Source organism: Pogoniulus pusillus, chromosome Z (genome assembly GCF_015220805.1).
Source record: "Pogoniulus pusillus isolate bPogPus1 chromosome Z, bPogPus1.pri, whole genome shotgun sequence".
NCBI lineage: Eukaryota > Metazoa > Chordata > Aves > Piciformes > Lybiidae > Pogoniulus > Pogoniulus pusillus.
Genome location: NC_087309.1, coordinates 38,849,736 through 38,921,824, shown reverse-complemented (window position 1 = coordinate 38,921,824; position 72,089 = coordinate 38,849,736).

The window sequence follows — 72,089 nt, the reverse complement described above, 5'->3', positions numbered from 1 at the left end:
CACATAACTAGAAAGTGAGTCTGACAAAGGAGTTTTCTGTCTGCACAGAGGTGATGAAATACACATAGATTCAGGGAAATGATGAAATGCACACAGATTACTCAAAGGTTTAGGAAAATGAAAATGCAAATAGGCATAATGTAGTAATCCTTTTCATTACAATAGCCTCAAGAATTTCCTACAAAAATAAAATATGTAATTTAACATGCACTTCTTTTTAGATGCAAGTGGCTCATAATATAATCACAATCATAGAATCATAATAATATAACGGATTGGATTGGGTTGGAAAGGACTCTGTAGAGATTGGGCTATCTGAAGTCTTCAAGTCTCTAAAGTACTAGAACCTGAGAAATCTTTCTGTTCTTCAAAACTGAGAATGTACCCTATAAAAGAAACTATTATTGTCCATCCTCTGCTCTTCTTTGCACACCCTTTCCATGAGGCAGTAGGCAGACACAAGCAGAGCTGTTAGGAAAAGCATCCAGGGCACAAAAAATGGCCTGGTTTTACTAAAAGTAAAACTTTTACTTGCAATACAGATTTGCCAACAGTGATTTTCTTTACTGTATCTTTTCTACTGTAATCCGCTGACACACTGGCAGAAGTTTCCTGAGGTTTGAAATTCTTTTGGTCAACTCTATCTGTGTTTGATTGATGTTGAACTCAAATCAAATTATTAGATTATCAAAGCAGTCTCATTCAAGAAATTCTATGATGCTTTTCTGTATATATGAGTATTTGAAGGACTGAATAGAATTTAAGGTGTTTTAATTACATTTTACCTGCAGTGTTTTACTGTAGAGCTTTTGTTCCTATTATGCCACTATGAGAAGCATGCCCATGACATGGTGATTGACTTGACAGATGTTTGCTTGTGTTCCACAAGCCTCTTACAGTGTCCTCTTGATTCTGACCGATTGACCTGCAGCATGCAGTTGGAGAATATCACTTTTGCACATGTTTCAGGTGCTATCCAAATGGTGATTAAGAGTGGTCAGCAGCAGCACAATGCTTTATAGCAGCAGCAGGTGAAGCACACTAGGATATGCAGCTGGGAACTACAAAGGCATGCAGAAGTGTTGTTCAAGCGTTAAAAGTGACAAGAAAAGTCACATTAAGACAAATTTCAGTGTTATATTTTTTCTCACAATTACTCTTTGTTTCACGTTGCTGCCAATACTCAGTTTATGTGCAACAATCTTTGTGATGTTTGTAAAACTGCAAGACATTTTAAGAGTTTCTTGACTTCAAAATTCCCCCAATCATTGGCAAATAAATCACTAGGCCCAGCATAGGAGGAGTCTGAGCTTTGGAGTTTTGCTGTTGATTTGTTTTGTTTTTGTTTAGGAGCAAAGGTTACCATATAAAAATTAAATAGTCCTGTGGCTTCAATAATCACTTCAAATTTGTTATAACAGAAAGAAAGTTCAGACCTCAAAGCCTGAGCTCCCTTTGTATGTCTCCAGGAAAGGAGACTCCACAAGTTCTCTGGGTAGCCCGTTCCAGTGTTTTGTCACTCTCACAGTGAAAAAAAAATTCCTTATGTTCACATGGAGCCTTCTATGCTCCACTCTGCACCTGTTGCCCATCATTCTACCATCCTTCACATATTTATAAGCAAGAGTGAAGTCACTCCGCAGTCTCCTCTCCAAGATAGAGCTTTCTCAGTCTTACCTCAGAAAGGAGATGTTCCACACTCCTCAGCATCTTTTTGGCTCTGCACTGGATTCTTTCAAGCAGTTCTTTGTCCTTCTTGAATGGAGGGGCTGTAATGGGAGGCATTGTGCTGTGAGAAAGTTGGGAGCTTTTTTTCTTCAAAATTAATACAGTTATTAATTTTTGATATTCAGGAATTTCACTACTGTCCTGGAGTCCTGTATACCCCAAAATTCCTCTCCCTCTGTGGTTTGAATGGGAGAGGAAAAGGTGCGAAAAGACCTGTTTTTTCCCCCTGCCCTGCAGGTGTGAAGGGGGTGAGCAAGGAGCCCTGCCGGCATGAGGGGTGCCTGTGCAGTGCCCGCGCTGGAATCAGGCTGGGGATTGGCTGTGGTCTTCGTGCCTAGGAAGTGGTAACTCTGCTCTTTGTCTAGAGAGGGTATAAATATTGTGGGACTTCCCACTCCTTGGGGTTCCTGCCTTAAAGTTCGTGCCTGCCTTGAGTTTGTGTCTGCCTGGATAGATTCTGCAGAAGGAGCCCCTGGCGCTCTGCTCTGAAGGATGGCTTCCCACCATTACACCCTTTAAACAGGCTCAATAGGCCATAACGACCCTTGGACGACCTCTGAAAGAGAACCCGAGGGGACAAGCAGCTGGAACACCCGTCTTTCAGCCAGCCTGGCTCACCTGTGAGTAACTCTGGCTCACCTTTATTATTAATGGGGAATGCTATCATTTGATAGCTCGGCCTTTTCCAACTTCTGACTTCCAAAATAGGCAAATTACCTATGGTATCCTTGTAGATCTTCTCAACCTAACTGAATCTGCTAATTAAAACTAAATTAATTTCTGTAAATAGTTTTGAGGATGGGTTTTCAGGAAAATAAAATAACTCTATTTTTATATAGATTCCTGACTTATCCACATTAATTCCCTGCCTCCACAATAACTACCCATCAGTACCTCTAATAATAGGTTCTTTGCAACAGTCATGAGAATATCACACAGATAGAAAACAGGGTCTAGAACACTCAAGAAATAACCATCAATAATACAACAAACATTACACCATTAGAACTGGAAGAGTCATTCTTGAAGTTGATTATGGCACTTGTCCACTACAGGGACTCAAGAAGCTTCTTTCTGGTTAAGACAGAAGGCATTCCAATTTACTTAAGAGGTCACAGAGTTTTGAAAAAGAGGCATTTGAGTATTTAGAATCATAGAATCATCATAGAATCATAGAATCAATCAGGGTTGGAAGGACGAAAAGGATCATCTAGTTCCAACCCACCCTGCCATGGTCAGGGACACTCTACCCTAGATCAGGCTGGCCACAGCCCCATCCAGTCTGGCCTAAAACACTTCCAGAGACAGTGCCTCAACCACCTCCCTGGGCAACCCATTCCAGACTTACACCACTCATGGTGAGGAACTACCTCCTCACGTCCAGCATGAACCTACTCATCTCGAGCTTTGCTCCATTCCCCCTAGTCCTGTCACTCCCTCTTAGCCTGAAATGTCCCTCCCCAGCTTTTTGTAGGCCCCCTTCAGATAATTAAAGGCCACAAGAAGATCACCTTGGAGCCTCCTCTTCTCCAGAGTGAACAGCTCCAACTCTTTCAGTCTGTCCTCATAGGAGAGCTGCTCCAGCCCTCTGATCATCCCAGAGGCCCTTCTCTGGACATGCTCCAGCATGTCCACATCCTTCCTGTAATGGAGGCTCCAGAATTGGATACACTACTCCAAGTGGAGTAGAGGGGGAGAATCACCTCCCTTGACCTGCTGGCCACAATTCTCCTGAAGCAGACCAAGATCTGGTTTGCCCTCTGGGCTGCAAGTGCACACTGCTGGCTCATGTTGAGCTTCTCGTCCACCAGCACCCCCAGGTCTCTTTTAGAGACTGACTTTTAGAATAGAATAGGGGGGTTCAGCAACCTCATCTGCCAGTTCCCTCTGCACCCAGGGGTGTATCCCATCAGGTCCCATGGAGTTGAACACTTTCAGGTTCTTCAGGTGATCACAAACCTAATCTTCACTTATGATGGGCAGCTCTACCTTCCAGTCCCTGCCATTATCTTTCATAGAATCAACCAGGTTGGAAGAAACCTCCAAGATCATCCAGTCCAACCTATCACCTAGCCCTCTCCAGTCAACTAGACCATGGCACCAAGTGCCTCAGGAGTGTGGCTGGAGGCCTTTGCAGTGAAGACTGAGGTAAAGAAGTTGTTGAGAACCTCAGACTTTTCCATGCCACTTGTGACCTTTTCACCTGTTTCCTTTCTGAGGGGGCCCACACCTTCCCTGGGCTTCTTTTTACTATTATTATACCTTTAGAAATTCTTGGTATTCCCTTTGAGTTCCCTGGCTAGATTCAATTCACACTACACCTTGGCTTTCCTAAGTGGATCTCTAGCTGCTTGGGCTACTTCCTTTTACACCCCCCATTCTGGCTGTCTTTTTCCCACTCCTTGTAGAGTTCCTTCTTGTGTGACTGTGTCCATGAGCTCTCTGCTCAGCCAGACAGGTCTCCTAGCATTCTTACCTGCTTTTCTCTTTGTTAGTATGCATTTCTACTGGACACAGGAGAGGTGATCCTTATTTACTCAGAAAAATTATATCTCCTGACTCCTGAGCATCCAGACAGTACCAAAACACGTGCAGGGAGTTCTGTTGGTGTCTTCTTAGCTTTCTAGTCTTCCCATGCATTAACAGGGTGCTGAGGGAGAGGCAGATGATCTCTGACTTGATCCTGGTTCCTCTTGGGATCCAGATTCAGCATGGAGCCTTTCAGAGAGGCAGGCAGGATGTCTTGTGGATGTACAAGTGGGCCAAGCAAGCCTGTTGTGTGAAGGCAGTTACTGCTAATCTTCTGGTAAACTGAGATGGGCAGTTTCCAGGTATACAAACCCAAAGCATCAGGGCTTGTTATTATGTAGTAGGCAGAATGTTGCAGAGCATGGCAGGATGCAACGGCAGAACGTAATGAGGCAGAAGCTCACTGAGGCAGAGTAACCACAGAAGCACATTAAGGCAGAGCACGTTGTGCTTACCTGCTCATCTCTTTTTATCAATATAGCCCAAGACTAATGGGCCTTTTGCCTCAGATCAGGCAAGCAGAATGGCATTTTGCCAAAACTGACCATATTAGGTGAAACCATGGCTTGCTTACCCTTTTTAGGGCAGAACAGAAACAAGCATATAAACACATTCAGGGACCCTATAAACAAGTTTAGAAGGAGAGAAGGAGATTGGAAGACACCAGGCCCTTTTGTCTTTCTTTACCACAGTTGCCTCCCCCAACAGCAGAAGGAGGGAGCAAAGTAAAACATGTCTGGGAAGCCAGGACATGTTTAGGCATAATTTGGCCTATTTTGGCCTTCCATGACAGGGGCCCAGAACTGGACACAATATTCCAGATGTGGCCTCACCAGGATACGTTTTCCAGGAAGTTAAAGCTATAAGTGTTTTTGCTTCAGATGGAAGAATGGGAAAACAGCCTCAACCTCTGTTTAACAAATTCCGAGGGATTCTGTGGTTGTGACATGACATAGATAACCTGCACAAGTTGTGAACATTCTGCAAACATCCCATTTTTTTAAGTCTTTGCAGACGCCTCTACCGTACTTTGAATGGGCAATGATTTATTACCTGTACAAATAACATTTATGAAGTAAAATTATTCAGTATATAACTCAATAAATTGGTAAGCAAAACATTTCTGTAACATTACTCAATAAAACATTGAGTTCATCACCCTTCCAAAAATTTCCATAGTTTTGGAACTTAAAAAGAAAAAAATTAGCTCTAAGTGAGAAAATGGAAAATTGCACAAGAGTGTTAATATTTGTTACCAGTTTAATTGGCTTTCTTTCTTTTTATTTTTTTCTTTATTCCTTTTAACCCTGAATGTAAGGTTTGTAGGGAAATCATCTATACCAAGACATGGATTTTGCTGCTGGTTATATGCTTTTATTATCTGGAAGTTGGAGCACAATAATTCTGCTCCCAGTGGGACTCCCTCAAATCATGGCTTTAGCAACTTTCAGAATAAAGTACTTTTTAAAGTGGTTTTGACATAAAATATACCTATATAAAATGATCTATGTCATCTGCTTTTTGCAAAACCTAATATATTTGTTTTTGCCTATGAACTCTGGAATTCTATGGGTTTCATCTAAAAGGCTGCCCAGGGGAGGTTGTGGAGTCTTCCTCTCTGGAGATATTCAAAACCTGCCTGGTTGTATTCCTGTATGATCTGTTATAGGTGGTCCTGCTCTGGCAAGGGAGTTGGACTGGATAGTCTTTCCCAGTTCCTTCCAACCCCTAACTTTTTGTGGTTCTGTGATTCTATCTGAGCTGATAGTTGTAGTCATCTGGTAGAAGGGAAAGCTGCCCTCACAAACTCTTCTCTCCCATCTTTGTTCAAACAAGAGACTCAACAGGGCAGAAGCAATTGTGGAGGACAACAGATTATGGAAAGTGGTACTTGTTTTAGTGCAGATGTAATATAGATTGATGCCATTTGTGGGGATTTTTCAGTACTTACTAATTGAACTATACACTATAAAAGTAGAAAAAAAATGTAAATCAAGTACATAAACCGAGGGACTGAAAAATAACTCCAAAATCCATGAAACCAATGCATCAAATAAAGGAGTGCCAGCTGAAGTAAAAATATTTAATCTCTCCACTGTATTTTTTTTAGCCCTTTCTGGAGCATGTGTACCTATAATAAAAGCAATAGCATCAGATAATAATCATACTGCCAGTTGAGGTATCGTACCTAGGATTAGCTGAGGCTTAGGAAGAGGACAAGGTCATTGCCAGGGCTCTCCAATTACTACCAGTATCACTACCTTTTCAAACATGTCAAACAATGACATGCTTTTGAAGGCTAAATCCAACAGCAGCAGCCTCTAGATGGGCTAGTGGTAAATGAGTGACATGGAGTCTGAGAGTTTGATATTGTTTGTCAAGATAAGTTCACAATGAAGATGACTTTCATTTCCAATATAAACTATCATAAAAAAGGATTGCACCTATAAACTGTGCTGTTAAATGCCTGACCCTGTGTCCTGGATTCAGCTGGCAAAAGTGAGGCATTCCATAAACCTAATGACAAATTTCCAGGCCTATTTGGGATAATTATTAATTGTTATTAAGCTGTATTTTTCAGTTGCTTTGGTTTCACTTTTTTAGAGTCATAGCTAAATTTACAATATTCCTTTAGTTAATGGAGTTTTGGGGCTGCTTAACCTGTCAAAGGCCTCTGCTATTTGTTTCCCAGCAATGTTTTTCAACATTTATGCAATAAGATTCAGTGGGTGGAGAGAAACCCTGTAACCAGAGGGCTTGCGAGCTGAAAGTTATTTGTTTACTCTTTAGCATAATTTGATTCCTGCTTCCCTGATAAACAAAAAATGGCTTGATAATTCTCTCCCTCTTGGGGGCAGGGAGGACAGAAAGGGGGGAAAAAAGGAGAGTTTCCATGCAATATGGCAGTTTCACAAGTGAAATTCACAGCATCCTCTATAATTTGGCTCAAAATGCTTAAGGAAGCTCTGGGGTAGTCTGCCAGTAAGTCACAGAGCAATTATTTGCTTCTGGAAATTGTATTTATTACCCATTATTCATTATGCAGACACGTGGCTTGTTCTTATCTACTCTTAGCTGCCAGAATCTGGAAAGAAGTTGACAGAATTCAGCCCTTTTTTTAGGTCATTGTTTTATCCTGCCTGCCTAGACTTTTGAAAAGGTTCGACACTATTCCCCACAGAACTCTTGTGGCCAAACTGACTGCTCAGGGCTTGAACAAGCACAATTCTGTTAGGTACTGCACTGGCTGGACCAAATGGCCCAAAGAGTGGTGGCCAATGGAGTTAAACACAGCTGGTCACAACTGATGTCCTTCAGGACTCAGTGTAGGGACCACTTCTCTTTAACATCTTTATTGATGACCTTGATGGAGACAAAGAGTGTGTCAGAAGTAAGTTCACAAATGACACCAAGTTAGGTGGCAATGCTGATCTACTTGAGGGTAGGGAGGCTCTTTAGAGGGACTTGGGTAGATTGGATTCATGGGGCAATGATAATGGGATAAGCTTTGACAAGGCCGAATGCCAGGTCCTGCACTTGGAGCACAACAACCACAACCAATGCTATGGACTTGGGGCAGTGTGGCTAGAAAGATGCCTGACAGAAAGGGAACTGGTGTCGTGGAGGGGATTTCTCTCTTCCTCCTCTCTTAGGGGGAAGTGAGAAAATTAATTTGAGGTGGTTTTGATTTTTTATAAAATTATTTATTAAAATTAATATTTACAAATTTATACCACCCCAAACCACTATGAAATCAGGTTCTTATGCAAGGTTATGAAAATAGCTTTGGGATATATTTACAGGGATTGATTATTAAAGGGAAATATCAAATTATTAACAATTATTTGCAGAGAGAAAGATTTCTTAGGCTTAATGCCTCTTAACAACTCTAGTGTCTGCCCAGTAGGGGCTGAAACTGTGTGTGCTCTTCAGATAGAGATAACTTATATCACAAAGGAATTGAAGCTTACTTAGGTGTGATGCTCTTGAGTATTAATCATTAATCACCCTCCCAGGAATCTGTCTCAGCGCGTGCCCAGTATTGGGGTCTTGGTGAGCTGGAGTCTGTCCCGGCTTGCAAGGGATGATAAAGTTTCCCAGTCTCTGGGGTAACAGTATTTCTCTAACCTTCTCTTCTGGGTGACGTGGGCTCTGCCTTGGTGCTGCAGCTTCTGGATGCTGTGCGTGTCCAGGGGTGATCAGCTGGCAGGAGAAAGATTTGTCCGTGCAGCTTCTGACACAGTCTCACAGCTAGCAGGCTGTGTTTGCAGGTTTGCAGACAATCTGGAAAGGGGTCTGCTGGCTCTGGGTCTTTCCAGACTTACAGGATATAGCTGGCAAGCAATATCTGTGCTGGGCAGGCAGGGTCTATGCCGTGCTGCATGGAGATGAGCTCCGTAGATTAATCAAGATAGCTCTAGGCTAGGGGGCTCTTGGCTCCCCATATATATACGGTGCAGACATGAATGTGCTCTGCTTCTCAAAGGATTCACAGGTAGCTTGACTGCGCCTTGAGATCAATGAATGAGGTCTGAGCCTCTGTAATGCTTGCGAGTGAGTCAGGCCTGATTCTGTGTCTAGGCCATGCAAGCTGGTCAGGGCAGCAGGATGTTGCTGTGGATCAGAGCTGAGTCTATATGCTCTAAGCTTCCAAACGGTTTGAACCTCTGGACCGTCTGACCACGTGGTGCTGCTTTGCACCTCTCTTTATGGGCTCTGGGCAGAGATTCGTGGCTCATTGGGCATCTAAAATGACCAATCAGGTTGGCTGTAAGCCAAACCTTGCCCCAATAGGCAGTAGTGACATGCCTGGACCTCCCAATAGGAGATTACCTGCCCAGTCCTCAGGAGCACATGGGCTAGGTGTGTGTGTGTTACACAATTTGTCTGCTGCCTCGTGGGTCCTGGCAGAAGAACATGTCTGGGCATGTAGAGGCATAGTGAAGCCTCAGTTTTGGGGCTGCTGCCCCTCCACTGCACCTGGGGGTGGTAATTGAAAAGCATCTGAATATGAGTCATCAGTGTGCCCAGATGGCAAAGAGAGTCTGGGAATTCTGGCTAGGATTAGAAATGCTGTGTCCAGCAAGAGTAGGGAGGTGATTGCCCCCTTGTACTCTGCTCTGGTGAGGCCACGCCTCAAGTATTGTGTTCAGTTTTGGGCATTTCAATACAAGAGAGATGTGGAGGTGCTGGAGAGAGTGCAGAAGAGAGCAGTGAAGCTGGGGAAGGGCCTGGAAAATAAATCTTATGAATAGTGACTGAAGGAGCTGGGGCTGTTTACGTTGAAAAAGAGGAGGCTGAGGGGAGACCTCATCACTGTCTACAGCTACCTGAAAGAGGAGAGGTTGGTGTTGGTCTCATCTCACAGGTAAACAGTGATAGAAGAAGAGGAAATGGCCTCAAGCTGTGACTGGGTAGGTTTAAACTAGATATTAGGAATTTTTTTTTCCAATGCAAAAGTGGTCAGGTATTGGAATGCATTGCCCAGGGAGATGGTTGAATCACTAGCTTTGGATGTGTTTAAAGATTATTTGGTTGTGGTGCTTGAGGATATGGTTTAGGATGAATCTTATAGAGCAGAGATATTGGTTGGGCTTGGTGGTTCTGAGCGTCTTTTCCAACCTGAATGTTTCTGTGATTCTTTGAAATCTTGTAGGACATGAACAATCCATGCTCCTGGTCACTGTGACATCAGGATAGGTCCCTGTCCTGGAGTCCTGTACCCCTAAATTCCTCTCCTGCCTGGACTTCGGGGTGAAAGGGGAAAAGCCGCCTGGTTTCCCTCCCCCACTCTCGCCTGCCCTGCAGCCGTGAAGGGGGGGAGGACTGCCCCGTGAGTTCCCGCGCTGGAGCCAGGCTGGGATTGGCCATGCGCTTTCGCGCCTAAGGTGTGGTAACTCTGCCCTTTGTCTAGCGAAGGTTATAAATATTGGGGTCTTCCTGCCTTTGGAGTTCCCGCTTTGGAGTTTGCCTGTGCCTGGACTGCAGAGAGACCAAGGATTTGCTTTCCTATTGACACCTTTGTGTGCCTAACGACCCTTAACGACCCTTAACGATTCCTGCAGACGCTGAAAGGAAGAGGCAGACAGACCGCACGAGTCAGCCTGAGTGAGTTATTTGGCTTAGCTTAATTTAGTAAGAAACCACTATTAATTAATAGCTGAGGCCTTTTCCAACTTCTGACTTCCAATATGGTCAGATTATTGATGGTATCCTTGTAGGTTAATTCTCATGCAACTGAATCTGCTTATTAACCTAAATTAATCTTTGTATATATAGTTGTGGGGGCGGGTTTTTGGGAAAATAAAAAATAACTATTTTTGATAAATTCCCGACTCAGCCACATATTAATTCCTGCTCTCCGCAACAGTCCCCCCCTCCATGGAGGACATCATTGCATGGGTGGGATGTCCCAGTGTGGGATGCTACTAGGCTGTATTGAAGGCTGTGTAGAGCAGGCTTGGAAACTAAGGTCACTTTTTGAAACTTACAGTCTGAAACTTTAGGGGATTTCTGAAGGAAATGAGGGAACACAACCCTGTGGATTAAGTCGCAAATTTGGCAATCTCTGATTTGAAACATGCAAAGGTTTGGAGGAAAACATGCAACAAAGCTGTTCTTTTTAAAGAAAGCTGAAGCTTGTAACTAGTATAAAGAATATGTCTCTCCCAAAATGTGTGAGGTAATTTCATTTATTCACAGTCCTTCATAAAAACCATCCCAATGCTGACCTCAATCCTTATCACCCTCTGCTCAAGTCTTTCCCCTTCTGCAGTGAATACACTGAAGTGTCTTAAAAAAAAGCTGCCACAAACCAAACATCAGGCAGTATTTCTTGCAAAGGCTTAAACAGAAGTATAAAATAGCGTTTTCATTCTCTGTTTGCTCCTTTTGGTCTAAATAATTTTTAATAGTCCATTAACTAGTTTTTGTGTTTCTCATACCAATAATTTTCTTATAAAGAGGTCCAGTATGGATACAACATTGTACAAGATGTATAAAGGATGACTGTATTCAAATGTGCATCTGACTTATTTAATAGGATTTGCTGGTTATGATCTAGATTTGAAAAGATTCACCTACCCAAAAAGCTGACTTGCTTTCATTCTATTTCAGAATTTGATTTTACAAGTGATTTTTTTTTTTTTAAATTGTATCAATCAAGGACAGAGAAATCTCGACCCTGAAGTTGATAAGACACTTACCTTGGTATTTCTAATAGTGAAAATCAGAAAGACCCAATTTCCAGCAAGAAAGGGTAAAATGCCAGTCCTATTAGCCACAGCTTTTACCTAGACACAGTGATGCAGAAGAAACATATGATTGCAGTTTTGTCTTCTAGGGCTACAGTCATCATTAGAAAATAGTTCTCTCAGGCATAGGAGATTGTGTTCTCTCATATAACACTCAAATCCCAGAATCCCAGCATAGTGGAGGTTGGAAGGGACCTGTGGAGATCACCCAGTCCAACTCCCACTGCTAAAACAGGGTCACTCACAGCAGGTCACCCAGGATCACAATGTCCAGGTAGGTTTGGAATCTCTTCAGGGCAGAGAACCTCTCTGGCCAGTCTGCTTCAGGGCTCCAGCCCCCTCACATCAATGAAGTTTCTTTCATGTTGAGGTGGAACCTCGTGGATTCCAGTTTGTGCCTGTTGCCCCATTTTCTCTTGCTGGACACCACTGACAAGGGTCTGGACCCATTTTCTTGACCCTTACCCTTTAGATACAGTTCAACATTGTGAAGATACTCAAATCTCACTCTTCTCCAGGCTGAGCAGTGCTAGTCTCTCAGCCTTTTCTCATCAGAGAAACAAACAGAGACATAGGACAAGGTGCAATTGATGTAAACCACAGTTCAGGAAGCTCCACCTCATCATGAGGAGGAGCTTCTTTACTCTGAGGGTCACAGAGCACTGGAACAGGCTTCCCAGAGATGTTGTGCAGTCTCCTTCTCTGGAGAGTTTCAAGACTTGTCTGGATGCATTCCTGTGTGCTGGATTCTATAGTTCTGCTCTGTCAGGGACATTGGACTTAGAGACCTCCAGAGGTCCCTTCCAACCCCTAACATCCTGTGAAATACTTTTGTTTACTCACTAGGGCAGAGTCTATAGAGAGGAAAACTTTCCTTGACCTTCTGGCTACATTCTTAAGAGTGTCAAGAGACACAGCAGTGAGGGAACATTGCTAGACCATGGTGAGCTTGTTGACTGTCAGCACTAGCAAGTCCTTCTCTGCTTTCCAGCAAGTCAATGCTTCACATGTACTGGTGTAGCAAGGTTATTGCTTGCCTTGTTGAACTTCATGATGTTCACTGATGTCCAATTTCAGCCTTCCCAGGTCTGGCTGAGTGGCAGAGTAGCCTGATGGGCTGCCAGTCACTTCTCCTGGTCTTGTATCATCAGCAAACTTGCTGAGGGTCCACTCTATCCTTTCATCCAGGTCCTTGAAGATGTTGTACATGACTGGACTGGACCCCTAGTGAAACTGTAAATGCATACTAGAGAAGTTCAACGTGGACAGTTTAAATCTTGGTGTTCATTATCTCCTGTTAGCAGAAATCTAACCTAATCCTTTAAGGCTGGGTTTTCACAGAGCTCATCACTTAAATGCTTTTGCTGTGTGACTCAGCACTCAAGTCTAGACAGAAACATGCAGGAAAACTCCCCCAAACCCTTCCTAAAACATACTTTCTGTCTGAGTTTCTGCTCTCTTGACAGCGATCTTGTGTGACTCAGGTTCTTTCTTTTTTTTTGAGAACTCATCATTCTCCTTCCTGGGGAATTTGTAAACCCATGATTCTGTGCTGAGATTTAGCTGAGAGCAGCAATATTTTCCAAACACTGAAAACATGTGGGGTTTTTACTTTAATTTTCTTGCCACTCTATGTTCATATACTTTACTAATTATATGTACTATGAATTTACTCTGCTGTTAGCAGGTTCCATGTGGGACTGTGTTTTGTTTCTCATAATCTAATTTATTCATTCTCTATGACAGAAAGCTAAGGCCTTGTTCAAGAGAAGAGATTGTGCTTTACATTTTTTTTTCCCCTGAAAGGGCTTCCATGAGTCCTAAAATTGAGGCAGTCTTAACTGAAGTAGTACCAGGACCCTGCTGATCTCAAACCAAACAAGAAAGTGTCTGCAGGACACCAATGACCTGGAGGCATTCAGTCTGCTTTCTGCTGGTTCTCAGAGATATTCTGACCCCAGGTAACTTCTTTTCCAGGAGATACAGTTTTCTGCCATTACTGATATCATTCAAGCTTGGCATGAAAACAGACGTCTGGTCCAGAAGCTTTTAGAAGATACATCTGCCCTCAGTTCTCCCTAGCTCTTACATTTTTTATCCCTTGTCTTTCAACCCATACAGATCTTCATTGTGTGTGCTTGATTCGTTTCACGGTTCATTAGGTCTGCATGTGTCCCCTACCAGCAGCTACTTCTCTCCAACAAACTTACATGCCAGAGTACATTGATAAAGTCTATATGTCAAGTAAGTAATTACAAAAGTTGAGAAGCACATCACTTCACCGTCACCATAGGAAAGATACTGAGGTCCTGAAGCAGGTCCAGAGAAGGGCAATGGAGATGAGGAAGGGTCTGAAGAACAGATCTGATGACAAACATCTGAGACACCTGGGGTTGTTTAGCCTAGAGAAAAGGAGTCCAAAGGGGAGATCCCTCAGAGAGGGGAGACAAGACCTGAGAGCAAAGTGGGTGTTGGTCTGTTCTCTGTAATAACAAGTGAGAGGACAAGAAGAAATGGTTTGAAGTTGCAAAACGGATGTTAAGTTGGACATTAAAAGAAACTTCTTCACTGAAAATGTTCTCAAATGCTGGAACAGTCTCCCCAGGGAGATGGTTGAATCTCCTCTTCAGAGATGTTTCAAAGAGACAGACATGTGCTGCAGAGAGACATGGTTTAGGACCAGCTTTGGTACAGTTAGAGAATAGTTGGATTCAATGATCTTAAATGTCTTTTCCAACAGAAAGAATTCTATGCCTTTATTTTGTGGTTTCCAGGGTGAAAATATGCATTGGGATTGTTTAGCCTGGAACAAAGGCAGCTGAGACACACATTCTAGCTCTCTACTCTCCTTGAAAGGAGGTAGGAGCCAGGTGGGGGGGGGGGGGGTGTCAGTCTGTTTTCCCAAGGAACAAGTGATAGGATGAGGGGAAGTGGCCTCAAGTTGTACCAGGGGAGGTTTAGTTTGGACATGAGAAAAAGTCTCTTCCCCAAAAGGGCTGCAAAGCTGACTAGGGCAGTGGTGGAATCATCATCCCTGGAAGCATTTAAAGACCTTTAGATGTGATGTTGAAGGACATGGTTTAGCAGCAGACTCCGTAGTGTTGGTGTAATGGTAGGACTCCATGATCTTAAAGGTCATTTCCAAATGAAATGATTCTAGATTCTGTCATCATTTTTCAGAAAGACATCAAGAAGTTCTGAATGCTTATCCTGAATATCAACAGCCTTCAACCTCACCTAACAGTATCACTGGTGTTTACTTAATTATCCTTCAAGAAACCAAACAAATAATGTGCTAGGTAAAAGTCCCCACAGGTTGACATCTAACTGAAACTGAACAATGCCTATAAAGGATTAAAATATTTATATTAACTCAGCTGTGCTTAAGTACCTTTTAAAGTGTCTTTTTGGATTTATGAGCAGCTGTTCTGTTGGGTAGGTTGAAAAAAAATATTCACTTCCCAGTGCAGAGAGATCGTTAGCTTAACAGCTTGTTCGTTCTCCACGGCTGTTTCCATAAAACCTGAACTGCTGCCCTCCCTCTTATACTGAGCAATAAACACATTTCCCTGCTCAATCTTCATCATGGTGACAACAAACTATAAAGCTACAAAATTCAAACTACCTTCTCCCTCTTGACAGCATCACAAGAGTTTTGACCAGGAACAAGTAAGCTCTTGATTTTTTTTTTTCATTTTGAGCTTAGACTTAGACTCCAAAGGATAAATTTAACCTGAAATCACCTTGAATGAGTTTCTTATGAGCCTATGCATTATTTTTTAAAAAATTGTTAATTTTTTTTAAATGACATAGATATCTCAGAACTGCAGTCATTTAATAATGAGAAAGAATTGAAGAGCAGCTGAAACAGGGAAATTAGGATCCCTCCAACTCAAACCATTCACTTAAAATCAAATTTGGTTTGCAGTCACAACACACCTAAATTGCAGAGGAAAGGGTCTTGTCTATCCAAAGTGTGAAACCACCACAGTACAAGAAGCAAGCTGAGGTGTATACTTGTGCACAGAGATACCAACGTAATAAGTAACCTTTTTTTTGGAGTCTGTTTTGTATTGTTATACATTTCTTTTTAATGATTTTAGAGCAGTTAGATTCTGTCCTTGTGGAAAGGGCACAATTTTCTCATCTTTTCTCATTTGGGTTTATGTAAGCTGACATTTGTAGTGCCATTTCCTTCACTCTTAGCTATTTAAAGGCGTTTGCCCAAAGAATCCTTTTGGGAGCTGGCTTTCTAGACTCGGGGCTGATGTTGCTTTTTGGGTGAAACCTTCTCACCTCTTCAGAGAAAAGACAGGTTTGACCCCAAAGCCCTTATTTATAACAACTAGTCACAAGGTGACCATCTTACATGACCTATGGGGTATACTATATGCTATTTTTAGATGCCACAGAATGCACTCAAGGGCAAATGACACAGTCCATGATTAACAAAGAATTCCTGCAGAAGTATTATTCAATTTCAAGGCACACAAATGGACCCAAAGAAAAAAAAAAAAATCAAGAAAAAGTAGATAAAGGTTGGAATAGGTCTCCATGGGCATGTTGAAAAGTGACTTTTTTTCACTCTAAGGAGCAATTCCAATTTAAAGGTTCAAATTAGACACCTTATTTTTATGCTTACACATGTATGCATGTGTGTGTGCATATATGTATAAACTTCAATATCCTATCTTGGTCATACCGTAATTTCTCAGACATCTATATAGATTTCTCCTTCAATCTTTAATTTTCCACAGAAAGTGGTCATTCATACTCATCAATTGACTGTTAACATGATTTAAGCCAACACACACCAAAAATCAGTGATCCAAATAGAAGTGGAGCTCAAATGTATATGCACACTGAAGATAAATAGTGACAAAAGTCTTTTCACTTTGCTGGATGTGGATTGTAAGGTTTAACTGCCAATAACTTGTAAGAACACATTCAACAGAAAGCAAGACTTAAGGGGGTTGTGAGGAGGAGGAGAGAGAAACAGAAACAATTTCAGCATTTAAATATGTCCTTTTCCTGAGTTTAACAAATCACAGAATGTTAGGGGTTGGAAGTGACATCAAAAAATCATCCCCTCTGCCAACCCCTCTGCCAGACTAGGGTCACCTGTACTAGATCACACAGGTATGTATCCAGCCAAGTCTTGAATATCTCCAGAGGGGGAGACACCACAACCTAGTCAACTTCAAATAAACATCTTAATGATTTGATGACTGCTAAAGAAGCCTACTAAAAGAATTTAAAGTGGTTTAGCAAACTTTCCCCCCTCCCTGAGATAGTTTAAATTCCAAGTGATATGTTATTTATTTAGCTATTAGAAATATTAGTAAATCCTTCACTGATCAAATACAACGCTGCATGATTATTTCATCCAAGAAATAGACACTTAGTGATTACTGTAACTTTTTGGATAGTGAAGTAGTACAGTAGGGCTGAAAAATTCACCTTGTTTTGCTAACAATGGTTAATATTTTATTTTATAGCTCTTCAGGTGAGCTGTGATACATTTACTAAGCTCACAATGCCTTTTTATAGCCTTGTGAAACTGGATGGTTTTGTAGGATGGTGGTGGGTTTGTTTTCTGTTCGTTTTTTTGGCAAGTTTTTTTTTAGTTTACTTCTAAAATTTTGTTTAGATCTGGGAAAAAATTGAAATGCTGTCAGGCAGGTAAATACATTGGCTATAAGCAATATTGGCACTGTGTGTTCCTTTAAAAGTTTTAATACTTTGTTTTTAAACATCAGTTCCAAGAATTTGATGTCAGCCATAGAATGTATTCTTTTTACTGAAATTCAGCATTAGCATCCCATAAGAAGAAATTTGATTTATCTTCTTTTTATGTATGGGTATATACACAAATAATCACAAAATCACAGAGCATTAGGGGCTGGAAGAGACCTTGAAAGATCATCCAGTCCAACAACCCTGCCATAACAGGATCACCTATACCAGATCACACAGGAACTCAGAAACTTGTCCGGGTGGGTTTTTAGTATCTCCAGAGAGGGAGACTACACAGTCCCTGGAGCATCCTGTTCCAGTGTTCTGCCACCCTCACACTGAAAAATTCTTCCTCATGTTACCACAGAAATTCCTATGCTCCAACTTTCACCCATTGCCCTGTCATTGAGCATCACTGAGTGGAGCCTCTTGCCACTCATTCTACATAGTTATAAACATGAGTGTCTCCTCCTCTCCAGGCTAATGGGCTCCAGTTCCCTCAGTCTCTCCTTGTAAAGAAGATATTTCACTCTTTTAATCATTTTCGTGGCTCTGAGATGCAGTTCCCTGTCCTTCTTCAACTGAGTCACCCAGAATTATATACAATATAATTTCATAGGTAAAAAGTGTTATTTTTAAATAGAACCCATCCCCCCCTTAAGTTAAAAATCACTTCAGAAATCTACCTGAAAGACTTAAAATTTACTATTGCCAAAACATTCACATCCTTCCAGTTTAGTGACTGTAAGCAGTTATTCTTGCCTCAGCTGTAAAACTCTTTTTATTTTTTCTCTCTTTCTGGAAATTTTTAGTCATGCGGGTCTGTTTTTTCAGCAGCTCTCACCAGTCAAATAGGGTCATCTCTGTTCTTTCTATGGCCAAGGGAAAAATAATGGTGCTGATTCACCCTTTCCTCTGAATCAATATTAAGCTCAGTGGTGTGCTAGAAGTGAAGCTATTCTTTTAAAGGAGGTCAAAACAAGATCCTGATTGCTTCTGACTTAAGGAATCGTTGATACACTTTGGATGTGAAAGGCTGTGTCTCAAAGCCAGATTAAAATTCAGAGATTGTATCAACTGATGCAATCTCTGCCTGATTCTCTGTCCTAAACCTTTGATGATGTAGCTATGTGCTCATATGGAAGTTATGGATCACTGTTAGGAAATATTTGAAATTCTGTTTTATGTATGCTTTTTTTTTTTTTTTTTTATTATGATACACTTAAGGAAAGCCAGGCAACACCTTGAAAGTGTAAAGGAAGTGGTGAAATAGTCAATTTTTCTAGGATCTTTTTTCCTCAGTGGCTTTCACTCTTTCAAATTTAACCACTTTAAAGGGGCAAGACTTCAAAAAACAGGTATCTCTGAAAAACTGACACCATTTAGAGGTCCTGAAGTGCAAAAAGTAGTGTTGGTCTGTACTCCAGACTGTATCTATCAGTACCCAGTGGGGGTACTGATAGATAGTAGGCTGAAAATGAGCCAGCAGTGTGCCCAGGTGGCCAAGAGAGCCAGTGGCATCCTGGCCTGCATCAGGAACAGTGTGGCCAGTAGGACAAGGGAGGTTATTCTTTGCCTGTACTCAGCACTGGTCAGGCCACACCTTGAGTGCTGTGTCCAGTTCTGGGCCCCTCAATTCAAGAGAGATGTTGAGGTGCTGGAACATGTCCAGAGAAGGGCGACAAAGCTGCTGAGGGCCTGGAACAGAAACCCTATGATGAGAGACTGAGGGAGCTGGGGTTGTTTAGCCTGGAGAAGAGGAGGCTCAGGGCTGACCTCATTGCTGTCTACAACTACCTGAAAAGGAGGTTGTAGCTAGGTGGGGGTTGGTCTCTTCTTCCAGGCAACCAGCAACAGAACAAGGGGACACAGTCTCAAGTTGTGCCGGGGGAACTATAGGCTGGATGTTGGGAGGAAGTTCTTCACAGAGAGAGTGACTGACATTGGAATGGGCTGCCCAGGGAGGTGGTGGAGGCGCTGCCCAGGGAGGTGGTGGAGGCACTGTCCCTGGAGGTGTTGAAGTAAAGCCTGGATGAGGCACTTAGTACCATGGTCTAGTTGGTCTAGTTGACTGGCTAGGGCTGGGTGCTAGGTTGGTCTGGATGATCTTGAAGGTCTCTTCCAACCTGGTTGATTCTATGATTCTATGAAATCTGGGAATTTTTCTTTCTGCCTGCCTGCAAAAGAATAAAGCAGGTATCAGTGACATCAACAACATTTGAGACAAAATACAAAATGGAGTAACTGTCCAGCTGAGCAACAAAATTCCCCAAAGCAATAATTAAAAGCGAAATAAAAATGGAAGATTTTTTTTTTCTAAAGTTGGCATTTTTCTGTTTTCCACCAGGGACCAGCATGAGAGGTGAGTGTCTCACTGTAGCGGAGTTCTTGCACCTTCTTCACTTAAATCAATGATTGTTCAGTGATTGATGTCACTTCGAGGGACAGAAAACAGGGCTAAATAAGTCTCTCATGTAATCTGGTATGACAACATCTACATTCTCTTATTGGAAACTCTCATAGTCATAGTAAACAAAGTTTTCTAACATTGCATTTTATTCTAATGGCTTCCCTGGGGTGGTAGGAGTATGACAAACATGCTATTCGAAGACGGAAGTTTGCTTTATATGATGAATATATAAACCGAATAAAAGTCACTGCTCCATTATTATTTCAGTTCCTGTTATATATTAGCATTTTCCCCTGCAAATAAAGCTGCAATAACCCACATTGCTTCTTAAAAAGTACTAGTGAACAAGGAAATTCCCTACCAGAGAGAGAAATATACCCTAGAAATAGTTCAACAATTCCATTTATATGCAGGAGTAGAAATAGAAGGTATTTCAGAGAAGAGATTAATTTCTGCAAGGTATTTAGTTTGTTCTGGTCTTCAGAAGTGAGGGGTAAACAGTGAGACTTTCTAGAGAGATAATTTGTTTTAAATGGACAAAGTTAAAACAAAAGATGCCCTTTTTTCATGTGAAAGATGCTCCAAATGTCTTGGGAAGGAGTTGATCCATGTGAAAATATGCCCTCTGGAAGACAGACAAGATTTTGGTGTAATGTGATGGTTGGTAGCATGAATCTAAGCTGCAAAAAGGAATGTTCTAACATCTCTTCTCTCTCCAATTTAGAGATGCTAAAGGGGGAGGAAATGTTTGTTCTGTAGAGAGAAAACTGCCACAATGAAATTTTTCTCCTTTTATCATAGAATCATTGAATTACAGAATCAGTTTTCATTTGAAAAATCCTTCAAGATCTTCTGATTCCAATCATGAACCCAACAAAACCTCACCACCATTAAGTCATGTCACTCAGCACTATCTCTACACATCTTCTGAACCCCTCTGAGGATATGGACTCCACCACTGCCTGGGTAGCCTGTTCCAGGGCTTGACAATCCTTGCAGGTAGACCTAGGTGAACTCAAAGGCAAATTAGTCCTACCATACAACAAACCAAGCACCCATTTTTGCACAGTGTTGGGCTGCTTGTCTTGCAACGATTTTCTTGAGTTAGTGCTACTCAACACCTTACAAGACTCAGCTTCTTGCAGGATCAAGCTCCAAGTGCTGAAAACTAATCTTTGCATGCACTTCTAACAACATATCTTTGGGTGACAATGCAGTAAAATAAAAAAAAATCACAGCCAGAAGTTATGTTTTGCATATGATTCTGAGGATCTGCTAATGAGCTACACAATTTATCTTCAGAAGAAGGGGGGGGGGGGGGGGGGGGGGGGAACAAAATGGTAAAAAAGGGCTTACAAAAGGTTTTTGGTAGCCTCTTAAAACTATTTTAGAGAAATGCAGGGCAAGGTTAAATGCCCTAAAATGGGTATTTTTGACATTTGCCCTTTTATCTTGCTGAAATTCTACCAACAGGCCTTTTTTTCCCCATGTTTTTTTATAGCCTCATATGGCAAATGCGCAGTGAAAGAAAAGCCCTGTGATGAACTCTCGATACGACAAAGCCTCGGTGACTGGAGAACTCACTGTTTTTTGATATTTGGAGCCCTTTGAGGAGGGGCTTAAAAAAAAAAAAATCAAATGGTTGTGTTTCTCACATTGTTTTCAGCTACAAGCTGGCCGTGGTACTCGATGTTTTCTTTAAATGCGATTTCAGCGAGGTCTGTGTTCTGTCTGCTGTGATGTATCTCAGTGCAAACAGCTCACTGTTAGCCATTATGTACCTATTAGCACTGATTACTTTCTGATAGCTCTTCACCAGTTGGTTTCACTCACTTTGACAGGTTTGGTGCTTTGTTTAACCTTTAAACTAGTGGGGCAATAACACTGCTGACAGAATCGGAGAAATAATTAAGGAAAACTTAGCTGCAGCATAAGAAAACAACTGTAACAAGGCAGGTCTTTCTGGTGGGATTCAGGGGTTGGCAGCTGACATGCAGGAAAAGGATGGAGCATCCATGTAATAATAGCGAAGTATAGCATAATTATGGCTATTTCCAGTTCAATCTTCAGAAATCCAGTTTAAAGAGATTATTCCTGCTCTTCTAATCTTAGTTTTTCCTCTCTGTAGGTATGTACCTCCTAGGCCTGGAAACAATTTATTTCTGTATTTGTTACAGAATGCACAAGAGCAGTGATAATACTAATGTTTTGGAATTTCTGTTTTCATTTATTAAGGAAAACAGAGAATTTCTGCTTTGACTTATTAAGGAAAAAGAACTATTTCAAATCTTAGAATCATAGACTGAGTTGGACTGGAAAGGACCTTAAAGATCATCTATTTCAAACCCCCTGCCATGGACAGGGACACATTCCACTAGAAAAGGCTGCTTAAGGGACCATCCAGCCTCGCCTTGAACAGTTCCAAAATGGAAGCACCCTCTACATCCCCAGGCAACATGTCCTGGTGTCTCACCGCCCTCACTGTAAAGAATTTCTTCCCAATGTCCAGTCAAAATCTCCCTGCTTCTAGCTCAAAGCCTTCATTCTATCACTACAAGCCTTTGCCAAAAGTCTCTCTCCATCTCTTCTGTAGCCCACCTCAGGTATTCAGAGGTCGCTCTCCAGCTATAGGTACTGGAAGAGATGGTTTAAGGTCTTCCCAAAGCATTCCCTCCTCAAGACTGAATAGCCCAAACTCCCTCCCAGCCTGTGTCCAGATGCACCAGCCTTTGAGGACCAAATATTGTCTGCAAAGCTGGAAAAAAAAAAGTTTTATCAGTTCCTGATAGAAAGCAACTTGATTTTCACCATATAGGACAGAGATCAGCTAAGAAAAAAAAAAAAAAAAAAAAAAAAAAGAAAAAAAGTCCTTTTCTACAGAAATCTCCACCCACACAGTTTATGTTTGATAGTGTTTTGGAGGAAATGCCTTTGGGTGAAATTCACTTTACTCCCACTGAACTTTTACAGACAATGAAAGTATGAAGTCTCAAGCAGGAATGAATTTAAATTGGATCAATTTGGCTAATAATATATAAGATAATAAGATACATCTTCGAAACTGCTGCGGGCTGTAGGTTGCTGGATTGTGATGAGCAGCCTCGAGCCTCACTTTGCTTTTCAGTGAGCTGCAAACTGCATTGGCTGCAAAGATGCATCCTGAAGAGCTGCAAGAGTAGGAGATCTTGACAGAAAAATGAGCAAGCAGCTGGCTAGCAAGCAAATGAGCTAGGAACTGGCAAGACACCTAGCTTCAATTTATTGGTGCTTGGGGCAACAAAATTTCTCAGTATTTGGAAGGGTTGTGTTTTCATGAGAGAATTGTGTTGCTGGGGCAGAATAACCCTTGTGGTCTTCTGGCTCTTGTGGTATAGAATCATAAAAATCAAAGAATCTGTTTGGTTGGAAGACACCTTTGAGATCATTGAATCTAGTCCCAGTATCACGAAGTCTACCACTCAACTGTGGCTCTCAATACCACATGTACACAATTTTGACCTTCAGAGACAGGGACACCACCCCTTCCCTGGGCAGCCTGTTGGGAAAATATTGTTTCTGACATCCTCCTTGGTGCAATTTAAGGCCATTTCCTCTTGTTTTATCACTTGTTTTCTGGGACAAGAGGCCAACTCCCACTTGGCTCCCAATGTATTTTCAAGGAGTTGTAGAGAGCCAGAAGGTCTACCCTCACCCTCCATTTCTCCAGACTAAGCAACTTCAGTTCCCTCAGTTGCTCCTCACAAGATTTGTGCTCTAGACACTGCACCAACTTTGTTGCCTTTCTGTGGGTACACTCCAGTGAGTGGCCCAAAACTAAACCCAGAATTCAAGATGAAACCTCACCAGTGCTAAGTACAGGTGGACAGTCACTGGCATAGTACTACTGGCTGCAATATTGCTAAAACAAACCAAGGTATAGCTGAATGCCAAACTCTTAATGGACCTTCTTTCCCTGTCTGGTCCTTGCCTGTTTCTAAGCTTTACTCTTTCTCTCTAAGCTTTACTCTTTCTCTTCAACATTGCAAGGACTAGCTGGACTCCTGGCATGGCTCAGAGCATGGGTACTCACATTGGCCATCTCAGAACTATTTCACCTTCACAAACTGAAGGTTTCCTCTCTTTATTGAAGTTAGGACCTTACTATTTACTTTGAAGAATTATTCAAGCTTTGCCACAGGAGGGGAAAAAAAAAAGGTTTTAGAGGAAAATGTGGGTGTTTACACACAAACAAAGACTACATTCACAGCAATAGCTGTAACACCTTCAGCTACTTTGAAGATGATCATCTAGTTCAAATCTAGTCAGTTTTCACATTGCCACTCTTTCACTCAGAATGATTCAACTTGTTTTGGAAAAAGTATAGTATTCCCTTTTATGATCAGCATATGCTCAGGTTTATGGTCAACGTAATTTTCACAAAAGCTTAGTTCTGAGAGGCAGCCTTGCATTCTGCAACTGTTACAGCTCATGAAAACCAAGTCTCTGGAGATGGCACAGGACAGGCAACCTCCAGCAGAAGCCCTTCTGGATTTTTTCTTGTGATTATCTATTTTTTTTTTCCTTTCTCATATTTAAATAGCTAAAATTGGAATTGGTCATAATCTTTTCATCTTTCTGTCAGCCAAACCTGGTGTGCAGATCACGGAGCTTGGAAAACATCTTTCATTTCTGATGCAGATAATTAAAATCTAAATAAGATTTCAATAGAGTAGCCAAAATGGTTGGTGTGGTCATTAATAATTAAAGAGTTTGCAAGTTGTTAAAATAGAATGCATTCACTATTTTCCTCGGGTTGTCTAGTACGTTACGTGATGTGGTGTATTTATGACTTGTACCTCTCCTTGCTTTAGTTGTGCTTTCTCTGGCCATGATAATAACTAAAATAGGCTACTTACCCTTTTTGTCAGATGCAAGTTACTCACACGGAGCAAGCAGCACACTTGCCTCTTAATTAAGTGTGGTAACCAGTCTAATTTAGTGCCCTTTCGTCAGTCATTTATCATCACTTTTACTGCTCATAGTATTATTTCTTATTCTAATTGCCAACTGTAATGCTCCTAAACTACATAACTGCATAAATATCTCCTAGCAAAGGAGTTCAGTATTTCTCACTGCTCATATTAAAAATACTCTATGGAATGCATGGGTAGCAAACATCTAAGGTAAAAATAATTCATCTCTGGCCAGGTAAATGTGATGCAATTAAATATCTTCAGAAAAAAAAAAAAAAAAGAGAAAAAAAAAAAGGCAAATATTAAAGACAAGATACACCCCAGACCCAGTAAAAAGGTAAATCCTGAGTTAACCCCTCATATTTTTTACTACATTAAGATTTTTTTTTAGTGTTTCTGGAAACTTGAAAAGCTTTTGGTATCCATTTCATCCCCCCCATGCATTAAGGTCTCTGGATGAATACAACATCATGTAAAGTAAACGAGAATGATGTTTCTCCTACTTTAGTATGTGAATTTGAAATCATCTTTATGTACAACATGCTTGACACCTCAAGAGGGTACGCTTATAATGAGGGTAGGGATAAACATATCAAGAATTGTGTTAATTAGAGGATTATAGTGCAGGTCTTGTGACAAAAAGCAGGAATAAGTGGAAGCCATACATGAGGCTGTTCTAAAGACAGCCTTATTATTAAAGATGAAGCAGCCGTTGCTTGTGGTGAAGAATATAAGTATTTATTTTGATACAGCAGATCAGCAGTCCTGCAGGAATAAATGGAATTGACTTATTTCATGTAAACTGAAATCCCCTTCTCTAACTGCAAGGGTAAGAGCACTTATACATGAAATCATAAACTCCAGACCAAATGGGTTGGTTAGAGATCAGCAGCCACATGAATTTCTCAGTAAATGTCTCTCACCCTATTGCCACTTCTTTCAGTACTCCATATGCTAGTTTGCAAACTACAGATTTAGCCCTTTTGCCCAAAGGCATCCGAACCTGTGAAAAGCCTAGCTGAAGCAGTGTCTATTGTTCATTGACAACTTGTCAATTTACTTCCAGGCAAAATAACTCATAAACATGATAAGTAAGGCAGATAAAACAAGAAATCATTCACACTTTGAAACTTTACTGCAAAAATGCCTTATTTTTCATAAACGTGTGAAATCTCCCCTCAGAATTGTGACTGTGCACTGAACTTTAAAACCGTGTGGAAGCCAAGTGTGCATCTCATGATTTCTGCCCATAATAAGATGAATGTTAAATATTAAAGATGCATTAAAAATAATAAAATGAAAAAATATTCAAAGGTTCAACAACATACTCATATTGCTAGCTTTTTTTCCCCTTTTTTGGTGTGGGTTTTTTTCCTCCCTGAGTTAATAAAAGTTCATTTTAAAGAAAGAAAAAAAAAAAACCCACACCAAACCACATCCAAAGGCAAACATTTGAATAACCAGTCTCTAAACTGATACCTGTGTATCATAGAATCATAAAATCAGCCAGGTTGGAAGAGACCTCCAAGAGCATACAGTCCAACCTAGCACCCAGCCCTAGTCAGTCAACTAGACCATGGCACCAAGTGCCTCATCCAGGCTTTACTTGAACACCTCCAGGGATGGTGCCTCAAACACCCCCCTGGGCAGCCCATTCCAATGCCAATCACTCTCTCTGGCAACAACTTCCTCCTAACATCCAGCCTAGACCTACCCCAGCACAACTTGAGACTGTGTCCCCTTGTTCTATTGCTGGTTGCCTGGGAGAAGAGACCAACACCCACCTGGCTACAATGTCCCTTCAGGTAGTTGTAGACAGCAATGAGGTCACCCCTGAGCCTCCTCTTCTCCAGGCTAAACAACCCCAGCTCCCTCAGCCTCTTCTCATAGCTTTTGTGTTTTTGTATTTCTTTAACAGTTATTATACAACTCTTTCACTTCTGGAGTCATATAAAACTATTTTTTTTTTTTACTTCGTGGAGACTGGCAAAGAGTGTTGAATAGAAATCAATGGCTTGCCAATTTAAAATATGTCCATACAAATAGCTTCCAAGTGCTCAATAACGATGATGATATTTTTCACAGGAAAGGTACTCAAATTATTAATTTTTTACGCTCTGCCATGCAAGCAATTTCGCGATCACACACTCGGCGTTTAGCTGACTGCACATTCACACACACAAATTAGTTATTCACAAGAAAAAAGCTTCAGAGCAAGTTGCCAAAACAACAGCTACAGCAATGATGTTATTGCACATGCCATTAGGCTGAGACCATGTTTCCAATGCTAAAAATATAGCCTCCCCCCCATTCACTCTTCACCAAAAGCTCCTCTTCTTGCTTTGTTCATTTTCTCCCTGTCTCTCATCATGTGCCAATCTTGTAATCCCATGGTAGCAAAGATGCTCTTTCCTACATCCAGGTGTACATTCTGCAGCACGTGGTACTTCTGACCTCCAGTGCAGTCACTCCAGTCCATGAGCAACAGCTGCTGTGAAGTGGTATCATAGAACTTCAGAATCATTCCAAGCCAGGTTTTCTGGGCAATCTCCCTTAATTGCAGATGTCTGTGAAATCATAGAAATGAAATCATAGAATCAACCAGGTTGGAAGAGACCTCCAAGATCATCCAGTCCAACCTATCACCCAGCCCTAACCAATCAACTAGACCATGGCACTAAGTGCCTCATCCAGGCTTTTCTTGAAGACCCCCAGGGACGGTGCCTCCACCACCTCCCTGGGCAGCCCATTCCAATGGGAAATCACTCTCTCTGTGAAGAACTTCCTCCTAATATCTAGCCTATACCTACCCTGGCACAACTTGAGACTGTGTCCCCTTGTTCTATTGCTCGTTGCCTGGGAGAAGAGGCCACCCCCCACCTGGCTACAATGCCCCTTCAGGTAGTTGTAGACAGTAATAAGATCACCCCTGAGCCTCCTCTTCTCCAGGCTAAACAGGCCCAGCTCCCTCAACCTCTCCTCATAGGATTTGTGCTCCAGGCACCTCACCAGCTTTGTCACCCTTCTCTGGACATGTTCCAGCACCTCAACATCTTTCTTGAACTGAGGAGCACAAAACTGGACACAGTACTCAAGGTGTGGCCTGACCAGTGCTGAGTACAGGCAAAGAATAACCTCCCTTGACCTACTGGCCACACTGTTCCTGATGCAGGCCAGGATGCCATTGGCTCTCTTGGCCACCTGGGCACACTGCTGCCTCATCTTCAGCTTACTGTCTATCAGTATCCCCAGGTCCCTTTCCTCCTGGCTGCTCTCAGCCACTCAGTCCCCAGCCTGTAGTGCTGCTTGGGGTTGTTGTGGCCAAAGTGCAGAACCCTGCACTTAGCCTTGTTATATGTCATCCCATTGGCCTCTGCCCACCCATCCAGCCTGTCCATGTCCCTTTGCAGGGCTCTCCTACCTGCCAGGCTGATGGACTAGATGACCTTTAAAATTACCTTCCAACTCAAGCTATTTTGTGATTCTATGATTCTAGAATTTCAGACCTTTTAATTTGTGCTTTATTTTAAACCAGGAGGTATCTCTACTTTTGCACCTGCCTTACAAGTGCTGAAAATCAAATGTCATGGCAATGATATCTTTGAAAAGATGACCATGGGAAGGGGAATAGCACACTTGGGAACATCATGCTTGCTACAGCAATGCTGACCTGAAGTCTTGATTCCACTCTCAGATGGACAGAACTGCCAGATCTCTTGGTTACTTTTGTAAGGTAACAGCTCTGGTCAGTCTCCCTTGTTTGGCTCCATGCTACTGTAACTGGGCTTAGCCTGTGAAGTTGTTTCATATGGTTGGAAGGGGTCATTAAAGGTCATCCAGTACAACCCCTCTGTAGTGAATCTGGGTGTCTTCAAGTAGAGTAGGTTATCTAGTGTGATTTTACTATGAAGCAGCATGACAATTTTAATCTAGGTTGCTTTTTGGATCATTGATGTCTCCAACCAGGCACATCATGGCACATCACCTTTCTGGGGGTGGCCCAAACCTCCTGAAAGTCTCCAGCAAGCCCTGATAGGGCCTCGTCCACTGTAAAAGCTGACTCTTTTTGTATTGCATAAATGGCAAGGCTCATTTACGTAATACAAAGCATATGGTGGAACACATTAATTAACTGAGATATGAAATGAGTCTACTGGACCCTCTTCGGATAAGGAAAGTGGGAAACAGTTTTCTGCTGAATTACTGCTTTCTAAGTAACTCATAAATGTAAACATGTAGTTTTTTCTCTTGTTTTCCAGATATACTTTTTCACCTGTGATGATGAAGTATCTAGAGTATTAAACTTTTATTTCAAGTAAGGAATTAGAGTTAATAAGCATTAACAATGCAAACAAATATATGTGAAACAGTTTCTCTTAATCCAGTCATAAAAAAAGATTCCAACTTTAAAAACAGTATTTGCATTATGCATATCTTATTAATATTAGATGATTCTTTGCCACTTATAATTAGAAGAAAAAAGGAAAACAGAATTATGAATACATCATCATCTATTGATTCACTTTCTGTTTACACATCCTTTCAGGTTTTTATTACACATTCATTTTAACCAATTACAACTATAATTATAATTTACACAGCATAGTTAATACTTTGTTTTCATTTTTATCTTTGGGAAGTATAAATAATTTGTCATTGTTTTCAGGAGAACTTCATCTCACTACTGTAGGAATAATGGAAGAGAGATTTCTGAGAGCTGTGCTTCTAATAACTATGATATATAGGATGTGTAAAATTGTGGAGTGATTTAAAGTTTAATGCTGTCTAATGTACAAACACCCACACATATTATATTTCTGCATATATATATTCACAAACACACCTGAATTATATAGTCATAATACTCATCACTTCCATATAATAATATACAGAAAGACTTTTTCTTTTTTCTTCCCTGATGTTAAGAAGTCTTTATTCCTACACATCATGTACCAGACACAGATCCGTAGCACTGTGAAAAATAAAAAGCTTGTTCCCTGTTCTCTGTCCATGCACTTGATTTTAACATTGCAAACCTGTATAGCTGTTGGTCCACCTGGTGAAAACAACAGACTTCTCAGAGCATACTACACTGCCTTACTGGAGATCATCTTCTTCACCATTATGAAACATTATTTTTTCCTCAGTTCTGCTCATAATTCATTAAAAAGGATGTGAGCAGAGTGGTTGAGGCTGGAGGATAAGCATTTAAGAATGTTGTGGACATGGCATTTTGGGACATGTTTCAATGACCATGGTGGTGTTAGGTTGAAGATTGGGCTTAATGACCTTTAAGATCTCTTCCAACCCAAACAACAAATCTGGTGAAAGGCCTGGAACACAAACCCTGTGAGGAGAGTCTGAGGGAGCTGGGGTTGTTTAGGCTAGAGAAGAGGAGGCTCAGGGGTGACCTCGATGCTGTCTACAACTACCTGAAGGGAGGTTGTAGCCAGGTGGGGGTTGGTCTCTTCTCCCAGGCAACCAGCAACAGAACAAGGTGGGACAGTCTCAAGTTGTGCCAGGGAAAGTCTACGCTGCATGTTAGCAGGAAGTTCTTCACAGAGAGAGTAGAAGCTGGCCAATGTGATACCCATCCACAAGAAGGGTCATAAAAAGGAGCCAGAAAACTACTACCTGTCAGCCTGACCTCAGTGCCAGGCAACGTGATGGAGCAGGTCATCTTGGGTGCCATCACAAAGCACCTACAGGATGGCCAAGGGATCAGGCCCAGCCAGCATGGGTTTAGGAAGGGCAGGTCCTGCCTCACCAAACTGATCTCCACATTCACCAGGCCGGTTACCGGCCTGGTGAATGTGGGGCAGGCTGTGGATGTAGTCTACTTGGACTTCAGCAAAGCCTTTGACACTGTCTGCCACAACAAGCTCCTAGCCAAGCTGGCAGCTCATGATTTGGACAGATTCACTCTGTGCTGGGTTAAGAACTGGCTGGATGGCAGAGCCCAGAGAGAGGTGGTGAATGGTGCTGCATCCAGTTGGCAGCTGTCACTAGTGGTGTTGTGCAAGGATCAGTGCTGGGCCCAGTTCTGTTCAATATCTTCATCGATGATCTGGACGAGAGGATTGAGTCCATCATCAGTAAGTTTGCAGATGACACCAAGCTAGGAGCAGGTGTTGATCTGTTGGAGCATAGAGCCCTGAAGAGGGACCTGGTCAGGCTGGATGGGTGGGCAGAGGCCAATGGGATGAGTTTTAACAACGCCAAGTGCAGGGTTCTGCACTTTGGCTACAACAACCCCAAGCAGCGCTATAGGCTGGGGACTAAGTGGCTGGAAAGCAGCCAGGAAGAAAGGGACCTGGGGGTACTGGTAGACAGTAGGTTGATGATGAGGCAGCAGTGTGCCCAGGTGGCCAAGAGAGACAATGGCATCCTGGCCTGCATCAGGAACAGTGTGGCCAGTAGGACAAGGGAGGTTATTCTTCCCCTGTACTCAGCACTGGTCAGGCCACACCTTGAGTCCTGTGTCCAGTTCTGGGCCCCTCAATTCAAGAGAGATGTTGAGATGCTGGAATGTGCCCAGAGAAGGGCAACAAAGTTGGTGAAAGGCCTGGAACACAAACCCTGTGAGGTGAGGCTGCAGGAGCTGGGGTTGTTTAGCCTGGAGAAGAGGAGGCTCAGGGGTGACCTTATTGCTGTCTACAACTACCAGAAGGGACATTGTAGCCAGGTGGGGGTTGGCCTCTTCTCCCAGGCAACGAGCAACAGAACAAGGGGACACAGTCTCAAGTTGTGCTGGGGGAACTATAGGCTGGATGCTAGGAGGAAGTTCTTCACAGAGAGAGTGACTGACATTGGAATGGGCTGCCCAGGGAGGTGGTGGAGGCACTGTCCCTGGAGGTGTTGAAGAAAAGCCTGGATGAGGCACTTAGTACCATGGTCTAGTTGACTGGCTAGGGCTGGGTGCTAGGTTGGCCTGGATGCTCTTGGAGGTCTCTTCCAACCGGGTTGATTCTGTGATTCTATGATTCTTTAACAAAGTACTGTGCATGCAAAAACAGTAAAAAGAAAGGAATGAAAACCATTTTCAATAAGTCTGGGACAGACTTAATGCAACAAATATGACCAGGAGGTCTGAGAGGTAATTTTTCCCTCTGTTCTGCTCTGGTAAGGCCCCACCTTGAGCAGTACATCCAGTTCTAGTGCCCCCGTGTGGTGGAGGGGCAGCAGCCCCAAAACTGAGGCCTCTCTATGACTCTACATGCCTGGACATGTTTTTCTGCCAGGACCCACGAGGCAGTAAACAGATTGTGTATCACACACACGCCCAGTCTGCGTACCCCTGGGGTCCGCCCAGGTAATCCCCTATTGGGAGGTCCAGGCATGTCTCTACTGCCTATTGGGGCAAGGTTTGGCTTACTGCCAGCCTGACTGGTCACTTTAGGTGTCCAGATGAGCCACAAATCTTGGCCAGAGCCTATAAAGAAGTGTGCACAGCAGCACCATGTGTTCAGACTGTCCAGACCATTCAAACCGTTCAGAAGCTTAGAGCATTCAGACTCAGCTCTGACCCACAGCAGCACCCTGCTGCCCTGACCTGCTTGCATGGCCTAGATACCAGATCAGGCCCTACTCATTTGCAAGCACTATAGAGGCTCAGACCTCATGCATTGATCTCAAGGTGCAGTTAAGCTACCTGCGAATCCTTTGAGAAGCAGAGTGCATGCACGCCTGCACTTCATACATATATGGGGAGCCGATAGCCCCCTGCCTAAGCCTAGGGCAGCCATACATACTGGCTTGCTATCCTTGCATTTATCTATGGAGCTTACGTCTCCCTGAAGCACAGCATAGACCCTGCTTATCAGCTATTCTGTAACTCTGGAAAGACCCAGAGCCCAGCAGACCCTCAGACTGTCTGCAAACCTGCAAGCACAGCCTGCTAGCTGTGAGACCGTGTCAGAAGCTACACGAACAAATCCTTCTCCTGTGCCTGGAATCCTGCCGGCTGACCATCCCTGGACACATGGCATCCAGAAGAAGAAGCAGCAGCATGGAGGCAGAGATCACCCCAGGAGAGAAGGTTAGAGAAATTCCATTTAACCCAGAGACTGAGAACACCTTAGCAATTCCCCTTCCAAGCCAGGACAGATCTCCAGCTACATCAGGACCCTAAACACTGGGCACACGCTGAGACAGAATCCCGAGAGGGTGATTAATAATTGATATCTAGGAGCAACACCTAAGTAAGCTTTGATTCCTTTGTAATATAAGGTATCTCTATCTGAAGAGCACACACAGTTTCAGCCCTTGCTGGGCAGACACTAGAGTTGTTAAGAGGCATTAAGCCTAAGAAATTTTTCTCTCTGTCTATGGTTGTTGGTGTTTTGATGTTTCCATTTAATAATCAATCCCTGTAAATATATCCCAAAGCTATTTTCATAACCTTGCAATATGAACCTGGATGTCATAGTGGTTGGGGGCGGTACAAATTTGTAAATATTAATTTTAATAAATAATTTTATAAAAAATCAAAAGCACCTCAAATTAATTTCTCACCTCCCCCTAACAGGGGAGGAATAGAGAAAATCCCTCCACGACACTCCGGCATGGAGCTGGGGTCCAGAGGATGGAGTAAATATGATCAGAGGGCTGGAGAATCTTCACCATGGGGACAGATTAGAAGAGTTGGGGCTATTCAGCCTGGAGAAGAGAAAGCTCCAGAGACACCTTATAGGGTCCTTTCAGAATCTGAATGCAGCATACAAGACAGCTGGGAATGAACTTTTTGCAGGGGTTTGTAGTGAGAAGATGAGGGGCAATGGCTTTAAGTTTGAGTAAGGTAGATTCAGACTGGATATTAGGAAGAAGTTCTTTACAGTGAGGGTGGTGAGACACTGGAACTGATTGCCCAGAGAGGTCATGGATGCCCTCTTCCTGGAGGTCAAAGGCCTTGGAAAGACCAAGTTGGGTGAGAACTTGAGCATCCTAGTCTAGTGGAGGTGTCCCTGCCCACAGCAGGAAGATTGGAACTAGATGATCTTCAGGATCCTTTTCAACCTAACCCATTCCATGAATCTATGAACACAGAACTTTGTACTAGTGATGCTGACGACAAATCACTCCCTCTAATATTGACTTATATAAAACCATTCTCTCATATATTTCCCCAGCAGCCTTTGAAATACTATTTTATCTGTCCTTGAAGATTATCATGTTGCTCTCACTGTCAACAATGTCAACAGCAGAAACATCTTTCTTAAACCATCTATTTACATGTGATCATGAGTGAAGGTCTTTTTATTAACATAACTTGTTTTGCAAAATTTTTCATACCATTCCTCTCTTTTCACCTGTGATTAAAACACTGAATATTGCCGTGGGCGAAGTTGAGAATGAGAGAGCACATTATATCTGTGACAAATGGGAAGCGGGGAGATATACTTTTCATTTCACAACCCAGGAAATACTCAGTAACTAAGGGCTAAAAGAATCATTGGTTCCCGTCTCAAAAAAAAAAAATAAAAAAAAATCAATCCCACAGGTGAATTTGCAAAACATTTTGGTCATTTGTGAGCCATTAAAAGGACTTTGATGTTGAAATATTTTTGGAATATTCTAATACAATCCTAAATGACAGTATGTATTTCAAATAAGTGGAACCTGAAAAGTAAATGAGGATGTTGATACCGGTCTTTTACATCAGATAAAGAGCAATATGAATTTTAATTAAAAGTGGTTGATTTGACATTTATACTCCATCATTTCAGAAAACATATGCCTTACCTGATGTAATGAGAAGATGTGATATTGATGATGTTATTTCTTTTTTCCTTTTTATTCATTCTCACTGCCGTTCCATAGTGTCACACAATTTAAAACAGGCTTTTCTTTCTTTGGTTTTGTGTGTTGTTTTTGTTGTTTTGTTTTTACACATCTTAAAGGATGGAACATGTGCTTCACTTATGATTTTTTTTTCCACAGAATCAGAGAATCATTTCAGTTGGAAAAGATCTCCAAGACCTTCAAGTCAGCTGTCAAGCCAACACCAAAATGCCCACAAAACCATGTCCTAAAGTACAATATCTACACATTTTTTAAACACCTTCAGAGGCGGTCACTTCACCACCCACCTGAGCAGCCTGTTGCAGTGTCTGATCATTCCTGCAGTAAAGAAATTTTTCTCAATATCCAACCTAAATCTCCCCAGTTGAATACATAATCAAAGGATCACATAATTCCAGCACGCTGGAGTTTGGAAGAAATCTCTAGTCCAAACCCCCTGCAAAGGCAGTGTCACCCACAGCAGGTTACACAGGATTACAATGTCAGGGTGGTTTGGGAATCTCTGCAGGAAAGGAGACTCCATGACTTCTCCAGACAACCTACTCTAGGGCTCTGGCACCCTTACAGCAAAGAACTTTTCCCTCCATGGTTACAATTTGCCTCTGTTGCCCCTTGTCCTGTCACTGGGCATAACTGACAAGAGTCTGGCCCCATCCTCTTCCTCCCCACAGGTCCTTATATGCGGCTAAATATCGAGAAGATCCTCCAATCGCTTAAGCCTGTGCTTCTCCAGGCTTAAACAGCAGCAGGTCTCTAAGCCTTTCCTCCTCAGACTTTAACTTTTGATTAGTTACTGATAAACCAATATGTTCCAAAAATGGTATGATACCTGCTGGGGCCCAATTCTACATCAACCAGGTAGCAAAATTTCTCATTTCTGATTCATAGACTTGATGATATCATAAATATAGTATAAAGTTATATCATAAACATAATATAAAACTAAACTAAACTAATAAAAGAAATCAAAGCTTCACCACAGTCATTGGAGTGGGCTGTCCAGGGAGGTGGTGGAGTCACCATCCCTGGAGGTGTTCAAGAAAAGCCTGGATGAGTCACTTAGTTCCATGATCTAGTTGGCTGGATAGGGCTGGGTGCTAGGTTGGACTGGGTGATCTTGGAGGTCTTTTCCAACCTATCTGATTCTATGATTCTATGATGATGAAAAAAGGTTGCCAAGCACTGGAATAAGCTGCCTAGGGAGGTGATGGCGTCATCAGCCTCACTTACAAGATGTGTAGATGTGGTGCTGAGGGACTTGGTTTAGTGCTAGTGGCTTAGCCAACCAGTATTGGTAGGTTTGTGAGCTCTAGGCAACTGGCTGGACTTGATGGTTCTATCCTCAACAGTTTTATGGTTCTATGACTTTACTGCAGCTGAGAGTGCATCACTGATTCTGATGCTCTCAAGTTCACATAGTAGAGGTAACAGAAACAGCAACAAAATTACTATTAACTGCCATTCAGGCATTTATGTTTGTTCTGTTCTTCCCACACATGCCTGCAAGAATTCCTTTGTTCACCGGAGCTCAGTACTGGAGCCAGTTCCTTTTAATGTCTCTATCAATAATCCGGAAGAAAAGATTGAGACATCCTTGGTAAGTTTGCAGACAACCTTAATTTGGGTGTGTGTGTTGATCTGCTAGGGGGTATGGAAGTCCCAACAGAGGGATCTAGGCAGGCTGGACTGGTGGGCTAAGGTTAGTGGGATAAGCTGTGGCAAGGCCAAGTGTCAGACGGCAACAACCCCTGTGAATCCTCCAGGCTTGGTTCAGAGTGGCTGGAAAACTGCCCAGTGGCAATATTGGTTTAAAACTGTCTGAACATGAGCTAGTGTGTGCCCAGGTGGCCAAGAAGGCCAACAGCATACTGGGCTGATTCAGCAAGTGTGACCAGCAGGAGTATGGCAGTGCTTCCTCCCCCTACTCAGCACTAGTGAGGATGCACCTTAAATCTTGGATTCAGTTTTGGGCCTTTACTCAAAGAAGTACACTGAGGAGCTGCAGAGTGTCCAGAGAATGGCAACAAAAGTGGTGAAGGGTCTACAGAGCAAGTCTGTTGAGGAACTGCTGAGGGAACTGGGATTGTTTGTTCCAGAGAAGAGGAGCTTGAGTGACCTTTGGGCTTTCTACAACTCCCTGAGAGGAGGTTACAGAGGGGGTGGTCCCTTGTTGCAAAGGACAAGTGATAAAATGAAAGAAAAAGGCCTGAAGCTGCATCAGGGGAGGTTCAAGTTGGACATGAGGAACAACTTAATCCTCAAAAGTTCTGCTAGCCATAGACCAGGCTGCATTAGTGGAGTTCTCATTGCTGGAGGAATTTCAAAGCCATATAGATGTGGTGTTGAGAGACATGGTGTAGAGATATCTATGAGTGCTGAGCTGAGGATTGGATTTGATCTTAGAAGTCTCTTCTGACAAAATAATTCTATGGTTCTAAATAACAAGATATTTTTATATAATTTAATGAGTTCTACATATAGAATCATAGAATGCTTTGGGTTGAAAGGGACTGTGAAGATTATCTAACTCCAGCCCCCTTGTCATGAGGCAGGAATATTTCCTCACTCTCTTAAAACAGTCCATATGAGAAATCTAAGGAATCTGATTGAAATCCTCAGCAACAGAAGAATTGGGAATTTACCTGGGAATTCTCATCAGTGTGGAGAAAAAAGGTAAAAATATCACCTTCATGATGCAAATGTGAGTTTATCATTGCTGCAGACAGAATCTACAGGATTTAGAGTCATATTGCCTCCACTGAACACCTCATGGTTTTGTTGCAGTTTGGTATTTGAATCAGGGACCATGCCCAAATCACTGTATCTTCTATGTCCTTCTTGTCTACTGAGATATGTTTTTCTGTCAAATATTTTGCATCCTCGTGGCTCTTTTTTTTTTTTTTTTTTTTTTAAATACAGCACATGGCAGGTTAAAAGGGCTTAGCTGTGTTGATTAACTATCCAAATGTTTAATCAATACAGCAATAGTGAGATGCGTTCTGGCTGTGAAAGACCTTGGAGAAGTCCCACTTGCCTTATTCCCCACCCCCAAGTGGGACATCAATGAACTATTACATGGTCCTTGCATATCAATGCAGAGGGGCTTAGACAAATACAACACTAATGGGTAATTGTGGGTCACCTTGTCAAAATATGTTAAATGCCCTGTAAGTTGTGTTTCCTTTTTTTTTCCTTTCCCCCATGATTAAAAAAAAAAGAAGAAGAAGAAAGACAGTAAACTGACCTTGCTGATATCATACAGCCTTTCAGGAGACAAATACTACTCAGTTTGCAGCCTGCTCATTGATTCATGGGTCAAAAATCCATTCCAACTAAATTATAAAAGACACATCTTTGTGTGTTGATACAACCCCACGGTAAGCAGCTGACAACGTTAGACAATTCTGCTCTTTAGCGTGGGCTGAACAGGGTTTTCTGACACTTTATTCAGACAACACACATAGGTAGGGGCCTGGGCTGCAGATCCCTGGGTGCTCTGGATGTTAATGCACCGCAAAGTCAGGGAAAGTTCATCTTGTGACCAACGGCTCCTGGACTGGCTCCAAGAAGATGCCATTTGTAGAGATGGCATTAACTGCGAGAGGATCGTTGTGGGATTTGGATCCCTGCCCCTCTATTTATCTACTCACAATGTCATTAACACGCACATTGATCCCCAACTGGTGCTAGCGCCGAGGCTGGGCAGGGGATTGCTTGTTTGCTGGTGTCACAAATCACAAACCAGAGAAAATTGTTCTGATAAAGATAACAGCTCCGTGGCTTCTCATTGTTATAAATGAGCCATAGGAGCCTTCCATACCTGCTCGTAAGGCTCTGTAATGGTTTTGCTTAGCTATTATTTAGGAGCATTACCTTTGCTTTTGGCTGGCAAAATTAGTACTAGAAGGACTGGAACATGATTTGTGCTGAGAATGTCACAATGCATCTGTCATTATCTTTCTGGTCGTGGTATATTGCCTAAGACAATGCTGTAGGTTAAAACTGGCATCAAGGACAAAACATAATTAATTAGCTAAGCATTGCCTTCATCATGAGACTTGTTTTGAAAGGGCAAGAGAACTACACAGGATAGCATATTTGCTTTAATTTCTTATATGTTACACAAAGGTCACTTGAATCTACAGAATAGTAGTGCTAGTTGTATGCATACATACATAAACATAGGTGTAGAAATTTCTACATATACATAAAACTATATGTATGAAACATATATATAGGATCATAGGTTCACAGAGTCATTGAAATACAGAAACATTTTGAGTTGGAACGGACTTTTAATGGTCATTCAGTCCAACCCACCCTGCAGCCACCAGGGACATCTACAGCTAGAGCAGGTTGCTCCAAGCCTCAGACAACCTGACCTGGAATGGTTCTAGGAACGGACATCTACTATTTCTCTGGGCAATCAGGGCCAGGATTTGGCCACTCTCAGCATAAAACATTTCTTCTTTATAGCTAATCCAATTCTCCCTATTTTAGTTTCAAACCATCACCTCTTGCCCTGTAACAACGTGGCCTGCTAAAAAGTCTGTTCTCAGCTTTCTGACTGGCCACTTTATGTACTGAAAGGCTTCCGGAAGATTTACTTGCAGTCTTCTCTCTTCTGGCCTGAACAACCACGACTCTCTCAGCCCATTCTCAGAGAAAAGAAGTGCCAACCCTCCCATCATTGCTGTGGTGTCATACAGCCCCACATCAACATCCTTATACCTGGTATGCTGTGTACTCTAGAGCTGGACAAATACTGCACATGTGTTTCCACAGAATCATAGAATCAACCAGGTTGGAAGAGATCTCCAAGATCATCCAGTCCAACCTAGCACCCAGCCCTAGCCAGTCAACTAGACAATGGCACTAAGTGCCTCATCCAGGCTTTTCTTGAAGACCTCCAGGGACGGTGCCTCCATCACCCCCCTGGGCAGCCCATTCCAATGCCAATCACTCTCTCTGGCAACAACTTCCTCCTAACATCCAGCCTAGACTTCCCCTGGCACAACTTGAGACTGTGTCCCCTTGTTCTGTTGCTGGTTGCCTGGAAGAAGAGGCCAACCCCCACCTGGCTGCAACCTCCCTTCAGGTAGTTGTAGACAGCAATGAGGTCCCCCCTGAGCCTCCTCTTCTCCAGACTAAACAATCCCAGCTCCCTCAGCCTCTCCTCATAGGGTTTGTGTTCCAGGACTTTCACCAGTTTTGTTGCCACAGTGGTTGTAGCCAGGAGGAGGTTGCTTTCTTCTCTCGGGTGGCCAGCGCCGGAACGAGAGGACACAGCCTGTGCCAGGGGAGATTTAGGCTCAAGGTGAGGAGAAAGTTCTTCACTGAGAGAGTCATTAGACACTGGAATGGGCTGCCCGGGGAGGTGGTGGAGTCGCCGTCCCTGGGACTGTTCAAGGCAGGATTGGACGTGGCACTTGGTGCCATGGTGTAGCCTTGAGCTCTGTGGTAAAGGGTTGGACTTGATGATCTGTGAGGTCTCTTCCAACCCTGATAATACTGTGATACTGTGATACTGTGAGTGTTCAGAGTGTTCAGAGTGCTCAGAGGTTCAAGCTCAGCTCTCTGATCCATATAGCAGCATCTTGCTGCCCTGACTTGCTTGCACGGCCTAGATACAGGATCAGGCCCTCACTTGCAAACTCACTGAGGCTCAGCCCTCTTGCATTGATCTCAAGGCACAGTTAAGCTGTCTGCGAACCCTTTGAGAAGCAGAGCGCATACACGCCTGCACTTCATACATATATGGGGAGCTGAGAGCCCCCTGCCTAAGCCTAGAGCTATCTTGATTTATCTACTGAGCTCAAGTCTCCCTGCAGTCTGGCATATACTGCATACCTGCTGCCCTGTAAGCCTGGAGAATCCAGGATCAGCAGACCTTCCAGACCGTCTGCTAACCCACAAACACAGCCTGCTAGCTGTGAGATGACTGTGCCAGAGACTGCACAGACAAGTCCTCCTCCTGCACCTGGAAATCCTGTCAGCTGATCATCCCTGGACACACAGCATCCAGAAGGACCAACAGCGCCGAGGCAGAAACCACTTCATACCAGGAGAGAAGGTCAGAGAAATCCTGTTTACCCCAGAGACTGGGATCACTCATCATTTCTCTGCAAGCTGGGATAGATTCCAGTCTCACCAAGACCCGAACACTGGGCACACACTGTGACACAATCCCAGGTGATTAATAACTAAGCAAGCTTTAAGAGAAACACATTTATGCAAATTTTAATTCCTTTGTAAAATAAGTTACCTCTGTCTGAAGAGCAGACACAGTTTCAGCCCTTGATGAGCAAACAGTATAGTTGTTAAGAGGCATTAAGCCTAAGGGAATTCTTCTCTCTGTCTATAGTTGTTGATAATTTGATATTTCTATTTAATAATCCAATCCCTGTACATAAATATATCATATTTCTACTGTTTTCATAACACAGTATCACAGTATCACAGTATTATCAGGGTTGGAAGAGACCTCACAGATCATCAAGTCCAACCCTTTACCACAGAGCTCAAGGCTACACCATGGCACCAAGTGCCACGTCCAATCCTGCCTTGAACAGTCCCAGGGACGGCGACTCCACCACCTCCCCGGGCAGCCCATTCCAGTGTCCAATGACTCTCTCAGTGAAGAACTTTCTCCTCACCTTGAGCCTAAATTTCCCCTGGCGCAGCCTGAGGCTGTGTCTTCTCGTTCTGGTGCTGGCCACCTGAGAGAAGAGAGCAACCTCCTCCTGGCCACAACCACCCCTCAGGTAGTTGTAGACAGCAATAAGGTCACCCCTGAGCCTCCTCTTCTCCAGGCTAAACAATCCCAGATCCCTCAGCCTCTCCTCATAGGGCTTCTGCTCGAGGTCTCTCACCAGCCTCGTCACCCTTCTCTGGACATGCTCAAGCATCTCAATGTCCCTCCTAAACTGGGGGGCCCAGAACTGAACACAGGACTCAAGGTGTGGTCTAACCAGTGCAGAGTACAGGGGCAGAATGACCTCCCTGCTCCTGCTGACCACACCATTCCTGATGCAGGCCAGGATGCCACTGGCTCTCTTGGCCACCTGGGCACACAGTTGGCTCATGTTCAGGCGGGTATCAATCAGTACCCCCAGATCCCTCTCTGTCTGGCTGCTCTCCAGCCACTCTGACCCCAGCTTGTATCTCTGCATGGGGTAACCTTGCACAAAAGAACTTGATTACATAGTGGCTGGGGGTGGTACAAATTTGTAAATATTAATTTTAATAAATAATTTTATAAAAATTAATACCACCTCAAATTAATTTCTCACCTTCCCTAATAAGGAAGGAATAATAGAAAACCCCCTCCACAACACAGACAGTGTCAAAGACTTTGCTGAAATCCAGGTAGACTACATCCACAGCCTGCCCTACATTTACCAGGCAGGTAACCTGATCATAAAAGGAGATCAGATTGGTGAGACAGGACCTGCCCTTCCTAAACCTGTGCTGGCTGAATGATTCTATGATTCTATGACTATTCGCACACAAGCGCGGATACAAGACTCATAAAGAACTTACTCTGTAGTCATAACTATATAACATACACCCCCAAAAAATTACAAGATTTGTTTCATGGTTGTATCACCCGAAGAGGAGCATCTGAAACAACACCTTTAAACATCCCTTCTAACCCCAAAACATTTTATGATTCTATGAAAATAGTTAGTGCAGCTGCTCTATTAAATTTCTGATTTGGAATGGTGTGGCACCTAGAAGCTCGCAGGAAAATGGCACAAAGAGGGTCTCCCAGGAGATCAGTAGCAGAGAGACAAAATCCCATTTAGCATCTTCCAACCCTGATGATACTGTGATACTGTGATACTGTGATCACCCCAGTCCAATGTGCATTATGAGTGGAAGTGGATATTCACCGCCTCTCTCCTTCATCAGCTTCAAACCTTGCAAAAAACTTTGTGACTAATGATTAAACAGTCAGGTGAGTCTTCAAAGAACCTAGGCCACAGGCTCCTTAGCCACCTGAGCTTAACCATTCATGCATGGAACAGTTTCCCTTTAAAACACTTTATTTGTAAGGCATGGAGACAGACCATGAGAAGGTGACCTGGCAGTGCTAGGCTAACCATTGAACTTGATGTGTCTTAAAGGTCCCTTTCAAACAACAAAATTCTATAACTATGATTCCAGGATTGTTTACATTACTGACATAAACTCTTAAGAACACTTAAAATCCTGTCTCCATGCTAACTTTGGCCACAGGTTCCCTTATTAACAGGTCTTTAGAGCTAAGAATTGACAGTCACCACCATCATGGGGAGATATCAGGCGAGAGGAGGGTGAAGTACTCATTTTGAATGAATCTGAAGTGTAGTGGTTGCAAAAAGTCCCCACCAGAGTCAGAGAATGAGTTTTTGGTAAGGGACCTCTGGAGATTATGGAGCTCAACTCTCCTGCTGAGGCAGTTTTACCTAGAGAAAGTTACACAGAAACTTGTCCATGCGGGTTTGGAATGTCAACAGAGATTGAGACTCCACCACCTCTCTGAGTAGCCCATTCCAGTGCTCCATCACCGTTACATTAAATAAACATCTCCTTGTGTTTAGGTGGAACTTCTTGTGTTCATATTTGAGCCTCTTCTCTCTTTTCCTGTCACTGGGCATCATAGGAAAAAGAAACTGGTTCCATCCTCCTGACATTCATACTCTAAGTATTTAAAAGCATTGGTGAGGTCTTCTCCAAAGCTAAAAAACCCCAACTCACAGTCTTTTCTCAAAAGAGAGATGCTTCTGTTCCCTCAGTATTTTTGCAGCCCTTTTCTGTACCCTCTCCACCAACTCCAGCAAGAACCAATAATCAGAGCAATACAAAAAAATATTCTCAGAGACCAATTCAGTTTCCCTCAGAGTCTGATATTTGCCTGCATCCTTTACAATCTTCTTGATATACTCCTTCTAGTCCAAAGGATGTTTTTGACCTGGATAGGAAATCTAGTTTATTTTTTTTTCCATGTGAGACTGTATTTTGATGGCATTCTGTGTTTTAGAATTATTTGTGAGGCTTACTGCCTGTGAACACTTCTGACTTCTCAAAATAAAATCAAGGGGGTTTTTACATCGTATCTCAGAGCAACGTTTCATCTCAAATTGCCAGCTACAAGCATTGATCTCTCTGGAGTCTTCATGAGCTCAGCAAATGCATTTAGCTTCCTCTGAGGATCTGCTTGTGGAAAGATTTTAAGAGCTCAGGCCGTTCAAAGTGATCAGGCACTGAGTCTGCTGAAGGTTTGCAAAGTACAAATAGGCTACTGACAGAAGACAAAAATCTGTAAACACAAATGCAAAGGGGACAAGCTTTAATGTTGTCCTCTCAGTGATATCTGGAAGTTGCTGTTGTAAGTATACTGAAATCTACACTTGTCTTCTGCTTACATAAATGAAGTGTGTTTGACACTTTGAGGTTAAATGCTTCCTTGCAGATGAAATGGAGGATTCTCCTGTGCTTCAGTTATTGCAAGGCCTACAGCAGCAGTAGTAATGTTCACAGTGGCAGGTTTTCTTATGTTTGAGACCAAACTAAAAAAAATTTTGCTTGGGAGCAAACCAGTTCACAGATATTTGACCCTTGAAAACAAGAAAAGAGGGTTTGAGACTCTTTTATCTAGGTTGTAACTGCTTCCAAGAGAATAGAAAGTCTTCTTTCAAACACGACTCTTGGATCGATCATCACCCAGCCTTGGATCTCACTGCTTTGCCAATGTCATACTCACCTTCCATTTGCAGTTTTGCTGACTGGCTTGTGGACTCTCACACTGGTCCATTCTCCCTTGTCTTGCACATAGCAGGAAAGTGTAAAATCCATCACTGGTTTGTAAAATGCTCATACAGAGATTTTTTTTTGTTTTGCTGTTTTCATTTGTTTCCCACTGTCCAAGGTCCCCCAGGGTATAGAACCTTAGGAAACTAACACACAAAGAGGTGCAAAAATACGGTTTAAAAATGTTGTGTGAAGTGTAGCCATACCCTGTATTGCACTGTTACTCACAGAACTATTACACATACCCTAGAATGTTCATAATTGCTGCGAGGGAGATCTATTCACTTCTCTACAGAGAGAAGACAAGGTGATTGTCTGTCTCACTCAATATGCATCATTAAAGAGATGTTGCATCCGTTATGCCTTTACCAAATGCAAGAAAACCACATCAGCTGAGTAGGCTTCAAACAAATGTCTTTGATGGGCTATTCACAAACGTTCAGGTCCTAGCTAGTCTCCTATCCTGGATGTTTCTTTCTTACAGCACTGAACACACAGCTAGTGGGCTCACAAACAATTTAAAGACATAACCTATTCATACACAGAAGGACATGAAAAAGCCCTTTTGTATTCAGGATGACTGGTTCCGCATCACTGAAAAAGGGCTTTGTTCAGTGTGTGACAAATGATAGACTCTGGATAGCTTATTATAAGAAGTTCACTCCACTCAAGTAGACACAGTACCGGAAAAGCTGTGTAATTCAGCTGTTTGCTGTGTCATACTTCCATAAAGCATTCTTCCACAGCATGTCACAAACATCTTGTGTGATCTCCACTGTAAGCTATCAGTGTTGTGATGAGCAGAAAGTTCCCATATGTGGGTTCTGTCTTTGTCAGAGGCTTTGAAGAAATCAGAGAGGCAAAATGTTCTTAGATTCACAGATTCATAAAATGGTTTGGGTTGGAAGATACCTTAAAGATCATTCAGTGCAAACTCCCCTGCTATGCGCAGGTACTCCTTCCAGTAGACCAAGTTGCTAAAGATCTCACTTCTGTTCTTGAAAGTCTACAAAGCATTTAAGTGGACTACAGATGAAAGTAGAACTCAGAGATGGATTGTGTATATTAACTGGGACACCATGCTATATTAAAAAGGCTAGCTTCAATCTTCCACATGACTCAGTCTTTTTGTCCAAAGGCAATGATGTGTCAAAGTTTTCAAAGGCTGCACAAGTACACAGTACCTGAGCATACCTCCCCATGAGGTTTTACTGAAAACCTCATTCATAAATAGGCTTTGTTCTCAGGTGCTTGGAAGGAGTTCAGTTTTGGACCCCAAGATAGACATTGGGGTGCTGGAGCATGTCTAAAGAAGGACAACTAAGCTGGTGAAGGGTCTGGAGAACAAGTCTGATGAGGAGTAGCTGAGGGAACTGGGATTGTTTAGTCTGAAGAAGAGGAGGCTAACGGGAGACTTGAAATGAGGCTGGACCCAGACGAGGGTTGGACTCTTCTCCCTAGTAATGAGTCATAAGATGAAAGGAAACAGTGTCAAGTTGTTTTGGAGGAAGGTTAGGCTGAATGTTGGAAAAAAATTCTTTGATGCAGGAGTGGTCAAACATTGGAAAAGGCTACTCAGGGAGGTGGTGAAGTCACCATCCATGAAGATTTTTAAAAAAAATGCATAGACATGGCACTTTGGGACATGTTTTAGTGGCCATGGTGGTAAGATTGGACTTGATGATATTTGAGGCCTTTTCCAACTGAAACAATTCTTTGATTCTGTGATTCTATGATGAAAAGGGGAATATATAGCCTACAGCAGACCAGGAAAATAGTCCTTAAAAATCAACATCGTGAGCTGAGCATGATCAGTACACCAACATTTCAGAAGTCTTTTTGTCTTTTTGTCTTTTTTTTTTTTTTTTTTTTTTTTCAGGGGTGGTGTGTGTGTGTTTGCTGTTTGGCTGTTTCAAATCCACAGTGCTGTTTTTTGTTTAGTGTCCTTGGTGAAGCATTCAGCGACAAGAGTGTCTTGCGACCTGCCCAGACAGGAGTGACTGGCAGATTTCAGGGATTGTATTGAATTTCACATGTATTTTGATGTGATAAATAGTATTGGTGTTTTATTATCACATGTTACCCTTGCTGTGCGTGGAATGTCAATCATTCTTGACAGTTACTCTTAAAATTACAGAATAGTAGGGGTTGCAAGGGAACTCTGGAGGTATCTAGTCCAGCTTCCCTGCTAAGGCAGGGTCACACAGCAGCTTGTCCAGAAACACGATGTCCAGGTTGGTTTGGAATCTCTTCAGAAAAGGAAACTCCGCAACCTCTCTGGGCAGCCTGCTCCAGGGTTTTCCTCATGTTGAGATGGAACTTTCTGGGTTCCACTTTGTGTCCATTGCCTCTTGTCCTATCACAGGGCATCACTGAGAAGAAATTGGCCTCTTCCTAACACAAACATTTCAGATATTTGTACACATTAATAAGATCCCCAGTGAGACTGCTCTTCTGAACAGGCTAAACAGTCCTAGGAGTCTGTCTTTCTCCACAAGACAAAAGTCTCAGGCCTTCAATCATCCCCATAGCCCTCCTTCAGACTTTCTCCAGTAGTTGCGTGTCTTTCTCGAGCTGAGTAGCCCAGAACTGGATTGAGTAGTCCAGATGTGGTCTCACTGGGCAGACTAGAAGGCAAGGAGAACATGCCTCAATATACTGGCCACACTGTTCTTCAGGTATCCCAGAACAACACTGGCCTTCTTGGCTACAAGGGCACATTACTGTCCCATTGACAACATTGTCAATCAGGACTACAAGGTCCTTCTCCATAAGCTTTCTTTGTTTCATTCTGACACAAATTTGGTTTTCACACGCAAGATGCCATTTCAATGCCATGCCACAAGCAGTTCTATTCCCTGGTAATGGGATTTTCCTTCTGATATTCCAGAAATTATGTCCATGAGAATGGGACTTTATCATTTACGTTTCTCTTGTATATCTCCTGCATGAATGCATAGCAAAGGTATAAGTACCTGTGAGATTTCCTTTCCTATTTCAAACTCTCCTCATCTTATGTTAATATCAGAGACTTTGGATGACTTTGTGGACCTCATGTAGTTTGTTCAGATTTCTTAATTCTTAGCATCATGCCCACAAATGATAACATCTTTGCATGATGTATTTCAGTTATTTTTCAGGCTTAAGTCACAACCACGATGGCTTCTTGTCTTCTGGTACTTTAGCACTTTTACCTGGCTGTTCTAACACAGACCACAATGTTAAAATGAAGCAAAAGAATAGAAAAGAGAATGCAGTTTTCCCAAATATTAAAAACCTTCCACTCCATCTTTTAATCATAAATTGTTTGAAATACCCATGATTTGAATTCTTAGGAGAAAAAATCTTCAGTACCTTTTAATTTAATAAAGCAACTAACGTTGCATGGAATCATATAATCATAAAATCAGTCAGGTTGAAAGAGACCTCCAAAATCATCCAGGCCAACCTAGAACCCAGCCTTGTCCAGTCAACTAGACCATGGCACTAAGTGCCTCATCCAGGCTTTTCTTGAACACTTGTAGGGATGGTGACTCCACCACCTCCCTGGGCAGCCCATTCTAATGGCAAATCACTCTCTCTGTGAAGAACTTCCTCCTAACATCCAGAATATACAAATATCAACAGGTCATTTTGTGCTAGGGAATCATAGAATCATAGAACTATTTCATCTGGAAAAGTTCAACTATCAGCCTAATGCCACCATGGTCATTAAACCGTGTCCTGAGTTGCCATGTCGGAGAATCTCAAGATCACAGAATACAAGGGACCTCCAAAGGTCATCCAGACCAACCCCCTCAGCAGTCAGTGGGGACATCTTCAATTAGATCAGGTTGCCCAGAGCCCTGTCTAACTGCACTCTGAATATGTCCAGGGACAGGATCCTAATAACCTACTGCAGGCAACTTGTACTAGTGTTCCACTATCCTAGAATCATGGAATCAGTCAGGGTTGGGAGAGACCACAAGGATCATCTAGTTGCAACCCCCCTGCCATGGGCAGGGACACCCTACTCTAGATCAGGCTGGCCAGAGCCTCATCCAGCCTGGCCTTAAATACCTCCCACATGAGGAACTTCCTCCTCATGTCCAGCCTGAACCTACCCATCTCCAGCTTTGCTCCATTCCCCCTAGTCCTGTCACTCCCTGATAGCCTGAAAAGTCCCTCCCCAGATTTTTTGTAGGCCTCCTTCAGATACTGAAAGGCCAGAAGAAGGTCACCTTGGAGCCTCCTCCTCTCCAGAACGAACAGCCCCAACTCTTTCAGTCTGTCCTCATAGGAGAGCTGCTCCAGCCCTCTGATCATTCTCATGTCCCTTCTTGGACACTCTCCAGCACATCCACATCCTTCTTGTAATGGGGGCTCCAGAACTGGATGCAGTACTCCACGTGGCATCTCAAGAGAGTGGAGAAGAGGGGGAGAATCACCTCCCTTAACCTGCTGGCAACAATTCTCCTGATGCAGCCCAGGATCTGGTTGGCTCTCTGGCCTGCAAGTGTACACTGCTGGATCATGTTGAGCTTCTCCTCCACCAGCACCCCCAAGTCTCTCTCCTCAGGGCTGCTCTCCAGCCAGGCACTGCCCAGCCTGGATTTGTGTTTGGGATTGCCCCAACCCAGATGCAGGACCCTGCACTTGCTCTTGTTGAACCTCATGAGGTTGGCTTGTGCCCATCTCTCCAGCCCATCTAGGTCCCTCTGGATGGCATCCCTGCCCTCCAGCATGTCTGCTGCACCACGCAGCTTGGTGTCATCAGTAAAGCTTCTGAGGCTGCACTCAATGCCTCTGTCCATGTCACCGACAAAGATGTTGAACAAGACTGATCCCAGGACTGATCCCTGAGGGACTCTGCTTGTCTCTGATCTCCACTTGGACATGGACCCATTGACAGCCACCTTTTGGGTGTGGCCATGAAACCAGTTCTTTATCTATCTTGTGCTGCGCCCATCAAACCCATGTGTTACCAGCTTGGAGTTGAGGATGTGGTGTGAGACAGTGCCAAAGGCCTTGTTCAGATCCACATAAATGACACCAGTTGCTCACCCCTCATCTATTAATGTTGTAGCCTGTTCATAGAAGGCCACAGGTGTGTCCTCGTGGTAAAGAACTTGTTCCTGACGTCCAACAAAAATCTGCTCTTCCATAGTTTGAAGTTCTAGTTTGTGCCCTTTGTGCACATGTTTCTTGAACATCTCCAAGGACAGTGACTCTGTCACTTCCCTGCACAGTCTGTTTCAGTGTCTTATAATTCTTTCAGTAAAGACATTACCAATATCCAATTTAAACCTCATTTGGTGCAACTTCAAGCCATTTTTTCTCAGTCTATCACCTGATATTAGGGAGAAAAGACCACACACCGCCCCCCCCCCCCACTCTAATCTCCTTTCAGAGACTTGTACAGAGCAATGAGGTCTCCCCTCAGCCTCCTCTAGTATTCTTACTAACAAGAAGGGATATAAATACAAGCACTTACAGATCTAATTTTTTTTCCTTCAGAGCCAGGACAAAGCAGTAATGGAATACATGCATCAGCAGTGTTAGGGAGGAAAAGACAAATCCCGGGATCTAATCATATCTCCAAAGTACAGCATATGACTGTTGAATCACAGATCAGCCATAATAGATCTCAGAGGAACGTGACATATCACAAAAAATAAATGTGGCTTCTGGAAACAAACCAGAAAAGGGTAGAGTATGCTTAAGCAGGGTGCACATAGGTGCAAAGCTGGCTTTAGCACTTATTTTCTAAAAATGCCATGCAGAAAAAAAAAATTGATTTTGCTCAACAAAATGAAAAGGAAATATCAGCAGAAGTGATGACAACACCAAAACCAAAGAAAATATGTCAGGTGAGATACATGCAAAAAGGTTAAGAGCTACAGCCACAGAGAGGTCATTAGAAAGGTTAATAATTAGCAACAGTTGCCCCATAGAGTGTGTGTGATAGTACTTATTTCCCATTCTAAAAAGCAGTAATGTTCACAAAAGTACCATTAATTTTATAGTGGGCTATTCACATGCATAGAGGAATGCTCTTAATTTTTAAGCAGGGACTGCAAACATGCTTCTTTGACCATGTTTTCAATTATTAATGTATTTAACTAGGTACTGTGATAGTTCTGGTGTTAATATTTTATCAGCAATATTATAATTATATATTGTCCCAACCTATGTAAACCCTTATGAGGTACATTTTGACTCCATATTTGGGTATGCATCTTCTAGACTCAGCTGAAATAGTACCTTGCTATGGAAATAGCTCCACTTGTGTCAGTGAAATGAGTCTTGAGGATTAGATAGTGGAATAAAATGTGGAATGTATCCGTACTGAGAAAGATTCAGAGCCAGGAGGGTGTTAATTATTAGCATAGCATAGCATAGCATAGCATAGCATAGCATAGCATAGCATAGAATCAACCAGGTTGGAAGAGACCTCCAAGATCATCCAGTCCAACCTAGCACCCAGCCCTAGCCAGTCAACTAAACCATGGCACTAAGTGCCTCATCCAGGCCTTCTTGAAGACCTCCAGGGACGGTGCCTCCACCACCTCCCTGGGCAGCCCATTCCAATCACTCTCTCTGGCAACAACTTCCTCCTAACATCCAGCCTAGACTTCCTCCGGCACAACTTGAGACTGTATCCTCTTGTTCTGTTGTTGGTTGCCTGGGAGAAGAGACCAACCCCCACCTGGCTGCAACCACCCTTCAGGTAGTTGTAGACAGCAATGAGGTCACTCCAGCTCCCTCAACCTCTCCTCATAGGATTTGTGTTCCAGGCCTCTCACCAGTTTTGTTGCCCTCCTCTGGACACGTTCCAGCATCTCAACATCTTTCTTGAACTGAGGAGCACAAAACTGGACACAGTACTTAAGGTGTGGCCTGACCAATGCTGAGTACAGGGGAAGAAGAACCTCCCTTGTCCTACTGGCCACACTGTTACCGATACAGGCCAGGATGCCATTGGCTCTCTTCGCCACCTGGGCACACTGCTGGCTCATCTTCAGCCTACTATCTATCAGTACCCCCACGTCCCTTTCTTCCTGGCTGCTGTCCAGCCACTCTGTCCCCAGCCTGTAGATCTGCTTGGGGTTGTTGTGGCCAAAGTGCAGAACTCTGCACTTGGCCTTGTTAAAACTCATCCCATTGGCCTCTGCCCATCCATCCAGCCTGGCCACGTCCCTCTGCAGGGCTCTCCTACCCTCCAACAGATCCACACCTGCTCCTAGCTTGGTGTCATCTGCAAACTTACTGATGCTGGACTCAATCCCCTCATCCAGATCATCGATAAAGATATTGAACAGGACTGGGCCCAGCACTGATCCTTGGGGCACACCACTAGTGACAGCTGCCAACTGGATGCGGCACCATTCACCACCACTCTCTGGGCTCTGCCATCCAGCCAGTTCCTGACCCAACACAGAGTGAATCTGTCTAAACAATGAGCTGCCAGTTTGTCTAGAAGCCTGTTGTGGCAGACAGTGTCAAAGGCTTTGCTGAAGTCCAGGTAGACTACATCCAAAGCCTTCCCCACATTTCTGTTTTCAAGTCTACAACAGTTGTTTTGCTTGTCAAGTATCTTTTCATATATAGTTCTTATCAATCACCTGAATGATGTCACAGAGTGGACTCTCAGCAAGTTTGCTGGTGGTACAGAACTGGGAGGGGTGGCTGATACACCATCACATCTCATTCAGTGAGAACTGTGCAGCCTGAAGAGCTGAGCAGCAGTGAATATCATAAAGGTTGAAAAAGGGAAAGTGTAGAGTTCTGCCCCTGAAGAAGAATAACTCCCTGCACCAGCAAAAGTGAGGGGCTGACCTGCAGGAAAGCAGCTCTGTGGAGAAGAATCTGGATGTGCTGATGGTTAAGAAGCTCACCATGTGGTCTCATGACCAGAAAGGCCAATGCTCCTCTGGGATGCATTAAAAAGAGTGCCCAGCACTAAAAAGAGTGCCCACCCAAAGAATCTGGCTCTGTTTAGCCTGCAGAAGTGAAGAATGGGATCTGAGGATATTCTTAATACTCAGCAAGTGCAAAATGGTGAACATCGTGAGGGTGAGTCTGAGCTCTTGTCCGTGGTGTGCAGGGATAGAACAATGGGCAATGGGAACAAACTGGAACCCGGGAGGTTTCTCTTGATCTGGAGGAGAAACTTTTTTGGTGTGAGGGTGCTGGAGCCCCGGAGCAGGCTGCCCAGAGAGACTGTGGAATTTCCTTCTCTGGATAGACTCCAAACCCAGATGGATATTGTGATCCCAGGCAAGCTACTCTGAGCAACACTGCTTTACTGAAGGGGTTGGACTGGATGATTCCCAGAAGTCCCTTCCAACCTCTACCATTCTATGATTCTATCATTCTGTGATCTTTTCTGCACAATATCCTATTTATTAGATACTCCACCAAAACACGTTTTATTTTCAATTCTTTTACATTAAAAAACAAAAATCAAACAAACAAACAAAAAGAGTAAAACCCAACAAATCAACCAGGAAAGCAAATAAACTAAAAAAAAAGGCAAACAGCCCAAATGAAATCACAACTTGCTTTTCTGAGTCACAATCCCATAGCCCAATTGTATGTGATCACTGTTTTCTGAGACACTATTCTCAGCTGTGAGTGATAATGTCTGGTTACTCACTGAGGTGAAACATTGCCTTATTCAGAAAAATAATTTGGGCCACTGCTGTAGAAAATGAATGCTACATTCCTTACACGGAAAAAGAGCATGGGATATGATTTCCTATATAAGAAATGCTCTTCTGCAATACATCAAATCTCTTTTCTCCTGTGTGTGCAAATGCAGTCTCCTTTGTTACATTAGAAGAGGGTGCATAACTCCAAAAGAAATGGAGTTAGATGAAAAAGAGCCATTCCAAACTCTACTGATTAAAATAAATGTGCTCATAAAAGAGACAGGAGAGTAAATTACTGCATCCCCAGAACAGCAGTAACTTATACACCAACAAGTTATTTTCGAGTTTGCCAGAGGAAATAATCTGCTTTCAACAAGGGGTAATTGCCTGAGCAAACTAGTCTTTACATCTCACACATGCTGTCACCTTGTGTAAGAAAGAAATACACCACATATCAATTCAGAGGAGAAAAAAAAAAAAGGAAAAAAAATGGAAACATGCCTTTAAAGGCTGCTTCTCTCAGATGTTTGAAAGAGAGAACCTATACACAGCTTGCAACATATCTAATCTCTGCTCTTTCCTTATCACTAAAGAGTATCCTAACACACCACAAAATTCATAACCTAAGCAGCCTCGGGCAATATTAGAAAGGATCCATTTTAGATTGGAGCAGGAGTTTTAATCTCAGATTTACCTGTGTCTGTCACAAGTGAAAACAGGTTAGTGACAAAACCCTGTAGAAATAAATGAAGGAACTATTAAACAGAGGAACTATTAAGGAAAAGGAAAAAAAAGTCAGAAGTTCCTGATTTTTATACCAGCATGATCTGCTCAGAGAGCTAGATGGACACTTGTTTCAGTCAGTATCCACACACACACGCTCTTTTATATTCCAAATACACAACCACATCCCAGGCTGCATTAAGAGATGTGTGACCAACAGGACTAGGGAGGTGATTCTGCCTCTCTGCTCTTCTCTGCTGAAACCATGCTTGGAGCACTGGTGTTCCCAGCACAAGAACAACATCGAACTGCTGGAGTGAGTCCAGAGGAGGGCTTCAAAAAGGATCAGAGAACTGGAACACCTCACTTGTGGGAACAAGCTGTGAGAGGTGGGGCTGTTCAGCCTGGAGGCTACAGGGGGACCTTAAAGTTGGAGAGGACCTTTTGACAAAGGTTTGTTGTGATAATATGGGGAACAATGGCTTTGTGCTAGAAGAGGAGAGATTTAGACTGGAGATAGGAAGAAATTACATCGAAGATGATGAGACACTGAAACAAGATACCCAGGGATGTTATGGATGCCTCTTCCCCGGAGATGTTCAAGATCAGGTTGCATTACTTGCCTGTGCTTAACTAACATGCAATATGAAATATGAAACACTACAACATGGATTCCTCAAATATAAGTATAGTAAACTGAAAAAGTTTTTGTTCATTCATGAGAGGATCAGTTGTGTATTTAAAGACTTGTTCTAAAGAAGTAGTATTTCATTAAAAACTCCAACAATGTACAAATGGAGGAAATTTATTAATATTCTGTGGTGTAACAAGTGTTTGACTGTCATATATTAATAATTCTTTTCTTGAGAAGTGGAAAAGAACCTTCTGAAGAGATAGAATTGCTCACTCTTTCTATCAGCATTGATTTACCTGAAGTTAAATATTGAACATTGTTGGGTTTTGTTTTTGGTTTCTTTTTTGTGTATGTTTGTTTGTTTTTAACAGAAGCCCTCTCACATTCCCCTCTCTTCCTCCTCAGCAGAAGAAATTATAATTGTCTTAATTTTATCCACTCCATCTCTTTGAACAACCCCAAATAGCACTACAGGCTGGGGACTGAGTGGCTGGAAAGTAGCCAGGAGGAAAGGGACCTGGGGGCACTGGTAGATAGCAGGCTGAAGATGAGCCAGCAGTGTGCCCAGGTGGCCAGGAGAGCCAGTGGCATCCTGGCCTGGGAACAGTGTGGCCAGTAGGATGAGGGAGGTTATTCTTCCCCTGTACTCAGCACTGGTCAGGCCACACCTTGAGTACTGTGTCCAGTTGTGGGCCCCTCAATTCAAGAGAGATGTTGAGGTGCTGGAACATGTCCAGAGAAGGGTGACAAAGTTGGTGAGAGGCCTGGAACACAAACCCCATGAGGAGAGGCTGAGGGAGCTGGGGGTGTTTAGCCTGGAGGAGACTCAGGGGTGACATCATTGCTGTCTACAACTACCTGAAAGGGCGGTTGCAGCCAGGTGGGGGTTGGTCTCTTCTGCCAGGCAACCAGCAACAGAACAAGGGGACACAGTCTCAAGTTGTGCCGGGGTAGGTATAGGATGGATGTTAGACGGAAGTTCTTCACAGAGAGAGTGATTGGCATTGGAATGGGCTGCCCAGGGAGGTGGTGGAGGCACCGTCCCTGGAGGTCTTCAAGAAAAGCCTGGATGAGGCACTTAATGCCATGGTCTAGTTGACTGGCTAGGGCTGGGTGCTAGGTGGGACTGGATGATCTTGGAGGTCTCTTCCAACCTGGTTGATTCTATGATTCTATTCTATGATCTGCCTCATACTACCTGTAGCACTTTCAGTAGCTCATACTGCAAATACAAATAAAGGAAAAAAACCCAAACTTGAATCACCTTTATTAAAGTTCTAGGGTGTTCCTGTCTTGGAACCTGATAGGATTGCTAGATCACAATAGCAAGCAATGACAAATCAGAGTCAGAACTTGAGTTTTCCTAAATTAAAAATTACAGGGTATCTAGGTTCTGATTTAAATCTCCAGAGACTCAGATAAATTTGATAGAACCAATAACAATTTTTATAGAGTGCCCTTCCCTTTTCCCCCTCATTTCCCAAAAGAAAAGGAATTAGATGTGGAGAGAGGAAAGGTAAGCACACCCAAATAAATAAAATCTCACTCAATTTGGAAGTTAAAAAGAAAAGTTTAACAATAACTTAAAAAGGGTATCTGAGGTAGGGCATTTACGAATGGTACAGGGAAGGGAAACCAAATACAAAAGGTATAAATACAACCCAATTTTGATGGTGATGGCTTTGACTGCCTCGTGGGTGATGGTCACGTGGTAAAACAAAGAGGAACCAGGAACAGAATAGTGATGCTGGTATGCAGGGAGCAGGAGATGCAGAGAAGTGCAGAGAAGTGCAGGGAAGTGCAGAGAGAGAGAGAGAGACAGGGAGCTCCCCTGTTTTCATGAAACTTTGGACAGGAAGAGGGAGTGAGCTAACCATCACCTGGTGGTGTTCAGACCCACCCCTGGGGAAGGGTCAAGACCACCTAGGGTCAGGTTCAGGGTTACTCCCCCTGGAGGGTTAACCCTATACACAGGGCATATGAGAGGACTTCTGTCTTCCATCCAAACCTTCAACAATAACAAAAAGGAAATGTAGGGATCTTAAAAGATTTTTTTTAGCAGCATTCTAGCAAAATACTACTGTCAAGCACAGTGTAGAAGAATCATAGAATATCATAGAATCAACCAGGTTGGAAGAGACCTCCAAGATCATCCAGTCCAACGTGTCCATTGACAGAAACAATATGATTCAATTTTTCTGTTAGTCATGATTTTGAATACTAAATTGATCACTGTTGTTGTTAAAGAAAAAGGAAACCTCCCTAAATCACAGCTGAAGTAATGAATGAGATCTGCCAGTGTAGAAGACAATTAGTTCTTTGATCTCTCAGCCTATCTCTACCTGCGTGTATTGACCTGTATTTGTCAAGGTCTGGAGTTTGGTCTGAAGTTTGAAGAGCTCATACTCCACTCATTTTCAGCTGGACAGGGACTGGCCAAATTGCAATTCTTCCTTTACTACAAAGAAAATAAAAAAAAAAAAAACCCAAGGATTAAATCATAGAACTGTGGAATTATTTTGGTTGGAAGAGACCTTTATGATAAAGTGCAACTGTTAATGCATCACTGTCAAGTCACTGCTAAATCATGTCCCTTTTCACCACATCTACAAGACTTTTCAAACCCTCCTGAGATGGAGATTCCCTGGACTGCCCTTAACAGCCCTTTCCAGGGGTTGAAAACTCTTTGGTGAAGAAGTTGGCCTCATGTCAAACCTCAGTCTCACCTAGTGCACCCTGAGGCCGCTTCCTCACGTTTTATCAGTTGTTCCTTGGGAGAAAATACCAGCCCCATCTGCCTCCAACCTTTTAAGTAGTTGTGGAGAACAAGAAGGCCAAAACCCCAAAACATCCCAAAGCACAGTACCTAGGCAGCCATTCTTCACTCAAAAAATAATGCTTGTTATGTCCTGAGTGCCAGTTCTTGTGGGTTTTGTATATTTTTTCAGTGATAACTCCTAATGCAGACAATACACCACCTATAATGGATTGCTGAATGCAAGAAAGAAATACATAGCTGACTCCTGTCCCAGGTACAGTAATAAAATGTTACAGATTTCAGAGATAAAAACATCATAATAAAATACACTCTGTATGCAAATAATAACACTACTTTTTGAATTGAAACAAAGATGGAAACTGGTTTCTGAAGTGGAAAACTGGAGGATTAAAACTGAATCATTGCTTCTATCCCACGAACGGAAGAAAATAAAGGATTGCAAATATCACTCTACTTTTATTAGTGCCTGGCAGTCATCAGAAATGGGACTATTCACCCTGGGAACAAAGCTGGTGATATTTCTTATGAGTGAACAATCTCATTTTGTTGCACAACAATATTGAGACTGAAACTAGGGCTGAGATGCTGGGACACTCTTATCTTGATTAGAATAAAGAAATCAGATTGTATAGACTTTCTTGATGAAGAATAGTGGCAATGGTGATGTCTTCCTATCTCCTGCATTTACTGAGTTCATCCCTGACAACTACAGCTTACTTCATATTAGTTTTCATCAACCATGTTTGGTTGACAAACATGGATTAGATGAAGACATGAGTGTGTGTGAAAATCATGATGTTCAACAAGACAAGTGTAATGTCCTGCATCTGGGCTGGGGCAATCCTCGTTATCAGCAAAGGCTGAGAGTAAAGGGCTGGAGAGAAGTCCTCCAGAGAAGGACTTCAGAGGGTGAAAAGCTGGAAATGAGCCAGCAACAGCAATACGAGCCTGCTCACTGTCAAGACTCAGTAATGTCCTGGGATTATCTACAGCAGCATGGGCAGCAGGTGGAGAGAGACAATTATGCCCTTCTGCTCTGCTTTGCTGAGGTCCCACATCAAGCTCTGTGGCCAGATCTGGAGCCCTCAGCATGTCAGAGACTTGAAGCTGTTGAAGTGATGTCAGAGTAGGCCATAGCAATGATGGGAAAGCTGGAACCTCTCTGCTGTGAGAAGACACTGAGAGAGTTTGGGTTGTTCTGTCTGGAGAAGAGGTGATCTACAGAGAGATCTTTTTGCAGGCCTTCATTGCTGAAAGGGGTCAAAAAAAAGTTGGGAACAAATTTTTCATCAGACCCTGTTGTGACAGGACAAGGGGTGATAGATTTTAAACTAAAAGAGGGAGATTGAGACTATGTAGACAGAATAAATGTTTTATGCTGAGAGTGGTGAGACCCTGGCCCAGGTTACCCAAAGAGGTGACACATACCCCACCCCTGGAATCATTCCAGGCCAGGTTGTTAGGGACTCTGAACAACCTGCCGCAGTAGAAGATGTCCAAGGGTGCTTCATCTGGATTGGACTAAACGATTTTAAGTCCAGTCCCTTCCAGCCCAAACTCTCCTGTAATTCAGTGATTCTATGACTCCATGGCCTCATGATTCTATGTCTTCCAAGTAGAATATTTTTCAATACCCAGCTATTTGTCATAGATCATTAACTAGAACAGAAGACAGATTCTTTTGTGACACCAAGTTGTTTAAAAAGAAGTCATTTATTGCAGAAGAATGTAGTTGTCACATCTAGCAATAGCTGGCCCTCAGAAGCATGTGCCTAGTAATGAATGGATTAATTTCCAGTCTTGTCAGCAGCTTTCAGAACATTAAGGGATTTCCCAATTGCAGGTGTTGGAAACTTGCAGAAACATGAGAGCACAGACATATTTGCTGCACCACAGCAATGTCACAGACATCTAGAAAGATTAAAAAGAAAAAAAAAAAAAAGAGGAGGGATGAGATGAATTAGAATAACTTACACTTTAAGGTTTTTTTCCCACGTGTTTACACTTTCCATGATATTTTCTAGAAAAGAGTATGAAGCGTACATGAATAATACTCTAACAAACATACTTGGATATGTTTAAAAAAAAAAGAGTGGCTGTGGTGCTTGAGACTATGGTCTAGTGATGAAGGATGCGGGGATGAGGTTGGACTGGATGATCCTGGTGATCCTTTCCAACCATAGCGATTCATAGTGATTAGATGTTGTGCTGAGGGATTTGGTTTAGTCAAGGACTTGTCTGTATGAAACTAATGATTGGACTCAATGATCTTGAAGGTCTTTTCCAATCTAAGAAATTCTGTGATTCTGTGATTCCGTAATTATGGTTTCTTATGTGAGAGCTGATGCATCAAAGCATTGGAGTACTTGTTAAATAGACCATGGAAGTCAGGACAGGGATGTTTTGGGGTTTATGTTTTTGTTTTGTTTTGTTTTGTTTTTTGTTTGTTTGTTTGTTTGTTTTTGTTGGTGGTGGGTTTGGGGTTTTTTGTTGGTTTTTTTTGTTTTGTTTTTTTCCCAAGTAAGGAAGATGGAACAAAGGGTTTGGATCAACCTAAACAGTAGCTGGTGGAATCCACTAACTGTTTTGGTTTTGCTGTTTGTCTCTCAATGACTGTTCAAAACATCACAACAAGTGTTCATAAGTATCTATATATTGTATCTATACAGAGATTTTTACTGGGACTCTATCTTGTTTTCCTCAGCATTAATCTTTCCTCCTGATTTGCAGTTGAATGTCCTCATTCATGCTCTCAGATTTTTCATCCCTGGCTTACTATTTCCTCTCTTGTAACATCATTGAGCTTCTTTTGTATGTAAGGTGGATCCCTAAGGACAGGAGCTCAGGAGATTCTGGTGAGAGCATAGTCTGTGATGGCATCATGAATGCATGAAGAGGTACACGCTGATGGGGATGGTGTGAGTTGAGGCAAGTAGGAGTATTCAACTTTATTCTCACAGGGCATCTGCAATGGAAACCAAATTATTCAAACTTCATTCAACAAGGTTCAGGTTCATTAGTTCATTATTTAGCAATGCTGAGACCTGCTGCCATGTTGGTTTTCTTTGCATTCCTCCATAAAGGACTTAGAGAGGCACGATTATGTGATTCTGTACTTCTGCCCCTTTCATATCTTTTATCACTAGGGAAGCAGGGAACATGAGACAAAAGATAAATGAGGATGGTGCTTGATGATGTCAGTAAATCAGTCAGCTGTTTTCGAGTACTGACTGACTAGTCACTAAATTGCAGGCTGAAAAGTCCTCTCATACAGACATACACCAGTCTGGCTGGTGTACTCTGGCTGCTGAATGCTATAGCATTTGAAAGCACTTGAGCACTATATACCTAATTTAACAATTTCAGTTCTTTATCAAGATTTTACTTAAAAAATTACAGGAAACATCATGAAGCAACTCAAGAGACTGAGGTAAACATCTGGTTGTAATCCTGAAAATGTGCTCCAAAGGAGCATTTTAAAATATGAAGCCAATGAAAAATACTCCAATTTTGCATCTGTTTTAAGAAAAATTAGGCAGATGTAAATGTAAAAAATACATGACACTACAACTCTTCTACCTGTCCATGCTCTAACCCACCTGAAAAGGTTTAATCCCTAGGCCAAAATGATGTGAAGTGAGCTAAAAATGAGGACAGCCCCACGACCCCCAGAACCCCTTATTTATAAACCATATATTGTAAATATCTATTATCAAAATAGAATCATAGAATCATAGAATCAACCAGGTTGGAAGAGACCTCCAAGATCATCCAGTCCAACCTAGCACCCAGTCCTATCCAGTCAACTAGACCATGGCACTAAGTGCCTCATCCAGGCTTTTCTTCAACACTTCCAGGGATGGTGTCTCCACCACCTCCCTGGGCAGCCCATTCCAATGGGAAATCACTCTGTGAAGAACTTCCATCTAACATCCATCCTATACCTACCCCGGCACAACTTGAGACTGTGTCCCCTTGTTCTGTTGTTGGTTGCCTGGGAGAAGAGACCAACCCCCAGCTGGCTACAATGTCCCTTCAGGTAGTTGTAGACAGTAATAAGATCACGCCTGAGCCTCCTCTTCTCCAGACTAAACACCCCCAGCTCCCTCAGCGTCTCCTCATAGGGTTTGTCTTCCAGGCCCTTCACCAGCTTTGTTGCCCTTCTCTGGACATGCTCCTCAACATCTTTCTTGAATTGAGGGGCCCAGAACTGGACACAGTGGGAGGAGAAAAAATCAATAAAAAAGAAAAAAAAAAAGAAGTGTATTATAAAAAAGACTGTCATGAGTTGAAACACCTTCAGTTAAATGTATATATTACATACATCACACATAAAGGCTGTTAATCCAATTTAACAACATTCAATGCATTTGTACGAAGAGATGGCTAAAAAGCACTAAACGGAATTTACTGAGATGAATAAAAAGCACAATTACCAAGTAGGCTTGGGAGATTCCAGTCAGTAAATGAAACTGTGAAATTGCTTTGTGTTAAAAGAATATTAATAGCTATGCTTGCACCTGACTAATATTTTACAGGCTGTTACTAAATTAGACCTTATGCATATCTCCCTGTAAAGTCATTTGTTTGTATGTGAAATGCAAAATTTACTTCCTTCATAACATTTTTGAGAGTTTCCTGTGTTTTGGAAGTTCCTAATCCTGAGGACTTTTCTGATGCCTCTCTGGGCAACCTGTTCCAGTGCCTCACCACCCTCATGGTGAAGAACTTTTTCCTAATATCCAGTCTGAATCTACCCCCTTATAGTTTTGCTGCATTCCTCCTAGTCCTATCACTACCTGACATCCTAAAAGTCCCTCATCAGCTTTCTTATAGCCCCCTTAAGATACTGGAAGGCCACAATAAGGTCACCTCAGAGCCTTCTCTTCTCCAGACTAAATAACCCCAACTCTCTCAGTCTGTCTATGCAGGAGAGATGCTCCATCCCTCTGATCATCCTTATGGCCCTTCTCTAGACACACTCCAGTGCAAGAGACGGTACAGGAGGAAATGGCCTCAAGTTGTACCAAGTGAGGTTTAGGTTGGACACAAGGAACTATTTCTTCCCTGAAAGGCTTTTCAAGGCCTGGGATAGACTGCCTGGGAGGCTGGCCTGGGAAGTAAGTTGAGGAGTTGTGCCTCCCTGAAGGCACCTAAAAGATGTGTGGATGTGATGCCGAGGGATGTAATTTAGTGGTGACCTGGCAGTGCTGGGTTAATGGTTGGACTTAATGATCTTAAAGTTCCTTTCCAATCAGAATGATTCTATGATTCTGATTCCTTGAAGAGGGGTTGGTAGGAAAATAGTACTGGAGGTGAAGCTTTGTTTCAAAGGTGATAAAAAGCATTCACCATAGGCAACCAGTGTAAAGCCTAACTCAAAAGAAAATCATACCAGCATACAGCACATTCAGTACCACAATCATGTGCTTTGTTATGGCAGCAATCAGAAGAAGCAAAGTGAACTGTCATCAAGTTCCAGTATGAGGAACATAATTTCTCCACCCTATTTCCATTCTCAGCCAAGGCTGAGACTGAAAAGATGCCTTTGGACAAATCTGTAACTAGTTCTGTGAGGGCAAAGGTCTGTTTCCCAACGTTGTGCTAGATTACTTGCTCTGGCTAATACTGCTGCTCCTCACTTCAAGTTTTCAACTCATTTTTCTGGTCTTTTATAGTTTTTGAATTTTATTGAAAAAACAATATTATGGAAACAGCCTTTGTTATCTGTCTGAAGCAGTGACCATAAATGACCATGTGCTGACACTTCTATTTGGAAAATATTGGAAGATTATAGCCATCTTATGGTGGAATTAGAAAAGCCTTGGACTTTTTTTAATAGAAGAATGCAGTAGGCCTTGCATAAACACTTTTTAACTTATTGCAATCTTTTTAAACACTGCATATGTAAAGGAAAATCAGATACAATAAGGCATCCGAAGGTTCTACTGTGCTCAAAACTGCTCAAGTATTTATTTAAGTAGAGGATGTAAAATTATGCATGTGCAGGCTCTTCATATATGAATTTAAATACAAATGTATAAAGTTTTTATTACAGTGAGTAGCAACAGCAGATATTACATCTCTAGTAAAGATGACCAATAAGCAAAAATAAATATCCTCTGAATTAAGATTTTATTTAGTTTTGCCATATGCAGTGAAATTTGAAGACTGTTGCACCACAGTCTTTCCCATCATGCTACTATGCAAAGCCCACTGTCATGTGTAGGAATGCACTTAGGATGCAGCAGACCTACCACATTATACAGTGAGGTCCTAGTACTGACCTTCATGCATCTACACAGTCAGATTTGCCATGCTAAAAACTGGTTGTGATATAATTTCTGTTCTCAATCAGTCCTGAGGTGATGCAGTAAAGTTCTGCACGTTTTTTTCTGATATACATGATGTGCAAAGCACAGTAAGGAGAGCAGCAGGCTGGACAGAAGGAAAGTCAAAATGGAGATGAAAATGGAAATGGAAGTGAACTGGAAAAAAGGGAAAGGAAAGAGAAAGGAAAAGGGAAATGGAAAGGAAAAAGGAAAGGGAAAGGGAAAGAAAAAAGAAAAGAATAATAAAAGGAAAAGAAAAAAAAAAGAAAGGAAAAGGGAAATGAAATGAAAAGAAAAAAGCACTAAAGAAGGAAATGGAAGAGGAAAAGAAGAAGACCCAGCTGAGGGAAATTTTAGAAACACAACAGTCTGGAAGCAACACTTGGAAAAGAAGCAGAGTGCACAGTAATGTCCTAAGTCGTTACAGCTAGCAGAGGCATAGCTCTTCTCTAACAGCAGTCACATCAGTCTCAACTGGGGGAACACGGCAGGAGGTTCATGGAGTGCGCTTCCAGCATGCTGGGGAAACGATCCCCGGTGAACGCCCAAATGCGGTTTGAAACATCAGAAGTGCTGGTACTCAGATCATCTGAAGCACCAGTTACAAATATATTACAAGGACGTATAGGCTCAAAGCTGCTGTTATATGAAGCATGTCGTCTATACAGCCCAGAGGAGGAGAATTAAATTGTGCCATCCTAGTTAGGAGCTGAATGGATGTGCTGATAGTTGGAGCTGAAAGAGGTGCAATGCAACAGCAGGCAGTTGGAAAGAAAACAAGCTTTGGCCTTTCCTGGGATATTTCCACACCTCAGAATAAACCCACCTGGAAATTAATGACTGCTAGCTAAAGTATGGGAGCACTGAACCCCGAAAGTAAAGGGTGGACAGCTGAACTGGTTGAATTTCACTTTATTAATGGTGATAAATAAACCCAGTGCTACAGGGGAAGCTGGAGCTCCAGCTTTCCTCTAAAAAATACTCTTGTAGCTCTGAAACCTCAACGGCTTGAGCCGGCAGAGGCTCCTGGGCGGGAGAAGTGCTCTTTTATTCATCCCATGAAATCCCATTCAGGTTCTGCTGCCATATGAATAGCTGATAATTGCCATTTCCTTTCACTCGCTCGTGTTCCCCAGGAAATCGCAGCTGGCTGCCAATCCTGCCGAAGGCGAGCGGTGCGGAGAGAGGCGCAGCGGCAGCTGCAAGCAGCACAGCTGCCCTCGGAGATGGGTCTGGGAGATGCCAGGTCACTTGTATGGGTTGCTAGACCCCATAGGGACCAGGCTGAAGAGTACCCGAGATGAGCTGCCTCAGTTTCACTGACCAACTTGGTGGCCAGTCACAATTTCCTTTCGTTATTTTGCAGACGCAGCCTTTTCCAGATGCCAATTAAAACATTTTTGTTGGAAGAGTCCTTTAAAATCGTCAAGTAGAGCTATTAACCCAGCACTGCCAGGTTGCCATTAAACCATGTCCCTCCACACTACATATTTTAAACCCCTTCAGGCATGGGGACTCCATTATTGCCCTGGGCAGCCTTTTCCAGGCCTTGACAACCCTTATGGTGAAAAAATTTCCTTCATGACCAACCTAAACCTGCCTTGACATAACATGAGGCTGTTTCTTGCCATATTCCTAGTTATTTGGAAAAGCAGACTGGCCTGTAACCCACTGCAACCTCCTTTCATGTAGTCATGGAAGTTGAGAAGATCTTCCCTTAGCCTCCTTTTCTACAAGTTAAGCAGTTGTATCAGATCATCTTCTGGACTTGTTCTGCAGACTCTTCACTATCTTTGTTGCCCTTTTTTGGACCCACTCCAGCACCTCAATGTCCTTCTTATGGTTAGGAACGCAAAACTGACCCCAATATGCAAGATGTGACCTCTCCAGTGTTGAGTACAGGAAGATCCCTGCCCTAGTTCTGCTGGTCACACTATTGCTGGTACAGCCTAGGATGCAGTGGCCATCTTGGCCTCCTGGGCACACATTGGCTCATCTTCACCTGGTTACTTCAGGAGTAACAAAGCACAAGAGGACTTAGTGGAAAGAAAGAAAGGAAAGAAAGGAAAGAAAGAAAGAAAGAAAGAAAGAAAGAAAGAAAGAAAGAAAGAAAGAAAGAAAGAAAGAAAGAAAGAAAGAAAGAAAGAAAGAAAGAAAGAAAGAAAGAAAGAAAGAAAGAAAGAAAGAAAGAAAGAAAGAAAGAAAGAAAGAAAGAAGGGAAGAAAGAAAGAAAGAGGGGAAGAGGGGAAGAGGGGAAGAGGGGAAGGGAGGAAGGGAGGAAGGGAGGAAGGGAGGAAGGAAGGAAGGAAGGAAGGAAGGAAGGAAGGAAGGAAGGAAGGAAGGAAGGAAGGAAGGAAGAAAGAAAGAAAGAAAGAAAGAAAGAAAGAAAGAAAGAAAGAAAGAAAGAAAGAAAGAAAGAAAGAAAGAAAGAAAGAAAGAAAGAAAGAGGGGAAGAGGGGAAGGGAGGAAGGGAGGAAGGGAGGAAGGAAGAAAGGAAGAAAGAAAGAAAGAAAGAAAGAAAGAAAGAAAGAAAGAAAGAAAGAAAGAAAGAAAGAAAGAAAGAAAGAAAGAAAGAAAGAAAGAGGGGAAGAGGGGAAGGGAGGAAGGGAGGAAGGAAGGAAGGAAGGAAGGAAGGAAGAAAGAAAGAAAGAAAGAAAGAAAGAAAGAAAGAAAGAAAGAAAGAAAGAAAGAAAGAAAGAAAGAAAGAAAGAAAGAAAGAAAGAAAGAAAGAAAGAAAGTTAGTTTTTGAAATTGCCAAGTTCTAGGACCGAAGGTAGGGGTTAACTTTTGGTTATATTTTGGGTTTTTACAGCTATGATATAATGTTTTCTCTTGAGGACGATACTTATGTGGCAATTTAATTAAAAATAAATTAATAGAAGTAATTCGTAGTTGAAAGTCAAGCACTTAGAACTGAAGGAACATGTTGCTTATCACCATCAATAAAACTTCAGACTGTAGTGTATACTTGCTACAATTTGGACTATTTGAGCACCGTTTTACAAATATTTCCTCTGCATCAGTGAGTAGATACACTGGACACCATGGAAGTCCAAATTAAGTTGCATGGACAGCAAGACGTCTGGCATTTCATGCACCACAGCTTTCACGCGCTTAGCTGAACATGGTTTCATTTGTAAGGCTAACATAGGGGGATTTATAATTAATATGTATATTTCCACACACCCACACAATGAGGGACATATAGATGTAAATGTTTTGAGGGAGCTTAGACTACAAATGATGCCTGCCACACAGAGCAGCGGCAATGGATTATTCACTTTGCTAGGGCAAGCTCATGAGGTAGCTTAACAGAGATGAACAGCAATGATCTAACATTATTATTACTGCATGAGCGTAGTGTGATAGAAAAGGTGTGTAGAAAGCATCTGACACAAAGGCCTAATGGCACAGTTTCTGCTCAGGCAAAATTTTCACTAATGCTTTCAAAACCAGAGGGAGGCATTGACCCATTACTACTTACCACTAGCAGGGTTTCAAGCAACAATTGCAGGACTGGGCCATTATACAACACTTTCCATCCCACAGAATCCCCTGCTGCTTTCCAAATTATACCTATTTACAGGTAGATAGACAATATTTTATCCATGACAAACCTGATGACCTACAGGGTAAAACACAGCAGAAACCTTGCTCACCAATTCAGAAGGGCAATAGCCATCCTGGATCAGCACGTGACCGTGTCAGACAAGGTCCAGGGAGCTTAACAACTCACTTTTACCCAGAAAACCCCAATTAAAGCAGACATTTAAGAAGCAGAAGCATTGTCTGCTTTTATCCTGCCCCAGACATAGTATCTCCAGGCAGGGATGTTCACCCGGGTTTCCCTCCAGGTTGTGTCATCCAGCTGCTGGGGAGGACGGATGCGGCATTTATGAGATCTGACAAGATATCAACCCAAGGTGACTCTGCAGTGAAAACACTTGTGAGCCAACATTTCTATCCACAGCAGCCTCTATGCACTCAGGCAGGATCATGATATACTCCTTGCAATTAACATTTTACGTAGTGAATAGTCTTGATGAAATCAAGAAGACAACCTATGGCATTAAAGAGCTTTTTAACATGGGCAACAATATCATCACTGGGCTTTGGCATACTTTGTGTTTGATACACAGAATCCCCTCAATGACAAACAACAAACAAATCTAAGGATCACACTCACCTGCAGCTAGAAATATTAAGTGAAATCCTTACAAGCAGCAGTATCATTCCTGGATAAGCTTGCTTATGGCACAAGTTTGACGCATTCTTACGAATAAAACTCCAGTTCCAAGTTGAGACCACATATCCTTCCAGATGGCAGGAAACCCTCAAGCTGGGTTCAGTACAAAGATGATGCAATATGGCAGCCTTGGCTGTTCAAATTGAAATGCTAGATATCACAGAATCATAGAAATGTTTGGGTTGCAAAAGACCTCTAAGATCCTCCAACTATCACCCTAATATCACTACAGCCATAAAATAATGTCCCATAGTGCCATGTCTACACATGTTGTTGTGCTAGTTTGAAGCTATCTAGAGATTTTTTTGTGAGAAGAATTAGATTACAGGCTGTAGAAAGGAAAACAGTGGTGATGTCTACTTCCCTCATAGGCTTGCTGAGATGTATAAAAATAAAACCCCAAACATAGATAAGGGACTCTCTCACTTCTGCTGCTGGGGAACTGGCTGAGCTGTATCTCTCTTCTAACCTCACCCTCCGTTTCTTTTCTAATACATTTTGCTTCCTAACCCCCTGGCCAAACCTCCATTCTTCCTTGGGACTAGGGTAAGGTTGAGAGGGGTAGGGGGAAGGTGAAGGGGAGGTTGAGAGCCCCTCCTGGGGACTCAGGTTTCTGGGAGGGGAGTTGTGTTTCTGTATTACCTTTTATCTTGTATATTTCTGTACATAACTGCATATACTGTAAATATCTGCTTGTATATTGTGCTAGCTGTAAATATAGGCTTCATTCATATATCCAGAGCTGGCTGGGTCTAGTTCGGGTGATTTCTAAAGTGTGTGTGTGTGGGGGGGAACATCCAAACCATCACAGTTGTGAATGCCTCCAGGGATGGTGACTCCACTGCCTCCCTGGGCAGCCTGTTCTAACACCTGGCCACTCTTTCATGACAGATTCTTTTTCCTAATATCCAACCTAAATCTTCCCTAGCACCATTTCAGGACATTTTGTCTTGTTCTATGACAATACTGGGGAGAAGAGATCAACCCCCTCCTCACTCCAACTTCCTTTCAGGGAACTGTAAAGATCAATGAAGTCTCCCCTTAGCCTTCTCTTCTCCAGTCTACACAACCCCAGTTGCCTTGGCCACTCCTCACCAGACTCATTCAGTAGCTTCATTGCTCTTCTCTGGACAAGCTCTAGTATATCAGTAGGTACTGTGTGGCAAAGCTCCTACTGACAGACACGAGTCTTTGGACTTAGGAATGAATAACTAAATTTTTTTGCCATTATCTCTGCAAAGGTTTCTGGGATGGCAATGACAGTTAGAGAAGGAAGGAAAAATAGATACCTCTGAAATGTATGGAAAGTAAAACTTGATGGTCATTAACTACTAATGGGTAAAGTTCAGCAGAGGTGTGATGTAGCCAAGAATTTGTATTTTAACATATTGATAATGAATCCCAACATAGCCATTCAAATCAAAGCCAGCAGGCTTTCTCTTGTCCGTATTGAAATTTAAATCAATAGTACTGGCATTGCCCATATATACCTATATGTGCAGCTATGCATACATATTTCTGAATTACAAAATACCGTTGTATCATTTTGCTCTCCTTTTAGATTTTTAGCACTGTGATGCACATCTCCATTCTTCCAATCAATTTATTCTTAGTGTTTTTCAGCATTTTAAATCCCTAAGCTAAGTAAAAAATGTTGATTACTTACCATAAGCACTGTACACGCCGTTCTAATACAGGTTACTAGCAATTTGACATCCTCATCTATATGCATTATTCCACTTGGAAAATTAAATGAAACCCTTGATTCAGAATCTGAAACACTTAGAAGTAAAGATGCTGTTTACTGATTGACTGAAGTTGTGGTTTTCAAGCACTATTTAATAGAGGAAACAAAAAAGCACTATCAAGTAGCACTGAAACATCTGAGCTACTTTAAAGGAAGTGTCTAAGTTACTTTAGGAAGCATTCACAGTGTATGAATAATAGGCATTCATTGTGTTTTTCATCATTTCATAGAATCATAGAATCGTATAATGGTGGGAGTTGGAAGTGACTTCTGGAGATCATCTAGTCCAACTCCTCCTCTGCTAAAGCAGGGTCACCTGCAGCAGCTTGCTCAGGATCACAATGATCAGGTAAGTTTTGGAAGTCTCCTGAGAAGGAGACACCAGCTCCCTGGGTATACTGCCCCAGGGGTCCATCACCTTCACACAAAACAATTTTCTCCTTAAGATCAAATGAAACCTCTTGGGTTCTGTTTTTCTGTCCCTTGTTCTGTCCCTTGCCACCACTGAGAAGAGCCCAGGATCATTCTCATGACCTCGACCACTCAGATATTTATAAGAACTGAGAAGATTGTCAAATCTTGTTCTGCTCCTCTTCAGGCTAAACAGTACCAGGTTTCTCAGTCTTTCCTCCTCACAGAGATGTTTTAGTTTCCTTGGCATCTTCATAGCCTCTCCACTAATTCCCTGTCTCTCTTGAACTCAGGAGCCCAGAAACTGGACACAATGATTCAGGTGCAACCTCATCAAGGCAAAGTAGAGGGAAAGGAGAACCTCCCTAGCTCTTCTTCATGCACCCCAAGGGAACATTTGCATTCTTGTCCACGGGGGCACATTACTGGCTTGTGATTGATTTGTTGTCCTCCACCACTCTCAAGTCCTTCTCTATGGGTCACCTCCTCACCTAGAATCATATAATCATAGAATCAACCAGGTTGGAAGAGACCTCCAAGATCATCGAGTCCAACCTATCACCCAGCCCTAGCCAGTCAACTAGACCATGTCACTGAGTGCCTCATCCAGTCTTTTCTTGAACACCTCCAGGGACGGTGCCTCCACCACCTCCCTGGGCAGCCCATTCCAATGGGAAATCACTCTCTCTGTGAAAAACTTCTTCCTAACATCCAGCCTATACCTACCCTGGCACAACTTGAGACTGTGTCCCCTTGTTCTATTGCTGGTTACCTGGGAGAAGAGGCCAACCCCCACCTGGCTACAATGTCCCTTCAGGTAGTTGTAGACAGTAATAAGATCACCCCTGAGCCTCCTCCTCTCCAGGCTAAACAGGCCCAGTTCCCTCAACCTCTCCTCATAGGATTTGTGTTGCAGGCCCCTCACCAGCTTCGTTGCCCTTCTCTGGACATGTTCCAGCACCTCAACATCTTTCTTGAATTGAGGGGCCCAGAACTGGACACAGTACTCAAGGTGTGGCCTGAGCAGTGCTGAGTACAGGGGAAGAATAACCTCCCTTGTCCTACTGGCCACACTGTTCCTGATGCAGGCCAGGATGCCATTGGCTCTCTTGGCCACCTGGGCACACTGCTGGCTCATCTTCAGCTTACTATCTATCAGTACCCCCAGGTCCCTTTCCTCCTGGCTGCTCTCCAGCCACTCAGTCCCCAGCCTATAGCGCTGCTTGGGGTTATTGTGGCCGAAGTGCAGAACCCTGCACTTGGCCTTGTTAAATCTCATCCCATTGGCCTCTGCCCACCCATCCAGCCTGTCCAGGTCCCTCTGCAGGGCTCTCCTACCTTCCAACAGATCAACACCTGCTCCTAGCTTGGTGTCATCTGCAAACTTACTGATGCTGGACTCAATGCCCTCGTTCAGGTCATCAATAAAGATATTGAACAGGACTGGGCCCAGCACTGATCCTTGGGGAACACCACTTGTGACTGGCTGCCAACTGGATGTGGCACCATTCACCACCACTCTCTGGGCTCTGCCATCCAGCCAGTTCTTGATCCAGCACAGAGTGAATCTGTCCAAACCATGAGCTGCCAGCTTGGCTAGGAGCTTCTTGTGGCAGACAGTGTCAAAGGCTTTGCTCAAGTCCAAGTAGACTACATCCACAGCCTTCCCCACATTCACCAGGCAGTAACCTGATCATAAAAGGAGATCAGGTTGGTGAGGCAGGACCTGCCCTTCCTAAACCCATGCTGTCTGGGCCTGATCCCTTGGCTATCCTGTAGGTGCTTTGTGATGGCACCCAAGATGACCTGTTCCATGACCTTGCCTGGCACTGAGGTCAGGCTCACAGGTCTGTAGTTTTCTGGCTCCTCCTTACGACCCTTCTTGTGTATGGGAATCACATTGGCCAGCTTCCAGTCTTCAGGGACCTCTCCAGTGAGCCAGGACTGCTGATAAATAATGGAGAGTGGCCTGGCCAGCTCAGCTGCCAGCTCTCTCAGCACCCTAGGGTGGATCCCATCCGGTCCCATGGACTTGTGAGGATCCAAGTGACTTAGCAGATCCCTTACTGCTTCCTCATGGATTAGAGGGGGACTGTACTGGTCCCTGACTCCATCCACCACTTCAGGAGTCCAGCTGTCCTGGAGACAACCTGTCCCACTAGTGAAGATTGAGGCAAAGAAGGTGTTAAGCACCTCTGCCTTTTCATCATCCTTTGTCACTCTATTCCCCTCTCTATCTAACAAGGACTGGAGGTTGTCCTTGGCCCTTCTCTTGCCATTCATATATTTAAAGAAACACTTTTTATTTTCCTTGGCAGCCGTGGCCAGCCTAAGCTCCAAGTGGGCTTTTGCCTCTCTAATTTTTCCTCTACAAGACCTA